We start from the raw sequence: 59,131 nt of genomic DNA, 5'->3' as shown, positions 1-59,131 counted from the left end.
CGATGAAGGAAGTTGCCGCCGAGTTACAGAGAATCGGACGTATGTCGGATGGATCACGTCGATGGTCTAGAAGTGATGCCGTTAGCCAAGAACAGATAACACAAGAGTCGATCGATGATTCTGTAGGGTGCTACACCAAGGACTCATCCAGCATCCATATAAATAGTAGTCTTTATAATTCTTTAGCCTATGGAAGATAAAAAGCTACGTTATAATTTGTGTATTTTTATTTATTTTAGTTTTACCATTTCTCGTTTATGTCTTTAGATTTTAATTAGCTTCATTCCTTTAAATTTGGATATTGGCTATTGAAGTGTTGTCTTCTGGCTACTTATCTTCCTAGATCAGATGTACTCTTATCATGTATTATATTATAGTGTTGGCTATTTGTACGGTGTGGCCAGCTAACACACAAGTAACCCCTGGTCGACTTAGTAACTCTTGACCGACCTAAACACCCCTGACCAAGTAACCCCTCCGACCTAGTGGCCCATGACCAACCTATTAACCCTTCTAACCTAGTAACCCTGGCCGACCTAATAACTTCTGACCAAGTAACCCCTGACCGACATACTAACCCCTGATCGACCTAGTAACCCCTAATCCTACACCACTTCAAAGCCTTAAACTCCACCACACCACCAACTACTGCACCTCACTCATCACACAACACACACTGACCCCCTGCTGCTGCACATTCACCAACTCAATTCACTGTCGTTACACCACCACCAACTCCCGTACCCACTTACCCCACGCCAACAGCCCAGCCCGATACACCACCCACCAGCCCCTAACCCAGATCCACCTATCTAAAACCATTACCCAAACCGACCCTACCTTACTGTAATACCCCGTATTTTACACATATTTTATTTTAAAAACATTATTTTGTGAAGTATTTAAATAATTCGAAATGAATTATTTATGGTATTTTAATAAATTAAAAAGGTTTATTTTAATTAAAAGTCCATTTTATTTATTTAATTGTTTTGGAAATACTTTATTTTATTAATTATAAACTTGGGTCATAATTATTTTATAAAAAGGAAGTTTTAAGGTTAATGGAATTTTAAAGAAAGTCAATGACTATTTTGAATAGGAGTAGGAATCATTAAGGTAGAAAAGGAATTTAAGTTAGGAGGTTTTGAGAGATGGTATAAATACCCATCATATGAGCAAATAAAACTTTGCCCAAAGTGGGGAATACCCAAAGGTAAAATCTCTTTCTCTCCCCTCTTATTTTCTTTCTCCTTAATTTTTCACCTCCCCTTTTATTTTCTCACCTCCACGCCATACACCACACGCCACATACACGTGGCCGGCCACCACCATAGCCACCCATCGGACAACCACCGCCACCAGCGAGCGCGGTGGGCGGCGCGGCAGCACCCTTGTCGTGTGTGTGTGCGTGCGCAACCCAACAAAAAAAATCCTCTCATGTTTTAAATTAATCTAACCTTGATTAATTATTGATTTTGGGTGTGTGTGATATTTCATGGTGTTTTAATTATGATTAATATGTATAAAAATTTTCAGATTTTAGATTTTGAGTTAAAAAGCCCAAATTAAAACCCTAGGTTTCTAAATCAATGTTTATTGGTGGAATTTGATTGTAGTTGATCAAAACTATTGAAATTAATGTTTTAAAACTAAATTACAGCAAGTTTAAAGAGTTTTTATGATGCTGGAATTTTATGTTGAGGCTAGAATTATGTTTCTTGAATGGATTTTTAATATTAATTCCAATATAGTACCGTGATAGTTATTGGTTGGAATTGTTGATTGGATTGATTTTGGTGATTTATTTGTGAAGTATGAATCATTTGAGGTGAATTGTTGATTGGAATTAATTATATTGGCATGTTAATTATGAACCACACTTTTATTATTGGCATGATTGAGAGCATGTTTAATTAAAACTGAATGTTTAATTTGTTTGGAATATAAAAAAGGAATTTTATGATGGGTCATATAATTTTTATTGATTCTTTAAGCATGAGAATTGAGCTATTAAGTGTCTTAGTATACAGGAATAAAATATATTGCAGTGCCTAAGTGCACTTAAGGTGTTCTAAACACCGAGAGATAGGATTTGCGTTGCTTTATGCGCTTAAGGTGTTATTTAACACCGAGGTAATCTAAAAAGGGTTCAACATTTAATTAATGTGGTCACTAATTATCCAAGAATTAAATTGGTATGTTTGATTGCTTGAATGAATTATGATGATTGATTGTGTTGTGGATTGAGCACCAAGTCTAAAATATGTAAACAACGTAAAGTGAAAGAGATTACGCACCAAAACTCTTGAACGTATATACCTCGAGTATGAACATATGGGGGGAGTTATTGGGTTTTGTGTTTAACCATAGCTTCTATTGGGAGTACAGGACGCTGTATTTTCCTGTTATTATTTTATGCGCAAGACGTCCGTCACTTTCATGTGACATTTGCCTACCCGGTTAGCTCCCGGTGTAGTTTACCTCAATTTATTTGGGGCAGGGATTTGGTGGAAAACCCGTTCGATACATAATCAAATTAAATTAGCAATTCGTTTATTTATTGGTTGATTGTATTGTATGTTGTATGTTTGTAAACAAGTGCAATAAGGTAAGTTGTGTGTTGTAGGATGAAAGCGTGTTAGTGTGTACTGTTTATGCTTATGTACTCAGCATTGCTAATTGTGTGTTTGTATGTTTGTTTGGCCTGGTCTTTATCTTGGCCCTATGACGACCCATCTCTAATGGCGAGTAGTGGGGACAAAGTAAAGAGAAGTTTTTCAGGCGATGAAGCATATTCATGATGGGCATGAGTGAAGAGCGAATCCTGTTTAGTTTCCATAAGAATATGATGTGTTTCATTTGCTTTGATTATTATATATTTGCTTGTGAGACTAACACAAGGGTTTTAATATTTGTTTTGGGTTTTGATAAGGGCTTACAATGGTTCCAAGTTGTAGGTTGACTTTGTTTGACTTTGTTTTAAACTTTACTTTCGTTGGTTTGATTTTTAAGTTGACTTGTTTTTGAATGATTTTTAAAGTGAGTCTTCCGTTGTGTGTCTTTGATAATGCATTAGTCGTTTTCACGGTGACGGTAATGTCTTAGAATTTCCTATTCCGTATTTTAAAAAGGGCAAAACAAGTATTTTAAGGAGATGAATTTTTAGGGTGTTATAAAGTGCTATCTAGGAGCTTTGGCTAAGATTTTTATTACCACTAAAGCCAAAAACGTGTTTTAAAAATAATATTTTTTTAAACTTGGCCAAGTGTTTAAATTAATGAGTTATTTTACAAATTAAGTTATTTTATTCTATTCTACATGATTTAATTTTTGTAAGAGGACCAAAAATGTTTTATTATTTTTGTAATAGGTCGAATTTTTTTTTTAATTAGTGGGAAGTCCGAAATTTTTTTTTTTAAAAAAGGGTGTCTGACTTTTTTTTTTTTATGTTGGCTGAAAATTATGGCCTTTTTGAATTTTATTTTTTTTAAAAGGGAGTCAAAATATTTTTAGTTTGTTCATTTTGCAGGAAAGCGAATGATTAAGCTAAGAATTATTTGTTAAGAGCTTTAAAAGCATGTTTGTGAGCTTGGGTAGGAAAGAATTTGGGGCATATATGTTAGAATTATCCATGTTCTTGTATGCATTAATATTTAGGTTGTGATGTTTGATCGTGTGAATTGATTAATTGGAAGCATGTAATTATGTGATTAGAATAAGTAATATTGTTTGATTGAACATTGAACCTAAATTAATGCAGGAACTGTATTATTTTATTTTTCTTTGGGAAGGGAATTCTTTTCTAAGTCTTTTCCTTTACAGGATGCCGATCTTTTCTAGCAAACATGCACAAATTGGTACTCTAATTAAGAAAGATTTTGAACATCCCTTTGACTATGTCAAGAAAATTCATTTTTATTGTTCACACATGAGCGATGTCTTAGGAGACAAGCAGTATGACCTTCCTTATCGTGTTTCAGCTATGATAGTTCATTGTCTTCCAAAATCCAGACGAACCCCATATCTTGCTATCAAAACAAAATTTGTTGATTTCTACTTACCCGGGGACATCCCAATTGCTCCAAATACAAAGATTATTATGGACAGTGGTACCCCGATTACAGATACTTGATTTCTTATCTCTTTCGAGTAGAGAAGTATCACTGCGAGCGTTTACATATTCCATATCCGAATTACTACTATGATAACCTAGCAAAGAATAATTCCCTTCCACTAGTAATCAGTCAGGAAATTCTTCTCCACCACAAGGTAATCAAGCAGGAGCAAATGGAGGGCAAGAGGAAGCAGAGCTAATGAATGAGAGTAACCATCACTACTAGAAATAGGCCAATTTCCGACACACTATTTTCGATGGACAGGTAAAATCCGTCAGAAAAATCAGAAATTCCAACGGATTTTTTATTCCATCGGAAATTTCCGATGAATTTTAACAATCCGTCGAAAATTTCCGACGGAATAAAAATCCGTCGGAATTTCTGATTTTTCCGACGGATTTAAATCCCGTCGGAAATTTTTTTATTTCCGACGGAATAAAAATCCGTCGAAATTTCTGATTTTTTTGACGGATTTTTCCATCGGAACACTAAATTTCTGACGATATTTAAATCTGTCGGAAATTTCCGACGGATTTTCCGTCGAAATCTAATTTTTATACAAAAGAAAATAAATAAAAAGAAAAAAAACCTAAAAGTCTAAACCAGCCAACCCCCCTCACTTCATTTCCGCCCCTTCTTTCCCCTTTCTCCTTCTCTTTCTCTCTCCTCTCCTCTCCTCTTCTCTTCTCTTTCCTCTTTTTCTCTGTCTTTCTTCTTCTCATATGTCTTTCCTCTCGATCTCCTTCTGTCTCCTCTTCTTCTCTCTCGTTCTTCTTCTTTTTCTCTCTTTTCTTTCATCTTCTCTGTCTCTCCTCTTTCCCCCTTTCTCTCTCTTCTCAATCTTCTTCTCTGAACCTCCTTCCTCTTTCTCCTCTTCTCTTTCTCTCTTCTCGAAAAGGAAAGCTAAGGTTTTCGCCCAACAACACCACCAAAACCGACATCGATAACACCAATTTCCGCCGTTTTTGCCCTTTCAACAAAGGTTTTTAGGTCAAATTCAACCATGAAAACTCTAGATCTAGATTTTTCATGGTCGAATTTGACCTTGTAAACCCAATTTCGACGTTTTGTTTGGTCAGATTAAGGTATGTATCTCTTTTTCTCTTTCGTTTGATTTTAATAAATTTGTTGATTTTTCGGTTTTTTTTTTTTGAAAATTTATGGTGGTGGTGGTGGATGTTGGAGTTTGGATATTGGTGGCTGGGTTGGTGAGGTTGTGGTGGGTATATCTGGGTTGTGGTCGGATTTTTTTGATGTTTTTTTGGGTGGTTTCGGTGGTGGTTTAGGAGGGTAGGGAATGGGGAGGTGGGTGGTGGTGGTTTGTAGATTTGGTGGCTAGGAGAGTATTAGGGTGGTGGGGAGGGGATACAGGTTAGGGTTATGGTTGGTGGGGTTAGATGATAGATCTGGGTTAGTTGGGTGGGTTAGGGTTAGGTGGGTTAAGGTGGTGGGTTAGGGTTCGGTGGTTCAGGTTAGGTGGGTTAAGGTGGTGGGTTTAGGTTAGGTGGGTCTGGTGGGTGGGTTCAGGTTAGGGGGCTGGTAGCTGGTGGTGGGGGTGGTGGAAGGCTTTTTTTTTGTTTTTTTATTGACTTTTCCGACGGAAATTCCATCAGAAATTTTCGACAGACTTTTCCGGTGCCGGAATTCCTTTTCCGACGAAACAATTCCGGCGGAATTTCCTTTGGAAAAGCCGTTTTTGACGGAATTTCCGTCGAAAAAGGTCGTTTTTCCTACAAAAGGTTTTCCGACAACCGGTTCCGACGGAATTCAGGGTGATTTCGACGGAATTTTTCCGTCGGAAATGGCCTGTTTTCTAGTAGTGCATACTGTTGATAGTTCCATTATGGAGATTCCGAATCCAAATCCACCCCCAACTCCAATTATAATTGACATTTCATCTGATGATGAGGAAGATGAAGAGTTTATTCAGGTAGAGTAAAATCCAGAAACACCTGAATCAATGGAGGAGGAAGATGACCCTGAATTCAATCCTGAAAGCTACAAACAATCAAAGGACAAGAAGGACAATGTTCGAAAGGATTAGATTTTTGTAGTTTCATTTCGTTTATGATTCTTAGTTTAATTTCCGCGGTTATAATTATTTCCTTTTTCAATAAAGTAATAAGTGGCATGGCCTCAGTGAGTCAATAAACCTATTGAGTTGCGTAGGTTATTCGAACTCATTTCATTTTGTTTTTCCAATCATTTTCTTTCTCAGCAATAAAACTTTATTCATTTCTGATTAGGGGATTTTTATCCACCAAGCGCCGTTTGACAAGTGGACCAACCAGGTTCCGCCACGCGTCCTCCACGGACCACTTAAGACACGCCACGTGTCCACCCATGCCAAATGGGACAACCGGCCATCAAGGCCCATTTCAGTCTAGAAGCCCGATCGGCCCTAGGTTTACCTTAAACCTAGAGAGTTGCACGCTTCCCAAGGCTATAAATACTCGATTAATCCTCATTAATCAGGGGACCGAATACATTACGGAACACACTAATAACCGGCTGATCTCGCTAGCAAAGCAGATTACCTACATTAAATACTCTCACCTAGAGAGACCTTATTACTTTAATTTCTGTATTAATTACTCCTTAATCAGGTACTAACTTGACCGTTGGAGGCGGAGCTCTCAGGAGTCTCCGTTATTTTGCAGGTACAGGCGTCCGGTTCCAGTCTCGGAATTGTAGCTCTCCCGCAGGACATCAGAAAACCCCGAAACATTTGGCGCCGTCTGTGGGGAGAGTACTTCAGAGATGGCATCCAAGTCTGTACCGACCCCAGAAGAGAGGCGTCCCCTAGACGACCCTCAAGTTCAGTCGGACCATGATACCGAAAGTGAATTTGAAGTTGAAACTCATACAGCTCCAGACGGGACCCTAAGGGCCCGCCGTACCCGTCATACTGAAATAAGGGAACGGGAGTATCTTCAAACAGGAAGCGAGCCAGCAGGCGCACCGCTTGCTCGGCAACAGCCGACTGATGGGTCTGCTCCCATCACAAGGAACGAACTCATGACCTTCATGAGGGGATTCAAGGGAGAGATCCAAGAGTTGATCAACAAAAAACCGCCTGCTTCAGTCAAAGAGCAGGCGGCCAAAAAACCTTCCACTTCACTGAAGAGGAAGCCAGTTCAAGGGCGAGAGGCGACTCCCCATCCTAAATCTAAGAAGCGGGAGCCGTCTGCTCTTGATTTCACAAAAACTCCGTTATCCTACGGGAAATAGGAAACCGGTTCGTCATATTCAGGCGGATGGGTCAAAGCAAACGTTCACAGATGCTCGGCACCTGCTAGAGCAGAAGAAGAGTGACCGATTATCAGAGTCGGCTTCTACTTCAAATTTTCAGGACAGTTTGCGAAATGCCTCGATGAGGCCAACTCAGTCGTACCATGAGAGTCAGTCAGGCGGCACCTCCCGTCAGTCTGGCTTTCATAGTGCGCAGGCGGTACCAAATTTGCCATTTGTGCCGCAACAACAATATTTTATGCAGCCACCTCCATTTGGTGGACCTGCAGCAAAAAACGTCCAACCTATGGACTGGCAGCTACGGCTGCTTAGACTTGGTGAACAGCCGTCGGCCTTCTCCAAGGAAATTACTGAAGCCGCTCAGCCGGCCAAAGTAAAAAATGTTTTAGTAGGCGCCTATGATGGCACTACTAACCCGGAAGACCATCTGATGGCATTCACCAACCTGATGTACCTTCAAGGGTTGGATGATCCCACTTGGTGCAAGTGTTTCCCAGCAACTCTCAAGGGAATTGCACAGCAATGGTTCGGCAACCTGCCGACTGGTTGTGTAAACAGTTTCAGGACGCTTGCTTACTTATTTGCCTCCAACTTTGCAATGAACATCCCTGCGAAGAAAACGACCCTTGATTTGGGAACAATTCAGCAGGGTGAAAAGGAGGGGCTTCGTTCCTACATCAGGCGGTTCAACCTAATGAGAATACAGATTCAAGGGTTACCGGATGAGGTAGCTTATACTGACTTTTTTAGAGGTCTCAAAGACGGGTCTACCTTCAAATTTGATTTAGTTCGAAAAAAGGGTGGCGACTCTTCAAGAGGCCTTGATTGAAGCAGAAGCCTATATACAGGCGACTGATCTGTGTACAATGAAACAGTCGGACGGGAAGAGGTTCGACAATAGAGAAGGACGACAGAAACAGTCGTCCAACAAAGATGAAAAAAGAAAAGGGGTCTGGGCGGCTGATTCCTCTAAACAGCCGGCCAAGAAGAAAAAGGAATTCAAACCATACTCCCCAAAGTATGTGTTTAACAAGGATAACCAGTTTATCCTAAAAGAAATAAAGGGACGGCTCTCAATTGAGAAACCGCTCCCCATGAAGGGTTCTGCGAGCAACCGGAACCAAGACAAAATCTGTGCTTATCATGATGACATTGGTCATCACACCAACGACTGCATTAGTCTCATGCGGTACCTAGACCGCTTGGCTGATCAAGGTGATCTTGACACTTATGTCAAGAAATCTACGGGGAATACTTCCTCAAAAAAGCAGTCGGCCAAAAAGAATCAACAGGCCGACAGTTCCGATACAGATGATGCAGTCGTCTACACCATTGCTGGCGGCTTCTCAGGAGGCGGCCCCACTATTAGGGGCAACAAAGATAATATAAGGCGGTTAGATGTAAATTCCGTTCACCAAGAACGACCGTCCAAATATACATTTCCTGAGATTGTCATCACTGAAGAGGATCTAGGAGGAATAAGGGGGCCGCATGACGACCCTCTCGTTATTGAATGTAAAGTGGCCAACCAGAGAGTTGGTCGAATCCTCATAGATACTGGGAGCTCTTCAGATCTCATCAGCAGCAAATGTCTGTCAAAACTGAAATATCAGACGGACTGCATACATCCGGCCTCCCACCCTTTAATAGGGTTTGGAGGAGGAGTCGTCCACCCACTGGGACGAGTTGATCTACCCGTCCGCCTGGGCGAAAAAGGGGAAGGACGACACATGGTAGTCCGATTCCTAGTTGTAGAGGAACTCTCTGCCTACAACATGATTCTGGGTCGCCCAACCCTGAATAGTGCCAAGGCTGTTATAATCCCGTCACTTATGCTGCTTAAGTTTGAAAGGGACAATGGAACAGTCGGCTCCCTAAGGGGAGATCAGAGGATGGCCCGAGAGTGCTATCTCTCGGATGTCAAACCCACTGCTAAGGCCACTGGGTCAAGTGGAGAAAAAACAGACCTTGACAATGTCAAGGAAAGTGCGCCTGTTCAAGAAACAGGCGACAGAAAAAGAAAGGCGTCCCAGACAGAGTCCGCCAGAAAGGCAAGAAAATAGCAATCATTGGCAGAGGACCGGCCGGATGAGTTCCGCCCTCAGCCGGCTGGTGAGCATACGGACCTGATATTAGACGACTCCCGCCCTGACCGAACAGTCAAAGTTGGGACGACTGCTCTGAGAAACCTTGGTGATGACTTTCACAACCTGTTGAAAGAATACAAGGACATCTTTGCATTTGAAGTCCATGAAATGCCAGGCATTAGTCCTGATCTGGCAGTACACAAACTCGCTGTGGATCCGAAAAAGAAGCCGGTACGGCAAAAGAAGCGGAACCATGGTGAAGAAAGAGGTCAGGCGGCCGCCGCCGAAGTCAAAAAATTACTTGATGCAGGGTTCATTCGGCAATGTTACTTCCCAGATTGGGTTGCAAATGTGGTACTTGTTAAAAAAGCCGAATGGCACCTGGCGAATGTGTGTAGACTTTACAGACTTGAACAAGGCGTGCCCCAAAGACAGTTACCCTCTGCCCAAAATTGATAACCTGGTCGACTCAACAGCCGGCCATGCCTTGATGAGTTTTATGGACGCCTATTCTGGTTTTCATCAAATTCCTTTGTGGAAGAAAGATCAGGAGAAGACGGCCTTCGTCACTGATCAGGGATTATACTGTTATACGGTCATGCCGTTTGGTCTTAAGAATGCCCCGGCTACATTCCAACGAATGATAAACACAGTGTTCTTTGATCAGATTGGGAGAAACGTCGAGGCATACATTGATGATATGATTGTTAAGACTAAACTTCAGAAAGATCATCTGACGGACCTCCGAGAAACTTTCGCCACACTTAGGCGGCACCATGTCATGCTCAATCCCAAGAAATGTGTATTTGGAGTTGAGTCTGGGAAATTTCTCGGATTCCTTATCAACCAGAGAGGAATAGAGGCGAACCCTGAGAAGGTACAGGCGGTCATTGACATGCAGTCGCCTCGTACCGTCCGAGAGGTTCAGAAGTTAACAGGTTGTCTGGCGGCCTTGGGAAGATTTCTAAGCCGATCAGGCGACAAATGCCTATACTTTTTCCAGGCAATTAAGAAAAAGGCAAGGTTTGAATGGGGGCCGGATGCTGAGGCCGCCTTCCAGAAATTAAAGGTTCACTTGCATTCCTTGCCAAGGCTGGTCAGCCCTTTGCCCAAGGAAAATCTCTACATGTACCTGGCCGTCTCTGATCATGCGTTAAGCGCGGTGCTCCTTGCTGAAAGGGACGGCTGTCAACTTCCGGTCTACTTTGTCAGTCACGTACTGAAAAATGCCGAGTTGAGGTATCCCCTAGTGGAGAAATTTGGTCTTGCACTCTTCATGGCTGTTAAAAAATTGAAGCCCTACTTTCTGGCACATGCAGTCGTCGTGTATACCGACCAACCGATCAAACGGCCCCTTACCACCATGGAGTCCTCCGGACGAATGATCAAATGGGCCATAGAAATGCAGAGTCTCGAAGTTACTTTCGAGCCTAGAAAAGCAGTGAAGGGGCAAGCCTTTGCTGACTTTATTGTAGAGATGACTCGTCCTCCTGACTCTCAAGTTCCAGACCAAGTCTGGAAGGTATATGTGGACGGAAGCTCTACTTCAAACGGTTGTGGAGCAGGCGTCGTATGTCAATCTCCAGAGGGCGACAGGTTCGAGTATGCTCTACGCTTCAGTTTCCAGGCTTCAAACAATGAGGCCGAATATGAAGCTTTACTAGCCGGGATCCGCATGTGTAAGGCGGCCGGGGCAAGGAAAATAGACGCCTGTTCTGATTCACAACTGATAGTGAGTCAGTACAATGGCGAATACGAAGCAACACATCCGGCCATGATCAAATATTTACAGGCGGTCCGACAAGCAGTCGGCTCCCTTGAGGATTTCCATCTGATCCAAGTACCGAGATCAGAAAACAACCAGGCAGATGCACTCTCGAAATTAGCATCATCCGCCTCCTCCGACACTCCTCGAACTGTGTTTTGGGAAGTAATGGAGAAGAGAAGCATCGAGGAAAATCCTATTGGAATTCTAGACAGAAGCTCAACCTGGATGGATTCAATCAGGGCATATCTGACAAACGGTACACTGCTGGATGATCCTCAACAGGCGGCATCACTGAAAAAACGAGCCTCCTGTTTTGAAATGATACAGGGGGAACTGCACAAGAGGGGGCACCTTCAACCCTTCTTAAAGTGTGTTACTCCTGAAAAGGGACGAGAGATACTAGATGATCTTCACTCTGGTTTCTGTGCTTCCCATATAGGTGGTAGGATGCTTGCTCAAAGGGCAAGGCGGCAGGGCTACTTTTGGCCTACTTTGGAAGCAGATGCAATGGAGATGGTGAAAAAATGTGACAAGTGCCAAAGGTTTGGCAAATTAATTCACCGTCCGGCTACTGACCTCACTACCATTCACAGCCCACTACCGTTTGCTAAGTGGGGCATGGACATTCTGGGTCCATATACGCCTGCTACAGGCGGCAGAAGGTATATACTTGTTGCCGTTGACTACTTCACTAAATGGGTAGAGGCGGAGGCTGTAAAGGGAATCAAGACGAAAGATGTAATTTCATTCATTTGGAAAAACGTCATCACTCGGTTCGGGGTTCCCATGTCTATGGTTTTTGATAATGGTCCCCAATTTGAGACGCCTGTTCTCAAAAGCTGGTTGGGAGACCAAGGAATTGGACATTACTTTGCATCTGTCGGCCGTCCACAAGCAAACGGCCAGGTAGAAGCCTTTAATAAAATCATCTCAGACGGTCTCAAGAAAAAAATTGAACGAGCAGGCGGCCTATGGGCAGATGAACTACCACATGTTCTTTGGGCCATTAGGACGACTGAAAAAGGGGCGACTGGAGAAACTCCATTCCTCCTAACTTATGGTGCAGAAGCTGTTCTTCCAATAGAACACTACGAGCCGACTCTTCGAGTAATGCTATATGACGAAGAGGCAAACTGGGAAGCTATGCGCCTGGCATTAGACTCACTTCCTGAAAAGAGGGGCAATGCTGTTTTGCGCCATGAAATCTACCGCCTGAGAATGACTAGATCATACAACAAAAAAGTGCACAGGCGTCCACTCAAAGTAGGGGACTTTGTACTTAGAAAAATGGAAGCAGTTGGTAGGGCTAACGAGTCTGGCAAACTAACTCCCAACTGGGAAGGACCCTACCGAATCTATGCGGAAGTCAGGGACGGTACCTACCGTCTGGAAACACCAGACGGACAACCGTTGCCTCGAACTTGGAATGTAGATAACCTTAAGAAATATTTCTTTTGAATGATGTAAAGTAAAGAGCTACTTAAAAAAGTTGGCACTTACTATTCAATTTTGTATTACGAGGGGCATGCCGCCTGTACCTTTACAGTCGGCTACTCTCCATTGAGTTTCACTCTATCTTTACAGGGGCATGCCGTCTGTTCCATTACAGTCGGCTACTCTCCCTCGAGTATTTTACTCACAATACTTAGCTAAAAAGTTTAGGGCCTGGCCTATCCTGTAACTAACAGGCGGCTACCCTTCTTTTACTTAGCACATACGTTCACCAAGAACATACCAAGGCCACTGGCCGAATGATCAGACCAGGCGCCTAGTCAACTGATCTAACTTTTAAAAACTAATCCGACCTGTCCCAACATTATAGCAGGCGTCCGGCGGCATCCATTCGGATGAAATTCGTCGCAGAGAGCAGCTCCCTTTTGGGTGGAACATTGTTCTATAAACTAATTACACGGCACCTATACGACTGTCCCAAAGGGCAACCACGTAGCCGTTTTTGAGACAAGGATAACTCTATCACTAACCAAACCAGTGGTAGCAGTTGACATCTGAGTCAGATGACCGCCTGTATTACTTGGGAGAAATGCAGGGGGTACCTATTGAGTTAATAGCCAACAAACATTGGCGAATCAAGGGGTCTAGCCGGCCTACGCCGCCTGGTACCTCTACTTCTCAAACAAAAGTGACGGCGACTGAGTAACTCCAAAGTTAACTCATAGTCACTCCTTCAAATTTGGTATGGAACCTAAAAAGTTTGAGTCGTCCGCCTGTTTTATACAAACAAGGGCACTCGAACCCCTATTCCTACTGGATAACCTATTGAGTAAATAGCCAACAAACATTGGTAAATCAAGGGGTCTAGCCGGCCTACGCCGCCTGATACCTTTACTACTCAATCAAGATTGTGACGAAGACTAAGTAACTCCTATGTTAACTTAATAGTCACTCAAACTTAGTACTGAGCCTAAAAGGTACGAGTCGTCCACTTGTTTTTAATAAACAAAGGCTCTCAACCAATACTCTTGCTAGGTTAACAAATAACAAATTAGAGGCCAACATTGGCAATAAAGGGAAACAACCGGTACCCGCCGCTTGTTTTCCTACTTAAATTCCTTGGCTACTTGGTAATTCTATTTACTTGGTCAAATTGAATAAAGAGTTCGAATACCGATTGATTAAATGGCCGACTGATCATCTATCCCGGAAACAGACAACCAGTCGTCCAGGGGCATAGGCGGCATACTTACTATTTGTACCTGTCTTAACGTTCGGCCATACACAACAGTCTGTCTAGTGAGCAAATTTCAAATACTTAGACAAATTTAAACAAAAACAAAAAATTTGATTAAAATGAGCCGGCCATAAAAGACCAGCAGAATATTCAAAACCCCGGCCCCCTGGCCGGGTAATTACAAAGCAAACGGCACGCAGGCCGTGAAAAGAAAAAATATACTTAAAGCTTAAGAAGGGGGCAGTTCAGTATCAGCAGCAGCCGCCTGGTCAGCACTCTTCTTGCTGGACTCGGCCTTCGCTGCATCATCTTTTGATGCCTTTCCCCCAAGTGGCACAAGCGCCACAACAGGCTCTTCCTCCTCCAACGCAACGTCCATCGCCTCTTCTTCAGCAGCCGCCAGGATCTGTTGATTATATATTTCCGAACACTGGCGGTACGTTCTTTCCCATGAGGCAAAGTCGGCACTGGGGAACAGTCGTTCCCAGGTCATGCGTTGGATTTGGGCGGAGTCTTCCACCATCTCCCGGACGAGCTCTTGTTTTTCTTGCTCGGCCTTGTCCGAGAGCTCTTGGGTAAGACTCTTCTCCTGGTTCACCAGGCGTTCTTTTACGTTAGCCAAAGATTTCTCCATGGCTTCGTAAGAGTGCATTTTCTGGCGAAGGGGTTTCAGCTCGGCTTTAAATTTGGTGACGGTCCCCTCCAGCTCGTCAACCTTCTTTTGGGCCGCCTCTAGCTGAGCCCGAACAGCGGCGGTCGCCTGCGCCTGATAATAAAGAAGATCAATGGTCAGTACTTCATTTTGGGCAATTTGAAACATTGCTTTATCACAGCTGGAGGCGGCCATAGCCTTTGCGGCCTTTACCTCTTTGTTTTTCCGATCAATCGGCTTGCGAAGGCTGTTGACTCGGAGCAGGGCCTAAGTACAAAGAAAAACAGGCGTCAGTTTCCAATCATAAGGGTTAACAGGCGTCCTGGAACTTCAAAAGGGTATACCTCAGCTAGGATCCCCGAAATTCCATCGAGGTCAAGGGTGCCGGCACCCTTGACCGCCTCCCTGTCAGAGGGAGGAACTACTTTAACCATTGACTTGGCTACCTCAACCAAGTCAAGTCCCTGGGGGCCGGCTGCATTAAGCAAAAGGAAAGACAAGTTAGACCTAATCAAGAAGGAAGCAAGAGTGAGTTTTTACAAGCAAGTGTCCATACATCTAGGCGGCCCCGCCTGGGTTTTTGAAGAAGTGGCCGGCTGCTTCTCAGCCGCCACTGTTTTCCTGGAAGACCCAGGAGAGCTTGCAACAGTCGTTCTCCGGGCCTTGGGGTCCGGCTGTTGCGAGGAAGAAGCCCTTGGAGTGCCAGACTGAAAACAAAAAGAGTTAGTATATGCATAATACAACTTAAAGGGGAAGAGTTTTCAAAGCTTACCAAGGGTGCCTCCTTGCTGGGGGAGTCGGCGTACGACTGCTTCATTAGCGAAACCCGCAGCATGGCCGCCGCAGTCTTAGATGCTGTTATTTTACTCATGGCGTCGGCTGAAAGAAATAAACAGCAAAGTTAGTAAAAATCCCAAGTAAACAAGGCGTGAGAAAACAGAGTATTCGTCAGGCCGGCTACCTCTAGAGCACCGACTGCCGAGGCCACAGGCGGCCAAGAAGTACTCATCATAGAGCCACTTGAAGCTCGGGACGCAGTGTAGGGGTACTTGCTCTCGTACCCCTGAAGTAGAGTTCACCCTAGTCTCTACTTTGAAGAGTCCTTTGTCTAGGATCTCTCTTTTAGCCTTTGGGGGAACAGGCGGCATGCTGCGGCCGCCTGCAAGAAGAGGCGGATCTCTGTTCCACTTGTTAAAACGTTTGTTCAGCTCCGTGTCTGAACTCTCGATAATAAGGAAGGTGTTCCGCCAATCCTTCCATTTGTTTGCCTTACCTCTCGTCATGAGGTAACCCCTGTGGCTTGTTAGTTGATACCAGCCGGTACCTCCCGACTTAGGGGTCCGGCTGAGATAGTTCATGTGGGCGAAAGCCTCAAAACTTGGCTCCACCCCGTTCAGTTCGCACCCGGCCACATAGCCGAGTACGTTTACCCAAGAGTTGGGGGCTAACTGCCATAACCCCAGATCATACCCATCTAAAATCCGCTGAACAGCCGGATGTAATGGGAAGCGCAGACCAGCTTTGATGGCCGCCACATAGCAGCCAAAACAGCCGTCACCATAGCTGGTACCAGCCGGCCAGACGACAGTATCTTCTGGATCCGGCACAAACAGTAAATACTCCGGGCCCATTTTGTGGTTAGCAATAAAGCTCGCCACGTTGTCTCGCATGGTTGCGATCCGGCCCCGGGGCACCCTGCAGTAGTAGGGGGTGTTTTCCTCTCTGTAAGAGGCGGACGGCTCTGCCCAATTATCCCCCTTCTCCACTGCATGGGAACTTCTCGCCTCTTGTAGGCGGTTATGTTTTTCTTCTGTGTCAGAAGAACTATGGTCAGAAGAACTATGGTCAGAAGAGCTGGAATCGGACTCGTCCCCTGACGAGTCCGAAGAGGACGACTCCTCCCCTCTCCTAGAGGGGCCCGCCTCCTCTCCCTTAGAAGGAGCAGAAGGTAAATTAGACATGTCCACGGTTAGATGAGAAGGGAACACCTTGGTCCCTCTCTCAGAACTGTCAGCTTGACAGTCGCCTCGTTCCACATCTGGCGCCTGGTCAGATGTTTCGCTAAGGAGTACCCTTTGGGAGGAGCCGTCTGAGTTTGATATTCTAGCAGTCTTTTTTGTTCTGGCCATCACGTTCTGCATAGACACAGATTCAGTCGGACTTTGTATAAAGGGCAAAGATGGGTCCAGAAAAGGGCAGGCGGCACTCCTAGTCCTAGATTCAGCCGTCCCCGGTGACCGGCTGATCACTAACTTAGGGCGTGTCGTGTGCTTCCATGGTGCCATTTCAAAAAATAAAAAGAAAATTAAGAGTAAGAGAACTGAGTTACCTGAACGGATGACAGTTGATGAAGTCCTGAAAGTTCGGGTCAGTCGGCTTGTCAGAACAGGCGGTAGGCAGAAAAAGTCCGAAAATGTCAGATCAAGTTCAGGGGTCCGAATGTTCTCGCAAAAATTCTCAAATGTGAAAATGACCGAAGTCAGCACTTCCTTTTATAGGCAAAATGAGAAGGCGAAGGGTCGCTTCCGAATTCAAATTTGGGCGGGAGAGTCTCCCGGCCGTCTGCAAGGTGACACCTGTAACGGGCCGTCGCCTGTCACCGTGCGACGCCTGTCACAGGCGACACGTGACCAGTCGCGTGCCACCTGTGAGGGGCAAATGATTAGGGGATTTTTATCCACCAAGCGCCGTTTGACAAGTGGACCAACCAGGTTCCGCCACGCGTCCTCCACGGACCACTTAAGACACGCCACGTGTCCACCCATGCCAAATGGGACAACCGGCCATCAAGGCCCATTTCAGTCTAGAAGCCCGATCGGCCCTAGGTTTACCTTAAACCTAGAGAGTTGCACGCTTCCCAAGGCTATAAATACTCGATTAATCCTCATTAATCAGGGGACCGAATACATTACGGAACACACTAATAACCGGCTGATCTCGCTAGCAAAGCAGATTACCTACATTAAATACTCTCACCTAGAGAGACCTTATTACTTTAATTTCTGTATTAATTACTCCTTAATCAGGTACTAACTTGACCGTTGGAGGCGGAGCTCTCAGGAGTCTCCGTTATTTTGCAGGTACAGGCGTCCGGTTCCAGTCTCGGAATTGTAGCTCTCCCGCAGGACATCAGAAAACCCCGAAACAATTTCCTTGCCAAATAATTCATTTTACTACCAAATAATTTATTTCATTTCTAAATCATTTATTTCATATCACTACTACAATGAGCCATTTTTACTCTTTTTTTTTTTTTTCAAGAAGCCATTTCTTACTCAAATATTCCAATAATTCATTTCTAAACTCTGGGAAATTGAACCATGGGATTTATTCTTATTTATTATTGTGATGCCTTATTAAATGTATGGTTGGTTAGCAATCAAAATTTTTTGGTTGATCAAGTTGCAAAATTTGGGAGTTGTAATTTTGCAACCTCAATTTGTTAGCTTAAATTAATTGCGTGTGTATGAATGGTATAAGTTAGTTAGATGGGTGTCTAACTTGAGAGTTAACCATGACCATGATTAATAAAGACCCCTTGTTTTAATTCAAAAGAAGAAAGATGGCAGGAGGAAGTGGGAATAATAATGAAGGAAATGAGCTGAGTGAGGTTGTAAGGCAGTTGGCAATAGTCGCCCAGCAGTTAGTAAGAAACTCGACCAATAATGGGGATGCTAGGGTGGCTATTTTAGAAGGTGGCGCAAAGCAAGCCACTAACCTATCAAGGCGAACCAGATCCAACAATGTTAGAAAACTGGTTAAGGGAATTTTGAGAAACTGTTTGGGCAGTAGGGTGCCTAGAAAATTCGAAAGTGGGTTGTGCTACCTATTACCTCAGGGGTGAAGCTAACCTTTGGTGGCAACAAAATGAGGCTACCATCACTAGTAGAAAAAATGAAAAAGGCAACCCCCTTTTCGCACCGGTTCTTAAAAACCGGTGGGAAAAGAAATGGGCGGGATTTGGATAATTACTTTTCGCACCGGTTCCTTATAAACCGGTGGCAAATCTTGGTTTTTGCACCGGTTTGAATCGGTGCTAAATGTTAAAAAAAAAAAAAAAAAAAAAAAAGCAATCAAGGGATTTCGCACCGGTTCTTCCCAAACCGGTGGGAAAAGTGTATTTACAACCGGTTCGAACCGGTGCGCAAATTAAACCAAAAAACCCGCCTTCAATTTTAATTCGTGAAATTCTTCTTCTTCCTTCAGTTTATTTCATTCCCTTGCTTTTCCACCTTCAATTCTTCCTTCTCTCGTTGTCGCCTACCTTCACCATTGCTCTCCTTCACGCATAGCTCCGAATTTTCACCATAGATGTCCTCTATTGAAGCGCATTATGGGCTTTCTCACCTCCATAGCCGCGCAACTCCTCTCTTTCTCTCCATAGCTCTCCTCCATTGAAGCGCATTCTGCTGAGCTTTCTCACCTTAATTGAAGCGCGTTCTGAGCTTTCCAACTCCATAGTAGCAGCTTCGAGGTAAGATTTATTTTGTGGTCTTCCTAATCTATTGAATACCTTCGCAATGTAGGGTTAGTCGTTGATTTAGGGTTTTCTGTTCTTTGTGGTTTGCTGTTGTGACTTTAATTTCAAGTTGTGCATTCAAGAATAGTACATTGTTTTAGGGTTTTCTGTTCTTTGTGGTTTGCTTTGAGATTTTGGGTGGTTTCTGTTATGAAGGGAGGATTATTCTAATTGTAGATCTTCAGTCTTACTCAATATGGTTTTAATTGAACACCATAGGCTGATAGGATGTTAACAGAAGATTAATATTATGCTGAAATTTAGACATGAATATGATATCTTTAGTTCCTGCCCCTGAAAAAATTCTCATTAATGTATTTGATATTTAGGTTCCACCTGCTGAATTAGAAGCATTGCTGCTTACTCATCCGGAAATTACAGATACTGTTGTTATTCCGTAAGATTTAACTCTAAACATACACACATCCTTCTTTGTGATTTCATTTCTTTCTCTGTATGTTTATCATTCTAAAATACTTGATATAGTAATGCTCTTTTGTACACAATAGGTTCCCAGATGAGAATGTTGGTCAGTTTCCAATGGCATATGTAGTGAGGAAAGCTGGTAGTAACTTATCAGAGAATGAAATCATGGATTTTGTAGCAAAACAGGTAAGCTGAAAGGCCAGAGAGCATGAAACAGTTATTAGGCGTTTTTAAACTTACCCACGCTTATGAACTTATCTGAAGTTATTAACCCTTATTTGAACTAATTAAAACTTATTATTCCTTCTTTCAAACCTATTTACTCTTACAGAAAATCAATATTTGAACTTGGTTAGCGCTTATATCTAATTTTTACTTATATATCTTGGATGGGAAACATAGAGTAGAGTACAAGTTGGGATCTATAAGGAGACACGCAAATGTCAAGCTATGTTTCCATTTTGTTCATTCAAAGTTGTATGAAATAATTTAACTTTTCGTGGTGCAGGTTGCTCCTTACAAAACTTACACAGAACAGTAAAATTACACTAATAAATTAGTGGAATTACATTATTTACTCAAAATTTTAAAAAAATTAGTGATGAGCAATTGTTAGTTTGATTAATGATGCGCTATTCTTTAGCAATGTATGTAGGTATTAATTACTTACTAACTTTTGTTTTTTCTTTTTAATTTTTTATAGATTCATATGTGAATTGAAGCACAAGTTTAGCTTGAAGACTACATATTTAGCTCAAGTGGGAAGTTAGAAGGAATACATCCATTGTACTTGCTATAGTGGTATGAATTATAAACTTAGTCTATATTTCTTTTTCTTGATTCATGATGAATGTTTTTTCATGCTATTACAACTTGTGTATTGTTTAATGACAAATAAATACAACAATATGTAAATGCTTGCATCATTATATGCCTAGATACCCGTTCAAGGCTTTCTCATTAGGAGAAAGCCTTGAATAGTCCCCGGTTGGGACTGTTCTTGAACGTTTACTCTCACTTAGGTGGTGAATGTATGTCTTCTTTTTCCGATTTTAAGGAACATCTTGGCTTAGCATTTCCTTACACTGTTCTCTGGGTACATATGTGGGTATGTAATTATCTACATCATGTGCTTGGAGAACTGGGGGGAAATGTTGCCGGATTTTCCTTAAAATTGGAAAGTCAACATACATTCACTAGTGAGATTAGACGTTCAAGGAAGGGTTAGGTTGGAGTGATAAAGACCCTTTGGAAGCATATATGCATTTTTTTACTATAAGAATGTTATATGCATGATGTGTGTTTGAATTTGATTTAGATACATAATATATGTAGTAATTACACATTATTCGTAATATGTTGCTATGTTTAGAGACAATTTACTCATTGGAGAAGGATCGTGGTTGGATGTATGGTAGACGTGATACATTGGAATTCTTTGATGGAGTTCAAGAGTTTTGCGATAGGGCTTCGTCTTACCAACGCAGAATGGGTGTCAATTGCCTATTTTGTCCTTGTGTTGACTATAATAATGTGAAGGTGGTCAATAGTGTTGATATCATTAGAGATCATGTAGTTTGTCGTGGGTTTAGGCTTAAATACTATGTGTGGATTTGGCACGGTGAAGAAGGAGAGTACATTGGGGATGTTGATGGGAATGATGTGCATGATAGAAGCAATGAGATTCGTGTGGACGAGGATTACAGGAATGATGCATATATTATTGATAATGGTGATGAGGATGGATTTGATGATGATCAGGTGGATGAGGTGGAGGATGAAGGGGTGGATGAGATGATGCGTGGTGTTGAAGGTGACGTGTTTGAGTCGTTATCGGAGGCTTCTAAAAAGTCTTTGTATCCTCGGTGCTAAAATACTCCAAACTATCAGCTGTGCTAACACTGTTTAACATTAAGTCGAAGCATGGGTGGACGGACAATAGTTTTACTTCTTTGTTGACCGTGTTAAGTGAGATGTTGCCTGACGGGAATGAAATTCCCAAGTCTTACTATTATGCAAAGAAGCTCATGTGTCCATTTGGTTTGGAGTATAAGAAGATACATGCATGTCCTAATGATTGTATTCTTTATCGAAATGAATATGAACAATTGGAGGAGTGTCCACGATGCAAGAAGTCGCGCTACAAGCGCATGAGTTGCAATGCTGGTACAAAGGGACCTCCTGCTAAGGTGTTGTGGTATCTTCCCATCATTCCAAGGTTTAAGCGTCTTTTCTCAACACCAAAAGACGCTAAAAACTTGAGGTGGCGTGCAGAGGGAAGAAAGAGAAACAGAATGCTGAAGCATCCAACCGACTCCCCGCAATGGAAGAACATTGATATGAAGTTTGGTGAATTTGGTAATGAAGTCAGAAATTTAAGGCTTGGGTTGTGCACGGACGGGATGAATCCATTTGGCACTCTTAGTACCCAACACAGCACATGGCCGGTACTTTTAGTGATCTACAATTTGCCTCCTTGGTTGTGCATGAAACGTAAGTATGTATGTTATGCTTTCACTTTTGATAACGGGGCCAAGGCAACCTAGAAACGACATAGATGTTTATCTTGCGCCACTTGTTGACGATTTGAGAAAGATGTGGGACGAAGGGGTTTCTGTGTTTGATGCTCATAAGAATGAGATGTTCACATTGCGTGCAGCTCTTATGTGGACCGTTAATGATTGTCCTGCATATGGAAACTTGTCTGGGTACAAGAACAAAGGAAAAAAAGCATGCCCCATTTGTATTGATGACACCCTAAGCATACACCTTGATAATTGTCACAAAGAGGTACACGTGCGGACTCGAAGGTTGCTCAGGCGCGATCACCCGTACCGTAGGCAAAAAAAGGCTTTCGATGGGAAAGCGGAAGAGGGGATTGCGCCTAGGCCATTGACTGGTGAGGAGGTTTATGCTCGAGTTAAGGGTATATGAACAGTATTTGGGAAAACAGAAAAAGCTGCGGACTCAACCGCTCTCTTCAAAAAAGAATCAATCTTTTAGAAGCTTCCGTACTGGAAAGAATATGACGTTAGGCACTGTCTTGATGTAATGCATATAGAGAAGAATGTGTGTAATGCTCTTGTGGGAACGCTGATGAATATTCAAGGCAAAACAAAGGACGGAAAGGGTGCCCGGTTAGAATTGGAAAAGATGGGGGTTCGTATAGAATTGTGGGCTCGGAAAAAGGTTAGAAAGGGAAAGGAACAGGAAACGAAAAATGAAATGAGTTCGAATGAAGGAAAGGGGAAAAGAAAGGGAAAGGGAAAGGCCACGGATGCGTCGAAGAAGAAATATGCGGGAAAAGTCAAGGATGACAAGGCTTATTTACCTCTGGCTTGCTACACATTGTCAAGGCACTAGTAGAAAAAATGAAAAAGGCACCCCCCTTTTCGCACCGGTTCTTAAAAACCGGTGGGAAAAAAATTGGGCGGGATTTGGATAATTACTTTTCGCACCGGTTCCTTATAAACCGGTGCCAAATCTTGGTTTTCGCACCGGTTTGAACCGGTGCTAAATGTTTTTATTAAAAAAAATAAAAATAAAAAAAAATAAAAAAAAAAGAGGGAAAGAGGGATTTCGCACCGGTTCAGCCCAAACCTGTGGGAAAATTCATTTACAACCGGTTCGAACCGGTGCTGTAAATTAAACAAAAAAACCACTTAATCGTGAAATTTAATCTGTGGTTTATACACACGGGTGTACAGTGCTCATCATACACCCGGATAAATAAAAAAAAAGGCGGAAAGAACATCCTGTGTTTCATAAAGAACATACATGTATTTGACAAAGAACATGGTTGTAGTTGACAAAAACATGCATTACCAAAGAACATAAAGATATAATAAAAAGAACGAGATAAAAGCTTGATAAAATTTTCTGAAAAATTACACATTATTAACGGGAAAAATTTAGAAGTGATAAATAATCGAGTAGGGCCGGGCCATATCATAATTTCTCGTGCTCAAACCCGTAGAAAAGTAGCGGGTTTTCGGGCTTTTTTCGAACCCGGATCGAGTTTTAACTAAAAATGCATTTTTAGGTTTGCCCAAACCCACCCTATTTCGGGCCGGATCGGGTCGGGATGTGAGTCATGCCAATGTTGATCACCTCTTAAAAAATCCTTACCAAAGATATCATTTCCCCAAAAAATAGTTTTCTATCTCTCCAAAAAAAAATTCAACTTCCCATAATAATTTAGTTTTTTTTACTCTAACATTATTTTCAATTAAAAATAATTTAAGATTTCAATATCAAATTTCAAAATACCAAATGTTAAAAAGAACATAATTTATATTGTAAAGTACATATAGTTAATACCTAAATAACACACTAATCAAACTCAAAGAATGTGCGATAATAAAAGTAATTTAAATATGACATGATAATAAAAAATAGAATTTGGGCGTCACTACGACCTTAAAGAACATACACGCCAAATTCAAAGAACATACTTTGTATTATTAAACCCAAAAAAAAAATATGTTTATCAACATATGTTAAATAACATAAGTTATAATGTAAAGAACATATAATTTTACTCAAATAACACACTGATCACACTCAAATAACATATTAAAAGTATGTTCTTTGTCAAACATAGGTATGTTCTTTATCAAACACTATATGTTCTTTCCGCCTTTTTTTGTTTACCCGGGTGCACCATGAGCATGGTGCACCCGGGTGTATTATCTAATTTTCAGTGAAATTCGATCTTCTTCTTCCTTCAATTCAGTTTTCATTCCCCTTCTAGCTTTTCCACATTCAATTCGCACCCCTCTCGTTGTCGCCTACCTTCCCCATAGTTGTACGTCCTCCATCGAAGCGCATTCTGGGCTTTCTCATCTCCATTGCCGCAACTCGTCTCTTTCTCTCCATAGCTCTCCTCCATTGAAGCGCATTCTGCTGAGCTTTCTCACCTCCATTGAAGCGCATTCTGAGCTTTCCAACTCCATTGTAGCAGCTTCAAGGTAAGATTTATTTCGTGGTCTTCCTAATCTATTGAATTCCTTCGCAATCTAGGGATAGTCGTTGATTTAGGGTTTTCTGTTCTTTGTGGTTTGCTGTTGTGACTTTAATTTCGAGTTGTGCATTCAACAATAGTAAATTGTTTTAGGGTTTTGATTGTTGCTGTTGTTTATGAACTTGATGGTTCTCGTTTGGGCATTTGTTTATGAACTTGATGGTTCTCCATTGCTGGGTTCCTCAGCTTTCTGATTTGGCGCTCAGCATATCTAACGCGTGTACTTAGCTGGAGAAACAGATTCTATGTTGCTGTAAACTGGGCAACCACTCTAGTTTTTTGGCAGGGATATTTCAAAGATAGGAAAGTTGTTGTTGTCCCTATTGCATTGAGGTCCTTTTACTTGTAGTTTGTGCTAAAACTTTGGACGTTATTTGATTTATTGTAATCAAATTTTGCGAAACTGAATACTTCTATATATGATACTCATATTATGATAGAATTACAGTATTAATCAAACAGATCAAGGTCTTTTGAACTAATTAAGTGCGAAATACAAAAACTGATTAGTACTCCGATTATGTAGTTTCTCAATCTTATATGGCATCTAAATGAGAATGTGCTGATCTTGGTAAAATTGCAAGAAATGAGATGAAATTGTGCAAAGTTGTTGTGGTGTAATATTGGATAAAATTGCAATTATGTAAGCTGTTGTGATGTAATGAGCTGCTTGATTTATGTTGGTCATTACTCGTATAATATTGGATAAAATTGCAAGAAATGAGATGCAATTGCGCAAAGCTGTTGTGGTGTAACACGTGGCATAGGCTGGCAGCATCTCATTTAGATTTAAAATAAAGCATAAGAAATTGACCATATAGAGGTTTCCCATGCTTTACTGTGGTAGACTCAGGATACATGCCATCTTAAATAAATGATATTGTGATATTGTCTGCTCAGTGGATCTAATTTACATGTAATTTTCTCCTTGCAGTTGATATTATATCAACTATTGAATTTGACAAGACTGGGGATCACCTTGCTACTGGAGACCGTGGGGGCCAGGTTGTTTTGTTTGAGAGAACCAACAGAAAGGGTGTAAGTGCAATCATGCTTGTTTGATTCACAAAGTAACTTTCTTTGATTCTAATTACATGTTGAGGCCTATAACCTATATATAATGTGATCATATGATATGTAGCCTGGTGGACCTAGAAGAGATCTTGTTAATAGGCATCCTGAGTTTCGCTATCAGACTGAGTTTTAGAGCCATGAACCAGAGGTAGGTATCTTCATTGAATCAGCTGTCATAGTTGATGTTTGTTTCTCTTCCTTTTTGTCCTTAACTTTGCAGGAAAAGCTCACATATTTACCTTTTGGTTTCAGTTTGAGTACCTAAAGAGTTTAGAGATTAAGGAGAAAATTAATAAGATCAGATGGTGTGAGATGGCTAATGGCGCACTATTTCTTCTTTCCACTAATGACAAAACCATCAAATTCTGGAAGGTGAGGAAACTCTTGCTTGCTATATGTCTTTGCAGTTTATTATAGGATTTGTCTATCACTAGATAACTATCGAATTTAGGCACTTTCTGTGGATGAAGATATTAGTTGTATTACTCTTCTTGTCTGACTTTTTTTATCTCCCATATGGTAGTTTTGGATAGGTATAATTCTTTGTCTCGTGTCCATTATATCTCACCGGATAGCTTCCTTGGTTAGGTTTCGGGAGAAAAGAAAAGAGAGATGTTTGGTAACAAAACAGGTATACTATACGAAAGGAGGTTGCTCAAAGGTGAGATTTTTCTCTAAGTTTTTTTTTTTTCAGTTTCATATTTCTCAGTCAGTTTACCAAATTGTTATGGCTATGCTGTTGTATTCCCTGTTGGTCTGTTGGGAGTTCTATTATTATCTATGCTAAGGGATTGCTTCTTGACACCAGTGTGCTTTATTTCTCTTTTCTATTTCTAGGATGCACCGCAAGAATGGCCAATTTGCATCTTTGAGAGAAGGTTCAGCATCTTTCAATTTGGAAGCTAAAAAGAACTTAGTGGTTGGTAGAAGCCTGGGACCAGAAACTGTGTGAATCCTTGTTAATTTAATCCCCGCTCCTCCCATATGCACAATGTGCTGAAGGATAGTAATTAATTTATCTCTGAATTCCTGCTTATTCCCTTTCTAATTTTCTCTATAATTTCCAGTTCAAACAAGTGCCAGCATTGTGGTATTAGTGAAAATGATACACCAGCAATGCGACGCGGACCAGCTGGTCCAAGAACCTTGTGCAATGCTTGCGGACTGATGTGGGCCAACAAGGTGTGAATTCATAATATTGTATTTAAAATGTTTTAGAGTTGAGATTCTTGAGAGAGATAAAATGTTATAATATCAACATATATGCATTGAGCTTTGCGTAATTAAAATAATGTGCTGTAGGATAGAGGAAACCATTTGTGTAGGATTCTATTTGTGTAAAATGGTCTATGTAATCTAGTTTCTGATACTAAGGAGGGATTATGTTGCTAGAGAAGAAATTATGAGCCTGATTTGATAATTGAAACAAATTTGGTTGATAATTGAACTATGAAATTGGACCTATTCTCCCATTACTACTACTGTTTGATTGGAAATATGAATTTGGACCTCTTCTCCCAACAATGAACAATGATACAGTTAGAATTAGATTCATCTCAATAAATTAATCCAATAGAAAATCATTTTATGGTTTATATGCTGTATTTATAGGTAGTGTGATAAATAATAATGATCAAACAGAGACACAGCCACAGAAGCAAACAGATGCCCAGCCTGCCTCTTTTTTTTTTATTTTTTTTTTTATTATTTTTATATATTTTTTTTTTGTTTAATATTTGAATTCTTACGTCTACGCATTTGACTCTACATCGTGTAAAGAATGTAACCTCCTCAGTCTAGGTAATTACAGTCCGTATATGTTCTTTACAGAAATCTTGTTGGAGCCGATTTGGGTGGTGAATTGGGGCATAGGATTATTCACATCTATTAAATCAATGTAAGATCTCTCTTTTTGCTATATGGACTTGTAACTTGACCCTGTTAGACACACAGGAAGTAATAAAATTATCTTGTAATTGAAGGAGAGTGGTATCACACAACAGATTGTCTAATTGCTTGCCTCTATTGTGCATTTGTGTAGTCCTCTGTTGTAAATGTTACTATATTTGAATGTATTTAATATTCTTAATCTTCACCAATATCTTACTTGTTTAGTCTTGCAGTCTTTTATTGTTGATCTGCACGAGAAGTTGACTGGCATTAGCATCTATGGTGCAGTTATGGACATCTCTCAAGAAGCAAATACTGCAAAATCTATATTCAATATGAAGATTTAAGATCCAACAGGAGCTATTTATGTAAAGCTGCATTTAATGAATCTTGGTATTACTAATTTGAAGTTTCGAAAAATGTTTCTTCGTTAGAGGATCAATTTGTTTGTTGATTTCTTCAATCATGTTCTTCAGGTCTTTAGGGAGATTGAGTCTTGATCACACTGTGTACATCTCTGGTTTGACATGTGCCAAGACAAAACACAAGGGGTGAACTCAACACTTATTTCCAATGATTATTGATATGCACATATCTTTATTGGCTATTGGTTTCTCTGACCAATTTTTGTAATCTGGTTCTAGTTAAGTAATATAAAATTCTGTATAGCCTCACCTCAGATTGTAATATATTAAGTTTCTTTAACAGTCTAGAAGCACGATGGTTTGAAAATGGTCCTGGAACTTCCTTTGTCAACCTAAGCTACTTGCCTGCAATCTTGAACTCATCTTGTCTCCACAAGCATTCTTACCTTGCTGATGTGTCAAGGCAGAATACTGGTACACATGTATGTCCTCCACAAGCTGGCATCTTTTGTATCACCTGGCTGATTACGTGTTTTAAGTGATTTTCTGCTAGATAGCATTCATCAGTTTGATAACTGAATTTGCATGTTGGTAGCATAGCCTATGACTGGTTAAATATGTCTTTGTCTCTGTTTACTATATTTTCGTTTATGAAAACTAAGATCTAGAGCTGTTAACTCTTATAGACTCTGCTAATGCATCTTTAGCCAAAGCTGAAGCTTGGGGTTTTCAAAAAGTCTTCTCGTGTAGAACTAGCTAGCTTAAATGGTGAAGTCTCTGGAGTAGTACCTTTGTGGTTGCTGACTGAGAAAGTAATCTTCTCTTGACTAATATATTCTCCTGGTTTATTTGGTCAATCACTCAATCCTATAAAATTTCGCTTTACTCCTAAACCAGGAACCTTACTTATTGTAAATATTCTTAAGTCATTATATACTACATACTTAAATCTGACAATTCTTTGAAGAATACAACTGAAACCCTTAAGTCGTTTTTTTTTTAACCTTTTTTTATTGACTGCTTCCTGTCTTTTAGAAATAGAATTGGTTGTGAAAAACATATACCTAAGTAGGATTCAATCACAATAGTAAGAAGGGGAGGGGGGTGGGTGAGGGGTTCTTTCAGAAATAGAATTGGTTGTGAAAAATATAAACCTGGGTAGTATTCCACCACAAAACTAAGAAGGGGAGGGAGGGGGGGTCTCACTGCATGAGAGTATACCTTATTTTTCGTGAATTACAAACTAAATCTGATGATAAGTTAGATTGTTCACAACTCTTACCCTGTTTCTCCTGCTGTCAATATCGAGCAGATTTGCAAGGTGTGGCTGGACCAAATTGAATACTGTCATGTTAATACAAGATTGGCACATGTTACTTGTGGTCATTTTGTTAAGACAACTGCAAGTGGTTCTGTTGAATGTGAATTTTGTTGCTGCAACTGTGAGACGAAAACTAGATGCACTTTCCATGTAAAAATAATTGTGGCTGATGATAGTGGTAAAGTCTTTGCATGGTGTATTGGTCAAAATGCGATTGAACTACTGCAAATATCTCCAGATGAATTCTATGAATTGCCTGAGGTATGCTTCTTCATCACCTATTTCCTTTTCTTATAGGACACCTGTTTTAGTTACTGCTAAGATTGGAACGTAATTTCATTAAATAAGTCCAAACCAATTTTGTCCTCGCTTTTGGGAAAACTCTGCTCAAATATTGGGGTATTTGTGCATAATGTTAGAAATAAAGTTGGTGGTAGAAATTTTCAAGACGATTGGAAGACAATAGATTAGCATTAAGCTTAGTCTAATATTGTTGCTTCCCTTGGCATTCAGGAGGAACAAGTTATTTACCCATGTTCGCTGGAGAACGAAAGATACATGATAGCAAAACTGTGGTCAGCAGGAAACCATCTTCAAGGAATGTGTGACTGCAGAAAATGAGATGGTATACTTCATCTTCGTTTCAAATTTCTGATTTGCTTATTGAATTGCAATAAAAATCCCAACCTTGTATTTTATTTTATTGTATATTTTATTTTTTTGGAAGAAAATTGTAATATTACAGCCTATTTTAATGAAAATAGGTAACTTTATATATATGTTAGTGTTTATATATCAATTTAAGTGAAAAAAATGCAAAAAAAAAAAAAAAACATTTATTTCTTTGGGGCATTTTTAGCACCGGTTTTGAAACAGAACCGGTGCTAAAAGTTTTGTTTTTTAATATTCTTGGGGACTTTTTCGCACCGGTTCACATCAAGAACCGGTGCGAAAAATAAGTTTTCGCACTGGTGCGAAAAGTCTTGGGATTTAGCACCCCCCAAATCAAGACCGGTTCAAAACCGGTGCTAAATGGGGGGTTTGAACCAGTGCGGATTACGTGTTTTTGCCTAGTGAGGGTAGAAAAACGGATGTTTTGTGCATGTCTGTACGGCATTAAGGTTCCATCAGGGTACGCATCTAACATGAAAAGATTTGTTTCCTTGAATGGAGAATTGAAGCTGACAAGTATGAAATCCCACGATTGTCATGTTCTGATGCAAGTATTCCAACCAATTGCAATACGTGGTATTTTACCAAAGCACGTGAGGGAAGCTATTACAAGCCTCTGTTCGTTTTTCAATACAATATGCAGCAAAGTGCTTGATCCTTGTACACTTGATGCTTTGCAGGCGGATGTGGTTGTGACTATGTGCAAATTTGAGATGTACTTCCCACCCTCATTTTTTGACATAATGGTGCATTTGATTCTTCATTTGGTGCGTAAGATTTAATTGTGCGGTCCAGTGTTCATGAGGTGGTGATATCCTTTTGAAAGACACATGAGTACATTGCAAGATAAGGTAAGGAATCGGGCTCACCCGGAAGGAAGTATGATTCAAGGGACCGTGGGTGAAGAGATTGGTAATTTTGTGGCCGACTATATAGCCATTGTTGAACCTATTGGTCTTCCTACTTCTCGACATGAAGGGAGACTTGATGGTCAGGGCACAATCGGGTCGAAAAGAATGTCACCTGACCGAGATAAGTTCTTACAAGCAAACCTATATGTGTTGCATCATGTTACAGATGTTCACCCATACTTAGATGAGCACCTGGCTAGTTTGCGTGATGAATTCCCATCGAAAGGTGAAAGGGCTCGACAATTGTACTATGTTGAACGGGGTATCAAGGAATCAGTGCGTACGGGAGACAAGTTCATATTCGTCCCGTGTTTTGAGGAGTACGTCCGACCATGTCAAATTCATTTGTTTCCCCTAATTATATGTTGCACATGGCTAATTATTGATTTGTTTGTGTATTGTGAATTTATGTAGTTCACATTGGACCCTGCTGGTGATTTGTGTTTCCAGTAACACAATCTTCCTTTTTTATTCTGCTCGGTTGCCTCATCCAAAAAAGCTCCTCGTGAAGTTTGTACTGCGAAAGTAAATAAAGCTCCCTAGTGTTGATTATCATTACCTAACTCATTTATTAGTCATACTAATCAAGTTTGAACTTACTTTTCTATAGTGTTATGAAGAAGATAAATTGTCGAGCTCCTCAAGGTCCCACATGGAAATCACCGATGGTAATGCTACATGATATTGTGATTTTCATAATAAACAATGCGTAATATGTTGCTAGTTTGCTATGCATGTTTGATTCATGTACTTTGTTCCTATGCTAGTGCGCACAACAAGATAACGGAGTTGATTGTGGACTATACGTGATGAGATTCATGTTCGACATACTGAGTCGTTGTACAGACACACTACAGCTTGATGAGGTATGCCATTGACTTAGTTAATTTGCACTTTTCGTGTGATTTGACAAGAAATGTAGGAAATAGACATCCTAGTAATCATGTAGGCCTTATTTGGTTCATTTTGAATGAAATTGCGTCCTAAAACCATTGAATTGATCTTTTAATGTGATTTCAAGGCTTAGCCGCCTATAACTAGGTAATAATGACATGTTAAGAGCAAAAATGAGTTGATTTGATAAGAAATGTAGAAAATAGGCATCCAAGTAGTCATATAGGCCTTATTTGTGCCATTTTGGATGAAAATGCGTAATAAAACCCTAATTACTTGCTCTTTTAATGTGATTTCAAGGCTTAGCCGCCTCTAACTAGGTAATTGCGTCCTAAAACACTTGAATTGTAACATAATTTTTGTTTATCCAAGTTTTGCAAGGTACATAAAGGAGGTCCATTGACGAGCATGGAACTTAATGAACTTCGAGACATGTTGGCGTCTTTCATCACATTTAATTTAATTTGAACTTGTTAACTACATTAATAATTAGTATTGTTTGTAAATATGACACTTTTTTTTTATAAGGAGTTGTAAATATATATGACACTTCATTGTATTGCATTTGGGATTATTAATTAATATCTATTTATAGTTGTTATTATTTCAATTTAGAAATTATTATATTATTATTGTTATTAGTATTAATAATAATAATAATAATAATAATATAATAATAATAATAATAATAATAATTATTATTATTATTATTATTATTATTATTGATGGTAGAATTAATGCAGGATGTGCAGGTTATTATTATTATTAATATATTATTTATAGCAAAAATATTTTTTTTAAAAAAGGGGTTTTAGCACCGATTTTTGCTTAGAACCGGTGCAAAAAGTGTTTAATATTCAAGGCGCGCAAGCACTTTTGGCACCGGTTCTAAGTAAAAACCGGTGCGAAAAGTTGTGTTTTTGCCACCGGTTAACCCCTAGAACCGGTGCGTAAAGTGATTTTTGCCACCGGTTTTGAACCGGTGCAAAAACTATGGGGTTTTAGCACCCCCTAAATACAACCCAGTTCAAAACCGGTGGGAAAGGAGGGGTTTGAACCGATGGGGAATTGGTTTTTTCGCCTAGTGCATTAAGGCACTACCTGGTTGCAATTAGACTATGTTTCAGGAGGAGGTTAGGGACAAGTTTTACCTTAGTTTCCTACTAAAACAGAAAGCTAAAGAATTTTCTAACCTAGCAATGGGAGACATGTCAGCCATTGAGTTTTATACTATGTTTATTAAACTGTAAAAGTTTACCAAAGAGTCTGTTGCTACAGAAAAAGGCGAAAGCTAGGAAGTTTGAGAGTGGATTGACCACTGATCTTCAATTAAAGTTGTGTGGACAAGTGTTCGAAACCTTGGATGAAGTTTATGGGAGGTCTGCACACCTTTATGCATTAGAGTAGAATAAAAGGAAGGAATTAGCTGAGGTGGAAGGGAAGGAAAAGAGAAAAGAGATGGGACAGAACTTTGGAAACCCTCAAGGTAACCAGAACAACTTCAAGAAGCAGAAATACCACCAAAACAACAACAGCAACAACAACTTCAACAACAACAATCGTCAGGGTGGATGAAATTTCAACGGATAGGCCTAAGAACTATAACCAGGGAAGTAAAAAAGGTCCAAGGCATTATTACTGCAAAAGGTGTAGGAATGATCACCCTGGTAAAGACTGTGAGGGTAACTTGGTTACTTGCCGCGCTTGCAACAAGCTGGGACATAAGGAGTATAAGTGCTTCTCCAAAGATTCAAATCGAAACAAGTATGGTAATAATTAAGGAGGGGCTTAAAAAAAACTATTAGGGAAGCAACAACTATGCAGGGAACAAAGGGGCACAACAAAATGGGGTAAAAAGCAATAACAATGGGAATGGTCAGGTGAAGAGTGGAGCTCCAGGAAAACTGAATGTGATAAGTAGGCATGAAGCTGATGCTACGAAGGATCTTATTACTGGTACTTTTTCTATTAACTCTATTCCTGTTAAAATTTTGTTTGATTCTGGTGTAACTTTTTCTTTCATTTCAAAAGCCATTGTTTCAAAGCTATCGCACTATTTGAAAACTGTAGATGTCATAGATGTACCTATAGTTATTCCTACGGGAGAGGTAGTACAATGTACCAAAACCTTTAAGGACGTTCCATTAGAGATCAAAGGAAAGGTGTTTCTGTCCGACCTCATTGAGTTTGGGTTAAGTGACTTCGACGTCATCTTGGGAATGGATTGGTTAAGTAAGTATAGTGCAAAGATTCGTTGTCGATTGCAAAAGGTACAGTTAAGTTAAGTACAGTCGAGGGTGAGTTGGTAACACATTGGAAGCATGGTGAAACAAAGTGCCCAAGGATCATCACTATGATGAAGTTGGCTAAGCATATTAAGAAGGGGCATCAAGTATAATTTTTGTAATGTAAGGAACTTGGAACACGAAGAGAGAGCTAAGCTTGAGAGCATAGAAGTGGTGAATGAGTTTCTAGATGTGTTCCCAGAAAAGATTCCAGGAATGTCACCCATGATTGTTTGATGCTTGATTTCAATAATGAGGAATATGAAGAATTTTCATATCAATTCGGAGTTTGATTTGTGTTCTCCAAATCGTCTAATGTTTGCATTATAAAATATCCACTTACCTTAATGAGTCAAACAAATTAATGGAAATAGATTTTATTTACTTCTCTTATAGCATGGAGTACTAATATAATGTACCTACAATATTCTACTAATGCACTTATAGTGTATTAATAATGTATTTGTAGTATTCTGCTAATGTTTCTAGAGTCTTCTATTAATGTATCCATAATTCTAGTATAAGAGAAGATATTTGTTACGCCTGCACTACATTTCTTTTTAAACAGTCAACTCTATTTGAGTGCCAACAGATGTGAATTGAGCTTGATATAAAGAAAATCATGTCTTTAATTTTACTTTTTCTCTTTATTTTTTTGATGTATATGCCATATACACTTGATGTATCCTTAATATTTACTTAATGTATTTATAGCAAATTCTTTATGTATTTGGGTTGCTCACGCTTCTCACCTTATGTACCCTTCTCACCGGATCCTATATATATATATATATATATGGAATAAGTAAGAAAAATAAATTTGGATAGAAAATAAGTATTAGGAAGTGACATGTGTCATTATTAGTGTTTATTTTGGTATTAAAAGTAGAAAAAATACACTTTAACAATCCCACATATTGCCGATTTAATTCTAATAATCCCAATTAAGGTTTTTTTTTTTTTTAATAATCCTAACCATGCCCTAATTGGTCCTCTAATGGTCTCAAAAACCGGTTACCTGCTATAAAGGTGAATTCTTGTTTTTGTTTTTTAAACACCACATGTTAGCACATGATTGACTTAATATAATATAAAAAAAATTAAGAAAAAAAAAAAAACAGAAACCAAAAATCCTAGCCCTCCCCCCACCGTGAAATCCTAACCCCCCGAAAATGGCCGGATCAAATTTGGGTTTCGATTAATGGTGGTTGTTGTGCGACTTAGTGCGAAATTGCTGCGAATTAAGGCTGAAATTACATTTTCTGGTGGCCGAATTATTGATTCCGGCAGGCAATGTTAATGTACTTTGTGGTGCGGGGCTATAGAAGTTGTTCTTGGTTCGTGGAGAGGGAGTAGCAGCAGGGTTGCGGTTGCCGCTGCAATCACTGGTGGCTTCCGCTGCTTTGTTTGCACCATTGCGGTGGCTACTGCTGATTTGGTTGCGCCATTGCGGTGGCTGCAACTGCTTTTGTTGCGCCATTACAGTGGCTATCGCTACTTTTTTTGTTGCGCCATTGCGGTGGCTTCCGCTGTTTTCGAGGGAGGATGGGTGGTTTGGGGTTGGGAGTGGACCGGCTAAGGTGGTTTTTAGAGTTGGGAGGGGCCAACCGACCAGTTTCGGGGGTAAGGGGAGACAACCATCCGTTTTCCGACAGGCTAGGGGTTCGCTCTGCCGTTTTGCGGTGGCATAAGGGGAAGGGGTGGTGGCTGTTAGGGTTTTTAGTTTTTTTTTCTTTTTTTTTTTTTTAATTTTAGACCATTGCAATGATCACGTGCTGACACGTGTATTGGTTACCTGTTACAACAAGTCGTTGACTTGGTGTTGACCGATTGGGTTGATTTGAGTCAAAGTCAGGGCATAGTTAGGATTATTAAAAAAAAAAAAAAAAAAAAGTCTTAGTTGGGATTATTATAAGTAAATCAGTAATAGTTGGTATTATTAAAGTGTATTTTTTCTTAAAAATATAAATAGATAGATTATATTGATTATTCATTAGTTTAATTTTTAAAATTTCCATGATTCGACATCATTTAATTATTACATATTTACATTACAAAGTTTCACGTGTTTTCATATGAAACTAGTTTTAGACCCGGGCGATACCCCGGATCATTGTAAATATATTTAAACTAAATTTTTTATGATAATTAGGTGAAATATTAACATAGATTTGTTATATTTTATTTTTTTGGATTAATTATTTTTATAACAGTACTTATACTAATTTTTTTTCAAACATAATTGAACATTAAAATTCATCATCTAATTTATTTCCCAAAAAAAAAAAAAATAAATTATCATCTAATATTGAGTATCCTAGTTATTATCAATTTATTTTGTTCTTAAATAATTATAAGAAATTCTTTAAAATTTACATATATGTGGAAAAAAATTTGCATAAAAAGTGCAACATATTTTGGGTTACATATTTCAAGGAAATGATTTTGGCACACCAAAATTGATTTTGGCATACCTTTATGTGAGAACACAGTTTTCTATGCTCTTCTCACATAGGGGTAAACCAAAATCAATTAAGGGTGTGCCAAAATCAATTTCCTTCAAATAACTATGGTGCAACATATTTTTGGGTTACATATTTCAAATAACTATATATTGTTCTTAATTATATGTATATAAAATCTATATGTATAATTAATTTTGAAATTTATGTACATAATTAACTCTTTTAACATTATTAACATAAAATGTGTCTTTTTTTATGCAAACATAAAATGTGTCTTTAGAGTGATGGTAAAACTTGATGAATTATAATGACCATAAGGTCATGGGTTCAAATATCAATTCTAACAATTTTTTGTTTGAGAAAAGAATGGTGATCATTAATGGACTTCTATGACATGGTGCCACATCATATGCCAAGTGGCAAAATTGGTGACACATGGTAGAATTGCATGTCTTGCCATGAGTTTTAATAATACATATTGATTTTTATGATGTTCTTTTTATTGTATACTTACTATATTTTGGACATGTAATAATATGCTTTGTTAAAATAAATACTTCCTCCGTTCTCTTTTTATTGCACCATGAGGGATTTCACGCTTGTCAATGCATAACTTTAGTTATTAATATCCTTCAATTATACTTTTGTAAAAATTATAAAAATTTGATATTTCAAAAGTTGATTTCGAAACGAATCTAACTAGATCCCACATAACTATGGTTTTTCTAATAGATAAATCACAAATGATGGTCAAGGAAGATTAAATGAATAGTGTAAAACTTCTTATGGTGCAATAAAAGAAAAACAAAGCAAGTGCTTCTTATTGATGGAGTATTTCACAATCATATTTGATACTCCCCTCCATTCCTTAATTACGTGCTAGTATTTCTTTTAGGAATTCTCTAAATATTGTGTCTATTTCAAAATCTTTCTATTTAAAGGTCCTTTTTGAAACTGTTGTCATCATCGAGCTGATTTAGTTCTTTCCATCTTCACTTTTTTTGACAAGTTGTTGTTATCCTTTTTTGTACTATTAATGCCTATTATGATCAATTCCTAACCACACTTTTCCTCTGTTTCTCTTTTTTCATTAGTTTCCAACCACTTTTTTCTTTTTCTCTCTCTATGTCTCTCATCAACCCCACATGTACAATTATACTTCCAATTATGTGATATAAGGAATCTTTAATTTCCTTGTGAAAAAATCCAAATGGGCACGTAATTAAGAGTCAAAGACAGTATGATCTTTATTTTATGATGGTGTGTTGTCAAAATTATCATCGAATTTGAATGTATGTGAAAAAATATATATTAGCGATATATGTAATAATATTTTTGACATATTTGTTGTAATATAAATAAAGAAAATTTGTTAGGAACTACCCACTAAATACGAGTATGTCATTTTGTCAACAACTACTTGTTTAAAAATTTTATAAAAAAAAGTACTACCCTAAATTTAAAATCTTTTAGTAGTACTATCTTTTTTTTCATTTTCCGGCACCGAATTCTGACGAGTGAGGCCACTTATAATTTTCCCTCAAAAATATCAGTAAAAAATGACGAATTTGCCCCTAATTTTGTTAACTTTACCAACTACCTTCTCTCCCTTACATTCACTCACTTTCTCCTTCCCCTCCTTTCTCTTTCATTGGACCATAAGAAAAATCTTACTCTTCCATTAGCATTGTCTTTCTCTTTTCCTTCAATCTCTTTCCTACGCAGCAAACACATTCAACAAACCTCCTTCAATTCCCGGGTTATCACTTGTCCATGATGTCACTATTTTTGGAGGAATTACAGTAACATTTGCTTGGATATTCTTGAATTGAATGAAAAGAAGAGTTTGACATGCTAAAATTGAGGAATTTTACACAATTAAGAAGCCATAAAGAGTGTTTTCGTAACCCTAACTTATCCAATTACATTGAAAATCAAAAAATTTCCCCAATTTCGAATAATCCCTAATTTATGTCTCAACAAAGAACCCTGATTTTGTAATTATTATTAAACCCTAAAATCAGAATTCATAATTAATGAAATAGAGAAGCATAACATACATATGAATTAAAACACAAGTACTTTATCCTTCTTTAATTGGTGATTTTTTTGAAATTTTTAGGGGGTTTTTAGTGGAGTTTTGCAAAGAGGATGAGGGAAATTTGTAAATGGGTCCTACTTGTCGGAAAAAAAAAAAGGTAGTGATACTCAAACTTTTTAAATTTAAGGGTAGTTAATGAAAATTTTTCCTATAAAAATAACATGGATCTTTTTTAATATGGGAAAGTGTTACATACAAGTCTAGGCCATATCCGTAAACTGAGAGAGAGTACATTTCACAAGACCAAAGGAGGTTATATTGCAAAACCATATGACAATAAGAGGAGTAGTCTCTTAGCCTTAAAAAGTGTTTAACTCTCTCTTCTTTTCTCAACATGAGATACTTACATGTGGTGTTTGAGAAGTTTATACTTTAACAGAAATAACTATGATGGTCAAATAGAAAAGTTATATTTCCTATTTTAATACTATGTTAAATATTTCTTAGAAGAATTAACAAAAAAACAAGGAAAGATTAAAAAAAAATATATATATCTTTAGAGAAAAAATACAGCACTAAAAAGTGACAAATATTATGCCTCGTAAACTTCACCTTATTTTTGTTGAACTGAAATTATTTTTACTGAATTGAAATTATTTTTACTGAACTCTCTCGAAGTCTGTTTTAGTATTCCTGTATGTTAATGTATTGACTGATTAATTGATTATTGATTTTATCTAGGTGCCGAGGGCGGGGATGCAGTGAATCATGAAATGTTGAGCGGGAAGCGCGCAGTTCACTAAATTGAACACGCACTCAGATATAGTGGTTAGGAGAGAGAGAGCAGCAAGCAGCTGCAGAACAATGGAGACTGAAAGTTCTAATTACGACTTACAGAGCTTGATTGAAGCCATTAAAGCTTCGGAAGTAAGCTTTCTTCCTAATCTCTCTCATATCAACTCCCCTAATTTCCTTTTATTATTATTATTTTTTTAATTTCTGTATAATTTTTGTTCTCAATTTCGCCATGCTTTTATCATCCAGATGTTTTCTATATTGCTCATTTTTCCAATTATTTGCTACAATTTTCTGAGTACAGCAATGTTAATCTGTTGTTCAGCGTGTTTTTGATTGAAATTTTTAACCTATTTTCTGTATCAATCGTTCTATGACTTGAATTTAATCAATTATGAAATTTAGGGTTCTGAAGGCTAAATTAATTTTTGAATTCGTTTCTGCTGTAAAATTTGAAAAGTAGAGATCAAATGTGTTTTCTGTTGAAATAATTGGAGTTAAATTGTGATTTTGATTCTGCATTGAGACCTTTTGGTGTTTTCCTTTATGGTAATAATTTGGCGCCAAAGTGGCTGTCCATAGAATGCTCTAAATGTTGATGTTTTATAGTCCTTAATTTTATATTTCGTTTAATGTAAGCGTGTTAAGTATACGGAGTACTCGGTTTGACATTCATATTAACCTAAATTTAGAATAATTGTGAGCAATTCTTTGATAATTGCCATTGGGAATGAAGATGATTTTCTAAATGTTCAATTTAAACTATTAAATAATAGGTCAATATGTAGAGAATAACTTCCTCAGTGTGATATCTTGGGAAATTGGGTTAAGGCTCTGAAGCTGTAAAAATTCCAGAACAAATGTAAATTGTTGGCGAAATTCCAGAACAAATGTAAATTGTTGGCAAAATTCCGGTGGAAATTGTGCCGAAACTAGTGTTATGGAATCCTGAATATATGCACAATGCACTCCGTATATTTCAGTGAGGTAGCTCTTCTTTTGATTGGTTTCTAGTGAAGAGCGAGAAGCATTAACTTAGTAACCTAAATGCATAGTTCATCATCTGATAATGGACTTGCATATGAGTATATTATGATACGATTATATGAAAGTATCTTTCTCTTGAATTCTTGAAGAACTGTAAAGTATTCTGTATTAACTGTCATTATAATTGCTCGTAGTTTATTCCATGTTGGTCACAACAACCTTTTCCTGCTTTTGATTTAAGTGTCCCATCTTCAAGCTAGTGAACTTATTCAATATTCCAGATTTTTAGTGATCATTTTTGCTTATTCCAGTTATTTTTGGATGTTATATGCTTGTATCTTTAATTACTTATTGTGAAAGCTTTTTGATATCACAGCTTGTTGAGACTCGTATTCAGCTGATCCTAAAGCTTGGGGTTGCAGTACCACCTGATAAAAATCCAGACGTGGATGCTCTTCTAGAATTTCTCATTGTATCCTATGTTTCTATAATAGTAATATTCTAATATGTGTCAATGCAACTGAATTTTATTTCTTAAAATTAAAAGAAGCCACATAAACTTATAATTTTGTGTTTCTGTTGTCCCTGAAGCTTTAATTTGATGGTTATATCACCGAGCAATAAGTTTTCAAGATACTTATTTAATTTTAGTTATTATTTGCAATCTATATTACCATATGTATATCTAGGGTGAACAAAAGTTCTTGGAATTCTAGAATCTTTACTGTACAGCTATAGAGTATATTTAATTGAGGAAAATAGTAAGAGATTATTAGTTCCAAGCTTCACTCGAAGCTTGCCTGAGATCTTATGTTCAAGATGTCACTATACAATGCCTTACACAGTTAATTTTGTGATTGATATGTATATTTGATTTATAACTTTAGGAATTGCAACACTCTCCTGTTGACTCGATGTCAAGCACATTATAGTTTCTAATGTCTTTTATATACACTGATATGATCCTTCTGATATTATGCTCTATTTATAGTCAAGATTCCGCTTCCAAACGAGTGACGACTGGAATACTAAGCATAAAGCCATTGAATATTTACCATAGAGAGAAATTGTATATAAAGCTTATATACCCATGAACTTTCCATTTGTGACTGAGTCCTGAAGATATTATAGCAAATTAGCAACTCAGTGTATGGTGTTTCTAGCAGAATTTGAAGCATTGAAGTGCTCTTGAGCTTTTGAGGGAACCTATGTTTTTTGGTTTCTGACATTTCTATTTCTGCACTGTTGCTCCTCTTATAGTGGCCTCCTTGACAAGTAGAAAGACATTATGGGAAGGCTTTACATGTCTGGATGTGTCACAGTGCTTATTGAACAAAGCAATATTAGATGTGGCTGCCAAATACCTAGAAGGAGACCGCTTCAGGGGCCAGGGAAAGTTTCTAACCCTGGGGCCAAGGTATTCATGCTAATATTTTATATGGTCTATGAAGGCGAGTTGTTTTATGCTCACACTCATTTGGATTATAAATAGGCCAGCGAGTGGTGTGCAAAGCATCTGAAGATGACACTTATGTCGACTGATCATTCTCAAGAAGAGGAGCATTACAATGTATATTTTCAGGTATACCACATTTTATCTGTGATTTGACCTTTTTTTGTCTTTCCTTGATGTACTCCTATGGAATAGTCTTATAAATGCAGGTTTCGGTTTATTTCTGAAATTTTGGATTCTCCACGCTAATTGATGCCTTTCCCCCTTGGACTTGTAGCCTTATGATAGATTGGTAAAAAAGTGAGTGGAGAGAGATTTGCAATGTTGTATTTAGTCAATAAGTATCTTAATAATTAATTCTTTTTTCAATGAAGAAAGAGAGAATGTTAGCGATGTGAATTTCACCCTGTCTTGCCTCTTTGCTTTAAATAATTATTACTCACAATCGTTCCATAACTTATCCTAAGCAAGAAAATTTTTATTGGCAGTTGCTGTTGGAATGTTTAAACTTTTCCGTGGTCTGCTTTTTGTTGGTGATAAAAAACCCAACATTGGGAGATGAGCTGCTGATGGATGCCTTTGACAAGTTCATCTTGGAGCACCTGAACTTGATTAAAGAATTGATATCTGAATTCAAGGTTTGTTAGCTCATTTGGTTGATATTGCTTAATTATTGGGTATTCTTGCATTTTCTTTATGATGAGTACTTGTGAATTCATATAAAGTGCTGGCCATTGAGTGTCTATTTTCTTTCTGTACTTTCTATCTATATAAAATTGTTGAACCACTTGTATCTAGAGTGAGATGAATTGAAGATCCTTTAAGGATTATTATTCTTTTAAAGATGGATTTACATATATTCTTTCATATCATATATAGGCACCGCCTCACCGAAAAAAATTATAATTCATTTGCAAGATTGAAGATAGTGATCAAATATTCCTCAGATGTTACACATAAAATGGTTTATGAATTTCCAATTTGAATTTTATATGCTATCTGACTATTGGTTTAGTATGAGGGTTGCAATATGTGATGTTATTTATAATTCCATCTTCATTATGAAAATTTGGTGGTTGCTTGTGACACTCATAAACTTCATGCAGAAAATTCATTCACTAACATCAGAATTACTAAGGGGAGTTGAGTTGGCTCTAGATTCTATGATGAAACTCTGCAAAGTGTATTCACAAACAGTAAATTGGGATCTGTGGAGCCAGACAGCTGTTCAAGATAGCAGTAGTTTGGATGGGGAAAGAGCAGTAGATTTTAATCATGTTGTTAAAATCATCAAATTTACTATAGAGAAGCTTTCTGAACTAGGGACCCTAGCTGCAGATAGTGGTGGGAGTTTGGTTACTATTCTGAATATGTCATGGAAAGGTGTTGTTTCTTTGCTTCAGCTTGGAGAAGGAAAATTAGCAGAGAAGATTAATGTAGGAGATATCATATTGACTCTCTTTTCTCTGGCCACTGACTCATTAAAATGTGCAGCTGAAACTTGGTATTCCTCACTTGATCAAACTATATCAGTTATCGAAGCAAAAAGAGCATTTCTTCCAATTAAATTTTATCTGATCAATGCAGCTAGGATATCTTCTCAGTATCCACATCAAGCATTTTCAGTATATCAGGATGCAACTCTTTGTATCTTGCTTCTTACAACCTTGAGAGTTACATTCAGCAGAGAGACCAGTCTGAAAAATGTCTGTGAAGCTATGGAAGAACTCTTGAAGCCTACATCTCTACATGTTCTGAAGTCTTTACTAAAGTCAGCACAACTGAGTATAGATCAGAAACTCAGAATTCTTGATTGGTTATTTGATGTTGATAGAGTCTTACCCTCCAGCCATTCAGAGCATGACACTGATATCCAAAATGGTTTGTTGGATGAAATATTTTCAGTAACATGTGAAGCTGTGTCTACTACCAGAGTAATGTTGCATGGCCGGGTGACCCTTTTTATTGACCTACTAAAAGTTTCTTCAGACCTAGAAGAAAATGTAATACTTGGGATCACTAATAAGCTTCAGTTGTGTTTGGATGTTTTAGTTGATGTAGAGGTTTATTCATCTGCTTTGGTTTTACTGATTCCTGCATCATTTGGTGATGGCAAATCGTTAGTTCTGAATTGGGAGCCCTTTTTGGTTTCGTTTCTGCGTTCACTAAAGATCTTTATGATAGTTGTCTCTAGAACTCAAGCTTGGAGTGAAATGGAGTTGTTCCTACTTTATAATTTCTTTCATCCTCACTTTCTTTGCTGGGAGATCATAATGGAACTCTGGTGCTTTTTAGTGGGTCATGCTGAGGACGCCACAGTTACTGCTGTTATCGATAAACTTTGTTCATTATACAAGGTTATTGCCTCTTCAAGCTCCCTTATGTCTCTGCATTGCACATTGAGGAAAATGGCCAGATCATTGTGTCTGCTTCTTGCTTCATGTACACCATCCACAGTTGATAGAGTTTATAGGTTCATTATGATTGATGACAAATCACATGATTCTGCAGTAATGTATGCAGCATTGTTGATGGAAGGTTTCCAGCTGAATTTATTGTCAGATAACTTGAAGATTGCTGCGACAGAGAGAATCTTTAGTGAGTATATTCACTTTGTTGATGATTATATTGACAGTCCATTGAAGTTTTGTAGTGCTGATGCTGTAATGCTACCAGCTGTCGCACTTAGCTCTGCTCTGCAATCAATGTGAGTGATCATAATTTTGTTTCTATGTTTTCCACTTTCAACTATATAATTGGACTTGTTTATGCCAGTGAGATGGGGCAGTAAATTATTCCCACGTCTGTTGCTCTTTTAATTGGCAGTTTTGCTAATTGCCTGCAGCATATGTGAACTATGTTTATCTGTGTTTGAAATTCGTCCCTTTCCCTATATATTTGGCTATCTTCTCTTGTGGCGCAATCGAATTGGTTTTGTTACAAATGTTTTGTATGTTTCTTATGGGGCTTGAGACATTGTATTTTAGTTCTTTGATGATTTGTGTTTCCTAGGAGAGGTAGGGAGGGAAATGTGGTACTTAATTATTTTTATTTATTTATTTATTTATTTTTTATCCCATTGTTATCCTAAGCTAAAGGTTTAGTTTTATGTTACTCCACCATACCCTATTTTTCATGTTAAAACTGCATGCATGTCTGTGTTGCACCACTTTGGAGAAGAAAGAATAAAAGAATGTTCCTTCCATCCTAATTCAATATTCTTATCAAACATTCAGTCTGATTTAAATTTCTCTTCTAGTTGCTTAAAATCTGCGCAAAAAAAAGTCTCACTTATGAAGTTGGTCTGCACTTGCTTTTACTACCAATTCAGTCACCTTCCTATCAATGTCATTGTTTTGTTTAGACATATCATATTTCCAGTTGGAAACTTGGAAATCTGCCTTTCAAGTTTCAATCCTTAGTCGAGTCGTAAGCGGAAAAGCATTCTACCTTTCAATCCTTAGTCGAGCCATAAGCGGAAAATACCCCCCCCCCTCCCCCCACCACACAGACACACACATACACACATGAAATTTTAATTGTGCTCATGACCTGTTTGACTCTTCTACAGCCTTGTCCTATTGTCTAAGTGTAACATTTCATTAAAATGATCACTACTTGCTCTTTTTAATTGCAAGATTTGCTTTTGTGATTTATGCATTTGGGAAAAATATAGGCGTGTGGGATCTTGTTAGATTTCTTGATATATATACTTTCAAAATATTAACTTTTATAGATTTTACTAAAAAAAACATAAACTAGGATATTATTGTTATAAAATGTGTACATTAACAAGCGTGAAATCCCCAAAGTTACAATTAAAAAAGAATAGAGGAAGTATACCGTATAAGCTAATAGAGGTCCTTGCCCATAAAACATATAAGTTGGCAAATCAAACATCTTTACTGAGCTCTATTGTAAGATTCTCTGTTACAGGAGTATAAGATAACCTATGCAACTGCTAATTGTGTTTATTAAGATCCTCTGTTTCAATTCTGTACCTCATTTTTTTTTTCTTTTTAATTTCCCTGTATTATTTCGTTGCTTGTTTGTTCATCACTTCCAGTATGTATCAATTAGTTTGTGCTAATTATCAAATGGTGTGCACATATTTGTATTCAGTTATTTTAAATGAAAACTCTTTTTTGTCTTAGGCAAATTGATCCGTCCGGAATTGACAGGAAAACGTTGAAATTTTTGTCAGTTGTTCTTCAAACTTATAAGAGGTCTGCAGACAGGATTACCAAGAACCATTGTTGCAGGCTTTTAAGTGAAGCACTTGGGATCATATCAACTGCAAAGCATTTGTATGGCAATGATCAAATGGAAGACATAATTATCGAGCTAGAAAACATGTTCATCTCTGTGCCTACTGGTGGGGAATCTGAATTGCAGAAGTGCAAGACAGCTCTAGCTTCATTCATGTCTAGTTTGGGTCATATGGAAATGGCAGAGAGTGATGATAATGAAAAGACCAAAGCTGTGTTGCACTTATATCACATGTTGTTAAGAGAGAGACATTGGGCTCTCCTTCATCTTGCGGTATCTGCCTTTGGATATTTTGCTGCTCGGACTTCTTGTCATCAACTTTGGAGATTTGTCCCAGCAGATGCAGCTCTGTCATATGATCTAAAAACAGGAACTAATGCAAATGAGGAAAGGTTTATGTCTGAGTTGAAGGTATTTTTAGAGAAGGAACTAGCTCTTCCTGCAGCAACAGCTTCTACCTCTGAGCAGCTTCAACTTGTTTTGAAGGATGGCCTTATTCTAAGAGAGAAATTTCAAAAGGATTCATACCTCAATGAAGATGCTACGGGGTATGAAAGCATGGTCCTAGGACATGAAAATCTATCCAATAAAAGGAGGAAACTTCCTGATGGATTTAGTAGAGGAATGGAGTTGATGCAGAATGGTTTGAGAACCATGAAGAATGGTCTGTCCATGTGGCAAAAGGATCAACCTAATTCTATTGAGGTTGATGATAAGATATTGACTCAGTTCTCACGTCTTGAAGAAATGGTTAATCATTTGGCAGGGTTAGCTGATAGTGACTGAATCCTCGAGTCTCGATTTATGGGGCGTCAGAACTGTACATCTTGAAAATATCTAAAGAAACAGGTGGTAAATGCTTTGAGACCTTCATAGTTAGTATGCTTACTTTTGGTTACTAATGGGGGATTGCTATCCTACTTCTGTCAAGCACATCTATTGGAGGTTTGAGGATGGACATAACACCTTGATGACAAGAGCTAGTCATTTCTCCATGTTTGTCTACTTGATGAATCAATGGGTGAATGGACAGAAGCCCTTCATGGTTGCTACACCAATCAATTGACTACATATCCGTTTTATGATTGGTAAAGAAAATATCTGTCATTTGACTGTTGCTGCACAAAAATTAATCGATGAACTAGCTTTATTGACCATTTTTCCAAATTGAAGGATCTTCAAGTTCAGTTTAATCTCAATTGGAGAGTAGTCAGTTCAATATTTGTTCACCAAGCAGCAGACATCAACTGCTGACTTGTGATGGTAGTATAAAGTTGCATGCGTAGTTGAGGGTTTTCATGTAAACAGGCATGTATCTGTGGGCACCAGACCTGTTGAGTGCATGACTAGCACTCTAACGAGGAACTCTGTTAAATTCGATTGTGAAAAGAGAATAATTGGATAGTTGGCTTCTCTGTGTTTGCTGCGATATGACTATATGAGATGCTGCCAATGATAGTTTAGTTGTCACGTACGTCAGTACGTCACCTTCAACTCTTATCATAAACAATGAGATTCTAGGTTTCTTCGGCAGTGCTCTTCAAGTCCCATGAGAACTTACTAGGTGAGCTGTAATTTTTTTTATTTTGGAAATCAGAAATATTGGCAGCTTGGGTACTCTTCCAAGCCAATGCATGAGCTATATTTTAGATATCACAATCTAGATTTTTAAGTATATCTTGATTTTAATTTTTATTTACTACTACTTTTTTTAACAGAAGTTGAACCCAATGTAATATAAAGCATAAATTAACACATACGAACGATGAAATGGGCTGACTGCAAACTTAAATGAGGTGAGAACCAAGTTTTTCACGTTAAGCTTGTTTATGCATAGATCTTGGATTCTTGGCATTCATACCTTTTTGTTAAGAACAAATTTTGATTGAATATGTTGCAAGATGTTTGAGCCCTTTGAGCATACCGATTCATTGACACCTTTAGGTTTAAGTTGAATAAGACTACTATTCTATTTCAATTTATTTGCAACATTTACCTTAAATGAAAAATATAAATTATTTGTAACAATTGTTTTCTATCTCTCCTTATCAGTTATCACATGTAGTTTTATGTTTCTCTCTTCATTTACAACTCTCATAAACAAATTTTATGTTTCTCTCTCCATGCTCACCCTAATATTGATCCCATTCTATTTTTTTTTGTTAATATCTTATATCTTCTTTTTGACACATCACATTATTTTTCTTACACCTCACTTTCCTATCTCTTTGCCCTCTCCCATTCTTGTTCAATAATTTTATGCCACCCTAAAGGGTATCCTCTCATATATTCTCTTAAAGCAACATATACCCTACTGTAATTTTAATTATATTTAAGAAAATAATTATGATGAATAGCAAACTATTGACATATATTAACATTATATAATGGCAATCAAAGTACTAATGACAATTTAAAGCTGTAACTAGCATTTTAAATTGTTGTCGAACCTAGTTTTGCAAATATGATCGTTAATGCTAATCCTCCTTCTGATAACCGAATTATAATAATGTTATCCTAATTATTTTCGGCCACCTAAATAATAAAAATAAAAATTAAATTAAATTAATAAAATAAAACTACTAACAATAAAAAGTTCCAAGAGATGAATCTTTCATCATCAATATGCATCAGTAAGGTAACATTCTTATTTTTGTTCGTGTACCTTCGAATTACATCATCAGTAAGGTAACATTTTAGGGTACTCTGTCTTTTAATATATTTCATATTCAATCAGTCAATCAATCAATCAAAGCCTTAATCCCATAAGTGGAATCAGCTAACATGAATCAAATTTGATTATTCCATGTAGTCATCAACATAAATCTTCCTCCTCCATCCCTTACGATCCAATGCTTTATCCTCAAACAAATCCATATATATACACTTCATATCCTTCCTAACTCCTTCCAACCAAGTCATTTTCGGTCTCCCTCTCCCTCGTTTAACCCCTCGATGGTTTCACTCTTCCACTTTTCGCACTGGTGCACCCTCGGGTCTCCGTCTTACATGCCCAAACCAACGCATACGATTTTCGCAGTTTAGCTCATGTCATGGGATGTGACAAAGTTTTACACTGGTTGTCACTGACCTACCGAAACCCTCCTCCTTTATCCAGGCTTGGGACTGACAGCGGAAAAATCCACTGACGGAGTTTTTAATATATTTCATATTGTTTTGCAAAATTATTTCAAAAAAATTTGAAAGGTAAAAAATTTACAACTTGTACAATTTGCAAATACAACAAACCAAAAATAGTTGTTAATCAAATATAATACATATATTTATAACTATTATTTTTATGTAATAACAATTAGGCTTGAATTGGTGTATGATTTAGGCTTAAGTGATACTTTTATCAGGTTACAGGATACCCTACAAGTTCCGGTTTCAAAAAATTAAGAAGCTAAACCGGAACCTGTTACAACATGTTCTCCATTGTACTACCCGAAATCGAAACCTCTTGTACTGATTCCGGTTCCAAAACTTGCGGTTCCTAACAAGTTCCAGTTTTGATTTAGGGTATTCTGATTTTTTATTAACCCCTATCCTCTATCACTTAGTTATTATTGTCGTTTTCTTCAACAAAATTAAACAGTACGTAATCCCGATGTAGAAGAGACCCATAACTTAAGCTTTGATACCATGTAGTTATATTAGAACAAAACCAAGATTCTCACCTTGATAAACATCAAACATCAAATGTTTATCAAGGGGTAGATTGGTCTTCTCAAGTACAAAAGGAAGGCTTATTGTAAATGATCTTGTAATTGTCGTTACTCTCGTTTAAAGATTGTGAAGTTCTTCATCTTGTTCCATCCACACCTCTATCCTCTCCATCCACACCACCATTTTGACTTAGATTCCAACACCTTCATCTTCCTCGTATCCGCTGACATCGAATCATCATTTTTGGCGGCGAAGCCGTCGAAACTGAAGAAAATCCTAAGAAAAAGTAAAGAAAGAAAAGGTAGGGGCGGATCTATGGTGTGGCTTGGATGGCCTCACAAAAACTAATTTTTTATTTTTTAGGTAAAGGTGTAAATCTATATAGGTTAAATACAATTTTAATACAACAAATAACATCAAATTAGCTTTATCGTAATGCATTTATATTGGAGATAAAGTGTGGGATTTTGTGCTTAAATAGGTTTAAGTCTTTATACAAGCATTTTATTTATTGTTTTTTATTATTTGCCCCTCCACACTAAATATTCTACATCAAGATTAACCCTAAAGGATAGGGTGTTTGTCGTGGGAGAAACAGAAAGCTTCAATAATGGAGGAAGATGAAGAACCAAGCGGCAGAATGACTTTTAAAATACCAACTTTTTGCCGGTTGTTCATAAAGTAAAACAATTACTTATTTATTGTTAAAGCATGATATGAATAACAAGCAATTTATGTACCATATTGTTTTTTTATAAACATATAATGTTTCTCAAGGTGAAAAACTTGTATTCTCTCGTTATATTAGATTAGGTGGTCAATATACTCATTTACATGCATCTATAAAGCTAACTTTTCAAAATATCAAAATATATTGCAATTGCAAAAAGTTTATTGGCAAAGAAGGCGTCAAAATCAATTTTAAACAAAGAAAAATATACACGACTTGTACTACTCTCTTTGAATATCACATGACTAAAAGTACTTAGCCACTAATCCAACACTAATGATTAAGCTGTATAACATGATACATATTGTAAACAAAATGGAGAATAAAACTTTATTAAGTGTCGTTCAAATGCAAGTGGAAAAAAAAAAGCAAAAGGAATCGTATCAAATCTGAATCAATGACGATAACCTAGCTAGTGTTGCTAATCTATCTAATTACAACCTGATCAAATTAAACAATTTATAATGTCATCAACAAATTGGATGTAGCTAGTTGTCTTGCAACATTGCTGCGGCGGGACATCGCATTCATATTATAATTTTATACTAAATACTATTATTAACACTTGTTTTATATAATATATTATAATTTTATACTTTATACGAAGTAGTATACTTTATGTGTTTTCTTTTAAAAACAAGTCTTTGATTTTTACGCTTTCTGTATACTTTAAATCGACTAGTTTTGATGATTTATACTCAAGGAAAAAATAGGCATGTGGCCTGAGTTTTTGGTTCGTCTTGATTTATGCTTTATTAACATCTAATTTTTATAATTTTTACATGTCAGTAATAAAAAAATTTACAATTGAAATAACGCATGGTAAGCGTAGGGGTGCTAATTGAGCGAGCCGAGCTCGAATTATGGTCAGCTCGGCTTGTGTTTGTTTAAGTTTGTTGGAACTCAAGCCGAGCTCAAAACTTAATGAGTCGAGCTTTGACCGAGCCGAACTCGAACCGTTCACGAACAACTTTTGCCACGAATTTATATTTTTTTTTAATGAATATACTAACTCATTATTGTGTAATATCTATGATAAATATATTTATGTTTAATACATATATTTTTTTCATATAGAAAAAAATAATTAAGCTTATTCACATTTCGAGCTACTTGGCTCGTTAAGGTCCCGAACCGAACTCAAACCCGAGCCAAGCCACCACGAATCAAACTTTGACCGAGCCGAGCTCAAACTGTTCACGAACATGCTCAACTCATTACCACCCCCTAGGCAAGCGTGTAATGAGATGTTTTGTGTTAAAAAAAACAGAAAAAGTATTATATTTTTATATTTACTCTTAAACTAGATAATCATTAGAGTAGACGGATATGATAATATAATATGAACAAGCATATATATCAAGCTTAAAATCAAAAGGACAAATACACATGCATGACATCCACTAATTAATGAGATTTATACATATAATCCACTGATTACGTAGGTTGTGTGCCTTTTTCGTTGGTTTTGGACTTCTGACTTCATAGAGCAAACAAAACTAGCATAGGATTTATGCTGTCCTTATCTTCTTTTTACTAACTTGTGTAGCAAATGGTGCAACTTGAGATAATATTAAATAGCCCATTGTTCTTGTTTTGTGGCGATATGTGCAAACTCGTATGATTAAAGTAAAGAAGCTAAATGTTAATTTCATGGTTTCTTTATGTTGTGTTGTGTAGGTTGGACTAGGGCGAGCATCTTGTCATGAAGCATTATTCGTTGGGAGATTCTATCATTTGAATTGACCATCTTTGGGCCTTTGGCCTCTCCGATCAGCAGCTAATAGCTAGACTCGAGACCAATCAATTCTGACTGGTCCCTCATTGAGAAATGAACATTTTACTATAACGAAAATGAACATTTTCTAACTGAACATATTTTACAATAATATTGTATTTCCCAATTATTAAATGTTCATTTTCATGTTGTATGATGTTCATTCTTATAAAATAAATGATCATTTTCTTAACAAATTTTTGTGTTTGTTTGGTTGTATAAAATGTTCGTTTTTATAGTAAAGGATGTTCAATTAACATTTGCATTTATAATGTTAGACATTAGCATTTTGTTCATTATTAATAAAAAGTTTGTTGATTTATTTAATTGGTATTAAATCATATAGTTGAGCAAATTGCAAGATATTCATTCTAGAGAATTGAACAATCAAGGTATTCATTTGAAGCTTAAAAAAAATGTTGAGGAATACGCAACAACATTATATGTTCATTTTTATTTACAACTGAAATGTTTAGTTATATAATATTAGAGTACATTTTTTTCCTTTAGTTTCATAGTCTTTATTTGACTCTTATATTTTAAATGTTCATTTTTTATATATTGCAATGTTCAATTACTAAATGTTCATTTTTTATCTAGTAATTGCGCGGGACTAGCCAGCTTAGTTGATCGCGATTCCAGCTAAAAATTTGCGCTCTCCGATCTTTCTAGTATCACTTTATTATTGAGTGAGAAATTAAACTTGACGTAAAAATATTAGATTGGTTTTCAGTCCATGAAAGTAAAATTAGTACTCTCTTCGGACCTTTAATCTGTTGAGAAGATGTCTTGGAAGGATGTGGAGAACTCTTGGAGCATGAATAAGACAAAAGAGTAGTGGATGAATTGTAAATATGAACATTGGCATAAAGTACATTAAATAGGTAAATAGTACCATTAAATGCTTTAGTACATACTATAAATATTTTTGTAGTGGTACAAAAAAGTATATAAATTGTACATCAAATATTGTACCACTGTTACCTATAAATAGTACTACTAAGAACACCTATACTCTAAAAATATAAAATACATGTATAATAGTACATTAATATACCACTATAACAAAAAAAAAAAAACAACTTTACAAAAATATCTAGCATCATGTGAATTTACCAGTTAACCCTCCTATATGCATCCTAAATAAATAGTTGTTATACGCGTAGTTGCACTCGTGCAATGCACACAGATGTGTCGTTAAAGTTTTGAAGAGTTCGCACAATGCGTACAAATAAGTCATTAAGGGTTTTGAAGAGACTGCACAATGCACACAAATATGTCTTTAAGGTGTTGGAGAAATTGCTCAATGCACACACAAACTTAATTGAGATTTTGGGGAGATTTGATGATAATATATTATTATATAACATTTGATAATGATGATGCTAATCTTCCATTAAATATACTACTCGGCTTACTTCTTATTCGAAATTACCTAGCCACATAATGTTGCATAAATAAAGTACTTAGTAAGATAATGGTTTTCTATCATTTGATTCACAACTAGGTAATGCCTTACTAATTATGGTGGACACATGTTAAATTATCTACCATCGGCTAATGAAGTTGACTAGATTATTAAATTTATGAGTTGAAAGAAAACGGATTAGTTTCTTCCCATTTTTATTTCTATATATTTTTAAATGTTGTCTCCCTAGCTAGGTAGTTTTAGTTAATGTATTGCCGTGGACTTATTTGTGATCACAAAATCTTACCGATTAACAGTTTATATTATGTAAATAGAAAAGAAGATGGTCAAAAGCATGTAAATTATAGGTGAACAATAATCGGTGGTTTATACCCCAGGTGTACCACTGGAAAGAACATAACTGGTAAAGAAAATCTTGAATTTGTAAAAGAGCACAACATTGAAATATAAAGAACACGGTAATTTTTGAGAAACAATTTTTTTTTTAAAAAAGGTAAAAGATAAAAGATAAACTACTAATTAATTTTTATCATGTATTTGATGTCAAATCATTTCAAAATGCTTAGTTTTACATAATTTTTTTTTATCTAAAACTATTTTCTCCAAAAAATAAGCCAAGGTTTTATTTTCAAATTTCAAAAATTTAAAAATTTATTTTCAAAATTTTAGTTTTCAAAATAATGTAAAAGTTAAAAAACGAACATGAAAATAGAACATATTATTCAAGTATAAAAAAAATACTTCGTTCGTATTATTAAAATTCAAAGAACACTTTTAATCAGCATGTCTTAAGAAATATAATTTATAATGTAAAGATTATATAATTTTGACCTAAAGAACATATTGATCAGATTCAAAAATATGTTCCATTCCAATTAAAATATTGAATATGGATCCAAGAAATGATAAAAGAACATTCATCATAATATAAAGAATATCTTATTCAACCTCAGAAAAAAAAATTACAAATAATTTTTTTTTTGAAAAATATATTCTCTCAACTCTGTAACAATGAACATTGAGTTGTTTCGAAAACCAAAATTTACCATTGTTTCTCTTTCAATATAAAAATAATTTCTCTACATACATAAAAATTAAATTCTATTTACCAGGAATCTATATATAACTAAAACTAAAGTAATTACCGCTGACATCATCACTATCCACATGACAACTTCTTATAATAATTAAAATTGTCCCTCCAGAACTATTATTGACATCATTCTTTTTTATAAAACTTTTTCAAGGTAAAGCTAATATTTGAAAATGATTGATTAATTATACATATTTCTAAAAGCTTTTATAACTAAATTGACTAAATACATAAATTCTATTCCTATTGAGTAAAAACAATTGACGATTAGTCTCTTTCACATTTGTTTGGGTCCAATTTAGTCCAATTGGGCCTGGTCACTGAATGATCCAATTAAAAGCCCAAGGCAAAGGTTCAACTCTCCAAATATGCTAAAGTCAAAAATCAACATCCTCAAAGCCATGTCAAGGTCAGTCAACGGCCCAATCAGCTTGGCCCAGCCCAACTGACTTCCGGGCCCAATCCGCCTCCTTCATTAACCAAGGTATAAAAGCCAACAATTTGGTCAATTCTTGGTAAGACAAAGACAATAAAGCCTCAAGCAACTAAACTCTTGCACAGCTTTCTCTCTCTAATATACTGACTTAAGCATCGGAGGGGCCTTCCTCGGCGTCCCCCCCGAGGCTAGTTTACGTGTATTTGTTGTGCAGGAAACCCTCGGCTCCGGCGTCGTTCGGACCGAGACCAAGTTCCCTCAAGATAAAAGGATCTTCCGAGATTCGATTGTTTTCATCCGAAACAATTTGGCGCCGTCTGTGGGGAACGCTACTAAATTTCGCGTCAGTCATCAAACACTCCGGCAGTCGCCATGACTAAGAGTGGAAAGAGTTCCAAGAAGGCTAAGAAGGGAGGAGGCCGGATTACGGTGAGGGAACGCCAGCCGGTTTATCCCTCCCCGGAGCAAGCCTCTTCCGAATCGGAGGCCCCCATTTCTCCGGAAAGGGAAGCCTCAAGAGGTCCTAGCCTCCAGGAGGAGAACACCTCGCACCACACTCGGCAGCCGGGGCCATCCCCGAGACCGAGTGGCTCAGGTGCGAGGAACTCCCCGCCGCGCCATAGCGTGCAGTCCAGGTCACATCCGCGGGAGACTCCTCCCTCCGGACCCTCCACCGAGGAAGTGGCCAGAGCAGTGGCCATCTGCATGGAGTTCCTTAAAGCTCAAGGGGCTCCAATCCAGATGCCTGATGATCACCAGCCGAGAAACCTGAAAAGGAGGATCGGTCAGGATGATGGTGGACAAGTTCCACCACATAGACAGCTCGGCCAGAGGTGGCGAGGGGACACCCGAAACTCCAGTAAGGAGAGGAGGAGGAACCCTCAACCCTCTGACCACTCCGAAGCTCAGAATTCCATGGGGCCCTCCAAGGACCCGGAATTCGCCCGCCAAAGCGTTCATGAACGCTTGGGTTCGAGGGAGGTGAGTGTGCATAGCCGCCTCACCTTCCCAGAGGATACCGGACCCCACCCAACCTTGTCTCAGCCGGGGACGAAAACCACTTCCACCTCTGAGAGAGGAGGGAGCGAGGTCCCTGAGGCCGGGTACAAGGGGAAGGCGGTCATGGTTCCATCGAACTCGCCCTTCCAGAAGTGGATTCTGGAAGAGCATGTGCCAACGGTCAAAATCCCGGCACATATTACTTACGATGGTACCTCAGATCCTAAGGATCACATTGCCTCTTACGAGGGGCACATGTATCTGAACCCGAGGTCTGAGGCTACCTGGTGTAAATACTTTCCTACGACCCTCAAAGGTGTTGCCCAATCCTGGATCACCAAAGGGCTCAAGGAAGGCTCCATAACCGGTTGGAACGACCTCTCCAACAAGTTCAAGAGCAAATTCTCTACGGCCAACCGCCGAGAGAAGACCACTGCAGAGCTAATGAGTCTGCAGCAGGCGGAGGACGAGAGCCTCCGCGACTATCTGACTCGCTTCAGCAACGAGTCATCCGGAATCACAAGCCTGGATCAAGGCCTGGCCGTGTTCGCGCTACGGAACGGCCTCCAAGCTGGAAAGTTCCTGGACTTCATGGTCATGCATCCCCCGCAGACCCTGGAGGAAGCCTTGGAAGCATCGGATAGGTTCATCCGAGCCGAGGAGTGGAACAGATCCAGGTCTCAGTCTTGTCCGAGAATTGAGAAGCCGAAAGGGCAGCAGCCCGAAGTCTCGGCGCAGAGGAAAGGGAAGGCTAAGGCCTCAGAACCGTCCTCTGCTGCCGAGCCGAAGAAGGAAAGACACTTTCCCTACACGGGAAGGTACGATTCATACACTCCACTCTCCCTTCCCCGTGCTAAGATTTTCAGCACGACGAAGGACGAGGGGAGATTTAAAAAACCTCGTCCGTTGCCTCCCTGGCATCAGACGAGGGGAAAGGACCAGTGGTGCGAGTTCCATGACTCACCCGGACATCGCACCGAGGACTGCGTCCAGCTGAAGGACCAGATTGAGGATCTGGTCCGCAAGGGGTACCTGAGCCAATACCTCGCGGACAGGCGCGAGGAGAAAAAAGCTGAAAAAGATTCTCGGCAGGACCTCAACTTCGCTCGGAAGAAGGATAAGGGACCTCAGGGCAAGGAGTCCCTCGACATCCTGGTTATTTCCGGGGGAATCTCGCAAGGCACAGCCAAACGCCAACTGAGGGGTCTAACCCATCAGATTCATCAGGCTGAGCTTCGGCAGTCCCAGTCACCGGCGCCGAACATCCTGTTCACAGCCGAAGACTGTGAGGGGGTGGTATACCCCCACGATGACCCACTAGTAATCATTCTGGGCATCGCCAACCGCAACGTCTGGCGGACCCTCGTCGACGGCGGTAGCGGGGCGAACATCCTCTTCCGAGGAGCGTTCGACCAGCTGAGGATGGGAGCCGAGCACCTGGCCCCCGCACCCTACCCGGTGTCTGGATTCAACGGCTCTTCATCGTATCCTGACGGGAAGATTACACTTCCTGTCACCATCGGCGAAGGCCGAGCAGCTAGGAATATCATGGCCGAATTTTTGGTCGTAGATGCTCCATCTGCGTACAACGTGATCATGGGGAGACCCCTCATTCACGGCATTCAAGGAGTCGTCTCCACGTATCATCAAATCATGATATACGTTTCAGACGAGGGACGCTCCGAGAAAATAAAGGGCAGTCAAAAAGAAGCCCGCCGATGCAATCACCTCAAGCCATCCACGTCTCGCCGAGGCGACCGTGGCGATGGGAGGAAAAGCACCGGGACCGAAACGCCAAAAAGCCGAGAGGCTCAGACGTTTCGGCTAATGAAGCCCCAGACAACGAGAAATCTGATGGGGGCCAAAAGGCTGACTCCGCCTCAGAGCCGAACGACTCTGATGGCCAGCCGCGGTCAGGAAAGTCTGCTAATATTGATAGCAGGCCGGAATTCGAGGAATCCAACTCTAAGAGCATGGAGACGGATGACCTGACCGAGTCAATAGAACTGACCGTAGGAGATCCGAACAGATGTGTTAGCATCGGGTCGTCACTGGAGCCAAACACCCGTGCGGCACTCGTCCAACTCCTACGGGCCAGTGGAGACGTGTTCGCCTTCTCAGCCGCAGAAATGCCCGGGATTGATCCGGACTTCGTCTCCCATAGGCTTAATGTCGACCCCTCCAGTCGACCCATTAAGCAGAAAAAGCGGAACTACTCCGCCGAAAAGAACCAGAACATCGCAGCTGAGGTCGATAAGCTCCTAGATGCTGGGTTCATTGAACCCTGTCAGTATCCGGAGTGGCTGGCCAATGTTGTAATGGTTCAGAAGGCAAATGGTAACTGGAGGATGTGCGTTGACTTCACGGACCTGAATAGGGCATGTCCCAAGGACTCCTATCCGCTGCCGAGGATCGACCAACTGGTCGACTCGACAAGCGGGCATGCTCTGCTCAGTTTCATGGACGCATTCTCGGGATACCATCAGATCTTCATGCACCCCGAGGACCGAGCTAAAACAGCGTTCATAACAAGTTCCGGGTTGTACAATTACAGAATGATGCCCTTCGGATTGAAAAATGCGGGGGCAACATATCAGAGGTTGGTTGATCAGGTTTTCGCCGAGCAAAAAGGCCGAAACATGGAGGTTTATGTTGACGACTCAATCGTCAAAAGCATAAAAGAAAAAGATCATGTCACGGACCTAGCCGAAACCTTCGCCACCCTCAGAAAATACAAAATGAAGCTGAATCCGAAGAAATGTGTCTTCGGCGTGAAGTCAGGCAAGTTCCTCGGCTTCATGGTCAGCAAGAGGGGGATTGATGCAAACCCCGCCAAAGTACAAGCTGCTTTAGACCTCCCCGAGCCGAAGACAAAAAAGGGATATTCAGCGTCTAGCCGGGAGAATGGCTGCCTTGTCCAGGTTCATCTCACGAGCCTCAGACAAAGGGCTCCCTTTCTTCAAGGCGCTGAAGCTCCAAAATTCAAAAGGCATTGAATGGGGAGACGAACAAAAGTCAGCCTTTCAGCAGCTCCGTGAACAC

At 38.7% G+C, this 59,131-nt stretch overlaps 2 protein-coding genes and 1 long non-coding RNA gene across 4 annotated transcripts; all 3 read left to right on the top strand.

Annotated features, from left to right (window-relative positions):
- Nucleotides 1-24,240: 24,240 nt before the first annotated feature.
- On the top strand, nt 24,241-27,717 carry LOC110727380. The gene is made up of 8 exons (XR_002512546.1): nt 24,241-24,481; nt 25,469-25,572; nt 25,676-25,756; nt 25,861-25,980; nt 26,197-26,269; nt 26,446-26,556; nt 26,676-26,790; nt 27,439-27,717. It is a non-coding gene; the product is annotated as an uncharacterized LOC110727380 (long non-coding RNA).
- A 5,599-nt stretch (nt 27,718-33,316) lies between these two features.
- On the top strand, nt 33,317-39,217 carry LOC110727291. Its single transcript, XM_021906857.1, has 3 exons — nt 33,317-33,430; nt 33,542-33,931; nt 39,194-39,217. The coding sequence occupies exons 1-3, from the start codon at nt 33,317-33,319 to the stop codon at nt 39,215-39,217; spliced, it is 528 nt and encodes a 175-aa protein (XP_021762549.1).
- LOC110727378 lies at nt 39,204-48,206 on the top strand. Of its 2 annotated transcripts, XR_002512545.1 has the most exons (8): nt 39,204-39,379; nt 40,611-40,706; nt 41,518-41,651; nt 41,727-41,816; nt 42,176-42,325; nt 42,794-44,394; nt 45,842-47,520; nt 47,675-48,206. XR_002512545.1 is itself a non-coding variant. In XM_021906943.1 (7 exons), the coding sequence occupies exons 3-7, from the start codon at nt 41,523-41,525 to the stop codon at nt 46,740-46,742; spliced, it is 2,871 nt and encodes a 956-aa protein (XP_021762635.1). In that variant the 5' UTR covers nt 39,204-39,379; nt 40,611-40,706; nt 41,518-41,522; the 3' UTR covers nt 46,743-47,654. The 2 variants fall into 2 exon arrangements, 1 of the variants encoding a protein (XP_021762635.1); XM_021906943.1 differs by lacking the exon at nt 47,675-48,206 and having other exon boundaries at nt 45,842-47,654.
- Nucleotides 48,207-59,131: the final 10,925 nt, after the last annotated feature.

Source organism: Chenopodium quinoa, unplaced genomic scaffold (assembly GCF_001683475.1).
Source record: "Chenopodium quinoa cultivar QQ74 unplaced genomic scaffold, ASM168347v1, whole genome shotgun sequence".
Taxonomy (NCBI): Eukaryota; Viridiplantae; Streptophyta; class Magnoliopsida; order Caryophyllales; family Amaranthaceae; genus Chenopodium; species Chenopodium quinoa.
The sequence above is the reverse complement of the archived record's forward strand: the minus strand, read 5'-3'. Positions and strand labels throughout refer to the sequence as shown.

Excerpts from the sequence above, each read along its gene's own strand:
- LOC110727291 (XM_021906857.1), top strand. The coding sequence starts at position 33,317 with ATGATCACCCTGGTAAAGACTGTGAGGGTAACTTGGTTACTTGCCGCG. Across the intron at positions 33,431-33,541 it reads TTCAAATCGAAACAAGTATG|GTGAAGAGTGGAGCTCCAGG; the intron begins GTAATAATTAAG and ends GGGAATGGTCAG. Across the intron at positions 33,932-39,193 it reads TTCGTTGTCGATTGCAAAAG|GTGCCGAGGGCGGGGATGCA; the intron begins GTACAGTTAAGT and ends GATTTTATCTAG.
- LOC110727378 (XM_021906943.1), top strand. The coding sequence starts at position 41,523 with ATGGGAAGGCTTTACATGTCTGGATGTGTCACAGTGCTTATTGAACAA. Across the intron at positions 42,326-42,793 it reads AATTGATATCTGAATTCAAG|AAAATTCATTCACTAACATC; the intron begins GTTTGTTAGCTC and ends AACTTCATGCAG. Across the intron at positions 44,395-45,841 it reads AGCTCTGCTCTGCAATCAAT|GCAAATTGATCCGTCCGGAA; the intron begins GTGAGTGATCAT and ends TTTTTGTCTTAG.